Source organism: Tachyglossus aculeatus, chromosome 1, assembly GCF_015852505.1.
Source record: "Tachyglossus aculeatus isolate mTacAcu1 chromosome 1, mTacAcu1.pri, whole genome shotgun sequence".
NCBI classification, from domain to species: Eukaryota; Metazoa; Chordata; class Mammalia; order Monotremata; family Tachyglossidae; genus Tachyglossus; species Tachyglossus aculeatus.
The window spans coordinates 25,859,773-25,931,861 of NC_052066.1; the positions used below are offsets into that span (position 1 = coordinate 25,859,773).

The 72,089-nt window shown below is 45.4% G+C and overlaps 1 non-coding gene across 1 annotated transcript; it reads right to left on the reverse strand.

The window, feature by feature from the left end:
• Positions 1 to 24,917: 24,917 nt before the first annotated feature.
• LOC119937733 lies at positions 24,918 to 25,055 on the reverse strand. The gene has a single exon (XR_005454193.1). It is a non-coding gene; the product is annotated as a small nucleolar RNA SNORA7 (small nucleolar RNA).
• Positions 25,056 to 72,089: the final 47,034 nt, after the last annotated feature.

Sequence of the window (72,089 nt, forward strand, 5' to 3'; positions counted from 1 at the left end):
GTGCTTAGTATGGTTCCTGGCACATAGTAAGTGTTAAACAAATGTCAAAAAAATAAAAGAAAAATGCCCTCAATAAATACCACTGTTGAAGAGAGGCAGCAAAAGTCCCCTCTCTTGAATTGGGTTCCTGCTCCTAGTGAATTCTGGAAAAAATAGTCCTCTGATTCCTGGGTAATGTACTTTCCCGGAGCTGCAAAATTGCACCTTCTACTGCTTCTTCAGTTTCTTGACCTCTGACCCTCTCACAGGCTTTGACAACAATGTGTCTGTTATGAGCATGTGCATCTCCAATATTTTTTGTTTCAGTCCCTTGTATTTTATCTCTCTTTGACTGTCTATTTGTGTTCTTGATTGTAAGCTCTCTAGAAGCCAGGCATAGTACAGTGCTCTGGACAGTATGGGAGCTCAGCTAATCCCAGGTTTTCCTTTATCCTCTTAGCTTTCTGTTGTTATGTTCCGTAATGGTATGTTCATGTAAATACTCCAAAGGTAACTGTCATTCTTCCTTTATAAGGACGTTGCATGGTGCATTGCTGTTTGTTGCAACCATTGGGTGCTTAATAAATTCAATTACTACTCAAACATGTCATCTGCACTTCCCAAGTGCTTAGTACAGTGCTCTGCACACAGTAAGCGCTCAATAAATATGATTGAATGAATGAATCTTTTTTTTAATGGTATTTGCTGAGCGCTTACTTTGTGTCAAACACTGGTCTAAATGCTGGGGTAGATACAAGTTCATCAGGTTGGCCACAGTCTCTGTCCCACATGGGGCTCTCACAGTTTAACCAGGAGGGAGAACAGTTATTAAATCCCCATTTTGCCATTGAGGAAACTGAGGCACAGACAAGTTAAGTGACTTGCCCAAGGTCCCACAACAGGCAAGTGGTGGACCTGGGATTAAGACCCAGGTCCTTTGACACCCAGGTCTGCACTTTATCCACTAGGCCATGCTATCTTTTCCATTTATTTGCAACAGAATACCACAACCTGCGAACAAAAGAAGAGCAGAAACATGGTAAGACCTACTCGAGTTGTGTAATCAGAGGGTCAGAGGTCTTTGGGGTGATTCTGGGGACCAATGTCTCTCAGAGGAAATCTTATTTTTTGTCAGTGATGATGCATTTAACAACTTTTTTTCACATTTTCATTCATTCAATCGTATTTATTGAATGCTTACTGTGTGCAGAGCACTGTACTACATTTCATCCCACCCTGTTGTCCACATTCCACTCTAGCTCTCAACTCCAGTAGGGTCCCACCCTACTTCTCCTACTCTCCAACCTTGTTCCCAGCATTTCTGTATCGTATTTTCCCAAGCACTTAGTGCAGTGCTCTGCACACAGTAAAAGCTCAACAAATAATGAGAAGCAGCATGGTCTAGTGGATGAGCCCCCTCCTTCCTCTCCCCCTCCTCCCCCTCCCCCATCCTTCACCTCCCCACAGCACCTGTATATATATATATATATATATATATATATATATATATATATATATATATATATATATACAGGTGCTGTGGGGAGGTGAAGGATGTGTGTATATATATGTGTATATATATATATGTACACATTTATTACTCTATTTTACTTGTACATATAATAATAATGATGGCATTTGTTAAGCGCTTACTACATGCAAAGCACTGTTCTAAGCGCTGGGGAGGTTACAAGGTCATCAGGGTGTCCCTCGTGGGGCTCAGCTCACAGTCTTAATCCCCATTTTACAGATGGGGTAACAGAGAAGTCAAGTGACTTGCCCAAAGTCACACAGCTGGCAGTTGGCGGAGCTGGGATTTGAACCCATGACCCCTGACTCCAAAGCCCGTGCTCTTTCCTACTGAGCCAAGCTGCTTATTCTATTTATTTTATTCTGTTAATATGTTTTGTTTTGTTGTCTGTCTCCCCCTTCTAGACTGTGAGCCCACTGTTGGTTAGGGACTGTCTCTATATATTGCCAACTTGTACTTCCCAAGCACTTAGTACAGTGCTCTGCACACAGTAAGCGCTCAATAAATATGATTGAATGAATGAATGGAGTGGCCCTGGGAATCAGAAAGACTGGATTCTAATCCTGACTCTACCAGTTGTCTACGGTGAGACCTTAGGCCAGTCACTTCACTTCTCTGTGCCTCAGTTACCTCATCTGTAAAATGGGGTAATAAGACTTTGAGCCCCACGTGGGGAGGGACTGTGTCCAACCCGATTAGCTTGTATCTACCTCAGTGTTTTCTAGACTGTGAGCCCACTGTTGGGTAGGGACTGTCTCTATATGCTGCCAACTTGTACTTCCCAAGTGCTTAGTACAGTGCTCTGCACACAGTAAGCGCTCAATAAATATGATTGATTGATTGATTGTTTAGTTTGATGTATGGCACATAGTAAGTGCTTAACAAATACCATTAAAAAAGATACAACTGATTTATTTAAATCTCAATCTCTACAGCCCTGCTGGCTCCCCAAAAGCACCCCTAACTGGGAACCCTAAAGCTGTGATACATGAGGGGCTGGACTGGGGCAGTAGTGTTTCCTTCCAAATGTCCTTCCCTGATCTGTTTGGGCTGGTCTCCATGGCTTTGAGGGTCCCTGGCAGCGTTGGCTGTGTGACCGGGATGGGGTGAAGTGGGTGGCCTCGGTGGGATAAGGTTAAAAAAAAAACCAGCCTGCAAGAATGGTCCAGGTGTGGGTTTAGGAAGGAGGGGCATGCAAGGAGGGGAGCCGGGAAAGGGACTGCAGAGATGGAGATTTGGTAAAAGAGTTGAGGGGATTGGAGTGAGCAAATGGGGAAGTAAGAGTAAACAGTGGTGGGTGGGTGGGAATGATGGGGTGAGGCAAAATAGGAAATAGTCTTGTATTAGCTGGCACAGAATAAAAGATGCTAGCCTTACCATGCCAAGGGGAGAGGTGGAGGGGATAGGGCCTGCCCCTTCCAAGTCGGTCTGACCCCAACTACCCTGGAACAGAACGCACCTTTAGAAAGCTCAAGAAACTCATTCCTTTTAACTGAGTTAGGTTTGGGAGTTCTTTTTCTTCTACTGCTTTTCCGTCTCCTTCTTTTACTACAAGGGGAAGAGATAGAATAAGGAAATGATAGTGTTAATGGAAAGTGAGCAAGAGAGAGGGAGAGAGACGTGTGTGTGTGTGTGTAGGGAGTGTGTCTGGGGTTTGTAGCGGTGATTAAAGGGATTAAAAGTAATGGAAAAGCAGGATCAGTTGAGCTCATAGAAAAAGTAATCATTTGCCAGATATTATCTCTAAGGAAGGGAATTTCTAGTGGGTGGGGGCCCTTCTGTGGGGTTCAGTCAATCAGTGGTATTTATTAAGCACTTACTGTGTGCAGAGCATTGTACTAATCGCTTGGGAGAGTACAGTATAACATAGTTCTTAGGCACATCCTCTGTCCACGAAGAGTTTCCAGTCTAGGGGAGGCCTATGAGGACTGAGACTCCCCTTCTTCCATTCCTGCCCCTGCCTGACCTTGGAGGGGATTTTGGAATGGGAGGGAAGGAGACACAGAGAACACGACAAAAAGAAAGAGAGAGAGAGAGAGGAAGGAAAAGAGAGAGAGAGAGAGGGAGAGAAAGAGAGGAGAGATGAGGGAGGGAAAAAGGGAGGGAAAGAGAGAGATGGACAGGGATGGAGGGAGAGAGACATGTTTCAGGGTAAGTCCTAGTTAAAGCCACCTCAGGGAGCCAAGACCCTAGTGTGTTGGCTTCTGGAAGCAAGGAACTACTTCCTAAAGACCCATCGGAAGAAGAGGGTGTAGGCTGATGGGAACGTGAAACTATCTCAGCTCCTTTGTCCACCAGGAGTCTACCGATTTATCGCTAATTTATGGAGCACTTACTGTGTGCAGAGCACTGTACTGGTGAAACAGGGAGCACTCGGTGGGGCAGTTGGGAGGAAGAATCCGCTGGCTGCTAGGAAACAGCCTGCTAGCCCAGCCCCTGAGCCCAGAGGTCATCAGACTCAAGCCTCCACAGCTGCAGCCAAAGGTCTGAGAGAAGCACTGTGGCCTAGTGAAAAGACCACGAGCCAGAAAGTCAGAGGACCTGGGTTCCAATTCTGGCTCCGTAGAAAAGACCACGAGCCTGGAAGTCAGAGGACCTGGGTTCTAATTCTGGCTCCATCACATATCTGCTTTGTGATTTTGAGGGTGACTCCTCACCCTCGGCTTCAAGGCTGTCCATCACCTCGCTCCCTCCAACCTCACCTCCCTTCTCTCCTTCTCCAGCCCAGCCCGAACCCTCCGCTCCTCTGCCTCTAATCTCCTCACCGTGCCTTGTTCTTGCCTGTCCCACCATCGACCTCCAGCCCATGTCCTTCCCCAGGCCTGGAATGCCCTCCCTCCACACATCCGCCAAGCTAGCTCTCTTCCTCCCTTCAAGGCCCTACTGAGAGCTCACCTCCTCCAGGAGGTCGTCCCAGACTGAGCCCCTTCCTTCCTCTCCCCCTCGTCCCCCTCTCCATCCCCCCATCTTACCTCCTTCCCTTCCCCACAGCACCTGTATATATGTATATATGTTTGTACGTATTTATTACTCTATTTTATTTGTACATATTTATTCTATTCATTTTATTTTGTTAATATGTTTTGTTCTCTGTCTCCCCATTTTAGACTGTGAGCCCACTGTTGGGTAGGGACCATCTCTCTATGTTGCCAACTTGTACTTCCTAAGTGCTTAGTACAGTGCTCTGCACACAGTAAGCACTCAATAAATACAATTGAATGAATGAATGAATGAATGAATTTTGAGCAAGTCATTTCACATCTCTGTACTTTGGTTTCCTCACCTGGAAAATGGGGATTAAATCCCTCCTACATAGAGAAGCAGCAAGGCCTAGTGGATAGAGCATGGGCTTGGGCATCAGAAGGACCTGGGTTCTAATTCTGGCTCTGCCACTTGGCTGCTGAATGAGCTTAGGCAACTCATTTAATTTTCCTGTGTCTGTCACTTCATCTGTAAAATGGGGATAAAAACTGTGAGCCCCATGTGGGACAAGGACTTTGTCTAAACCCATTTACTTCTATCCACCACAGAGCTTAGTACAGCGCCTGGCATATAGTAATTGCTTAAGAAATGCTATAGTTAGACTGTCAGTCCCATATGGGATAAGGACTGTGTCCAACCAAATAAAACTTGTATCTCCCCCAGAGCTTAGACCAGGACTGGACACATAATAAGCACTTAAAGGATATCATTAAAAAAAAAAAGGTCTATGTCACTTTGGCACTGGAGGAGTCCATGAAAGCAGCTCCTGGAGAAATCAGAAACCCCACAAGGAAATGTCATCCACCAAGAGCATTGAAATTCTGACCACGGGGAGAAAAGAACTGATTTAAATAAAGGAGGAAAAGTGAGTTGAGGATGTCTGTATGACACAACATTCTTGAATGTATTAGCAATCAAAATCATCATCTGCATGAAACAAGAACATCAGTGAGACATTTTGTAACACACAGAGGAAATGGGATTCTTGTCCTCAAGGGAGTTTATGGTCTAGTGGAGCAGAGATAGAAATTGTCTTCATGAGTATAAGGACTTAAAGTTTCTGTTTGTGCTGGGATTTAGGCTTGAGGGTTTTGTAAGCAGTGAAAGAGGTGGCAAGCTTCAGTCTAGGCAAACGGGCTAAACGGTGATGGATGAGGAAAAGGACGCTTATTGGAAGTGTTCGTGTGGGCAGGGAATGTGACTGTTTATTGTTGCACTGTATGCACCCAAGTGCTTAATAAAATGCTTTGCACACAGTAAGCACTCAATAAATATGATTAAAAATACAATTGACATGGCCGTTCGTTTTAGGCAGAGAGGACAGAGTGGGAGGTGTTGGAAGAATGGTGGTTTGGAACTTGTGCTGATGGGAAGAGGGCCCAGGTTACAGGGGTCTACAGAGGTTGGTACTGGTAGGGGGGAATTTTCACAGAGACAAGAGTCCAGTGAATTCATTCATTCATTCAGTTGTATTTATTGAGCGCTTACTGTGTGCAGAGCACTGTACTAAGCGCTTGGGAAGTACAAGTTGGCAGCATATAGAGACGGTCCCTACCCAACAACGGGCTCACAGTCTAGAAAAATGGCCCTATCTGATTGGGTAGGAAATACATAGACAAACTTCTGGATTGAAGCCAGTTGGGACTTTAGTGCCAGGAAAAAACTGTGGTCTTGAGGGGCTGATATTTCAAAAGACATTAATAATAATAATAATAATGATAATACTTGTGGTATTTGTTAAATTCTTACTAAGTGCCAGGTACTGTATTAAGCGCTAGGGTGGATATGAGCAAATCAGGTTGGACACAGTCCCTGTTCCGTGTGGGGCTCACAGTCTCCATTCCCATTTTACAGATGTGGTAACTGAGGCCCAGTGAAGTGATTTGCCCGAGGTCACACAGCAGACAAGTGGCAGAGATAGGATTAGAACCCAAGACCTTCTGACTTTTCACATTCTGATGTCCTGACTGTAACCTCCTGGAGGGCAGGTATTACACTTTTTCCTCTCTGGCACTTTCCCAGGGGCTTAGTGCTGTGCCCTGGACAGAGTAGATGCTCAATAAATACTATAGATTGAACAGGTAATCAATCAATTCGAATGGTGATGCTACTGAATGGAAAACACTCATTTGGTGGGACTTATTTTTCAAAGAAAAGTTGGACAATGAACAGTTCCTTGAAAAGGTTTGAAGATATGTTCTCTGTTATGATAGAGGTAAAATGGAATTTGCAAAGCTCTAAAAGGGGAAATCTTGGTAGAAGCTTCCAGTGAGGCATCTTGTCACTCAGTCAACTTGCCCCCCCCTACCTTACCCTGCTGCAATAATAATAATATTTAATAATAATAATAATGATACTTAAGTGCTTACTTTGTGCCAAATACTGTTCTAAGCACTGGGGTAGATACAAGTTAGGTTGGACACAGTTCCTGTCCCACATGGGGCTCAGATGAGGGAACTGAAGCCCAGAGAAGTGAAGTGACTTGCCTGAGATCACACAGCCATGTGGTAATAATAACAATAATAACTGTGGTCTTTGTTAAGCGCTTACTATGTGCCAAATACTAAGTGCTGGGATAGATACAAGGTAATCAGGTTGAACACAGTCCTTGTCCTACATGGGACTCACAATCTTAATCCCCATTTTACAGATGAGGTAACTGAGGCACAGAGAAGTTAAGTGACTTGCCCAAGGCCACACAGCAGATGTGGTAGAACCGGGCTTAGAACCCATGACCATCTGACTCATCATCATCATCATCATCATCAATCGTATTTACTGAGCGCTTACTATGTGCAGAGCACTGTACTAAGCGCTTGGGAAGTACAAATTGGCAACATATAGAGACAGTCCCTACCCAACAGTGGGCTCACAGTCTAAAAGGGGAAGACAGAGAACAAACCAAATATACTAACAAAATAAAATAAATAGAATAGATATGTACAAGTAAAATAAATCAATCAATAAATAGAGTAATAAATATGTACAAACATATATAAATATATACAGGTGCTGTGGGGAAGGGAAGGAGGTAAGAAGGGGGGGAGGGGGAGGGGGACGAGGGGGAGAGGAAGGAAGGGGCTCAGTCTGGGAAGGCCTCCTGGAGGAGGTGAGCTCTCAATAGGGCCTTGAAGGGAGGAAGAGAGCTTGCTTGGTGGATGGGCAGAGGGAGGCCATTCCAGGCCCGGGGGATGACGTGGGCCTGGGGTCGATGGCGGGACAGGTGAGAACGAGGTACGGTGAGGAGATTAGCGGCGGAGGGTGCGGGCTGGGCTGTAGAAGGACAGAAGGGAGGTGAGGTAGGAGGGGCGTGGGGATGGAGAGCCTTGAAGCCGAGGGTTAAGGAGTTTCTGCCTGATGCGCAGATTGATTGGTAGCCACTGGAGATTTCTGAGGTGGGGAATGATATGTCCAGAGCGTTTCTGGACAAAGATAATCCGGGCAGCAGCATGAAGTATGGATTGAAGTGGAGAGAGACACGAGGATGGGAGATCAGAGAGAAGGCTGATGTAGTAGTCCAGACGGGATAGGATGAGAGCTTGAATGAGCAGGGTAGCAGTTGGGATGGAGAGGAAAGGGCGGATTTGGCAATGTTGCGGAGCTGAGACCGGCAGGTTTTGGTGATGGCTTGGATGTGAGGGATGAACGAGAGAGCGGAGTCGAGGATGACACCAAGGTTGCGGGCTTGTGAGACGGGAAAGATGGTAGTGCCGTCAACAGAGATGGGAAAGTCAGGGAGAGGGCAAGGTTTGGGAGGGAAAACAAGGAGTTCAGTCTTCGACATGTTGAGCTTTAGGTGGCGAGCAGACATCCAGATGGAGATGTCCTGAAGGCAGGAGGAGATGTGAGCCTGGAGAGAGGGGGAGAGAGCAGGAGCAGAGATGTAGATCTGGGTGTCATCAGTGTAGAGATGATAGTTGAAGCCGTGGGAGAGAATGAGGTCACCAAGGGAATGCGTGTAGATCGAGAACAGAAGGGGACCATGCACTGAACCTTGGGGAACCCCCACAGTAAGAGGATGGGAGGGGGAGGAGGAGCCTGCAAAAGAGACTGATAATGAACGACTGGAGAGGTAAGAGGAGAACCAGGAGAGGACGGAGTCTGTGAAGCCAAGGTCAGATAGTGCGTTGAGGAGAAGGGGGTGGTCCACAGTGTCGAAGGCAGCTGAGAGGTCGAGGAGGATTAGGACAGAGTAGGAGCCGTTGGATTTGGCAAGCAGGAGGTCATTGGTGACCTTTGAGAGGGCAGTTTCCGTGGAATGTAGGGGACGGAAGCCAGACTGGAGGGGGTCGAGGAGAGTGTTGTTGTTGAGGAATTCTAGGCAGCGCGTATAGACAACCCGTTCAAGGAGTTTGGAAAGGAATGGTAGGAGGGATATGGGACGATAACTAGAAGGTAAGGTGGGGTCGAGAGAGGGTTGTTTTAGGATGGGAGAGACATGGGCATGTTTGAAGGCAGAGGGGAAGGAACCAGTGGAGAGTGAGCGGTTGAAGATGGAAGTTAAGGAGGGGAGAAGGGATGGAGCGAGAGATTTCATGAGATGAGAGGGAATGGGGTCAGAAGCACAGGTGGCCGGAGTAGCACTTGAGAGGAGGGAGGAGAGCTCCTCTGAGGATACTGCTGGGAAGGATGGGAGAGTAGCAGAGAGTGTTGAGAGCCGGGGGGTTGGAGAAGGGGGGGAAGAGACTTTGGGGAGGTCGGACCTGATGGATTGAATTTTGTTAATGAAGTAGGAGGCCAGATCGTTGGGGGTGAGGGAAGGAGGAGGGGGAGGAACCGGGGGCCTGAGAAGGGAGTTGAATGTACGGAAGAGCTGGCGGGGGCGATGGGCATGGGTGTCAATAAGGGAGGAGAAATAGTTTTGTCTGGCAGAAGAGAGGGCTGAGTTAAGGCAGGAAAGGATAAACTTGAAGTGAACGAGGTTGGCATGGTGTTTAGACTTTCGCCAGCAGCGTTCGGCAGCTCGAGCATAAGAGCGAAGGAGGCGGACAGTGGCAGGGATCCAGGGCTGTGGGTTAGTGGTGCGAGAGAGGCGAAGGGAAAGGGGAGCGAGTGAGTCTAGCTGAGTAGAAAGTGTAGAGTTGAGAGCAGTAATCTGATCATCAAGACTGGGTAGAGAGGAGAGGGCGGCAAGGTGGGGTGTGAGGTGCTCCGAAAGATTGGTGGGGTCCAGAGAGCGGAGATCTCTGTGAGGGAGTAATACAGATTTACAGGGGAAAGGAGTGTGAGTGAGGAGGCAGGTGAGAAGATTATGATCAGAGAGAGGGATTTCAGAGTTGGTGAGGGTGGACACAGTGCAGCGGTAGGAGATGATGAGGTCGAGGGTATGACCAAGTTGGTGAGTGGGTGAGGTGGGGTGGAGGAAGAGGTTGGCAGCGTCAAGGAGAGATAGAAGGCAGGCGGCAGAGGAGTCGTTAGGGATATCCATGTGGATATTGAAGTATCCGAGGATCAGAGTGGGCATGGAGAAGGAGAGAAGGAAGGTGAGGAAGGTGTTAAAGTCGTTAAAGAAGTTGGAAGTGGGGCCGGGAGGGAGGTAGATGACGGCTACAAGAATCTGGAGGGGGTGGTAGAGGCGAATAATGTGGGCTTCAAAGGAAGGGAAGGAAAGGGAAGGGGGAGGAGGGATAGTGCGAAAGCGACATTGGGGGGTGAGAAGGAAACCGACACCTCCTCCTTTTCCGGTGAGTCTGGGGGAGTGGGAGAAGAAGAGGCCTGCACTGCAGAGAGCAGCAGAAGAGACCGTGTCGTCTGGAGACAGCCATGTTTCAGTTAGGGCGAGGAGGAGTAGAGAGCTGGAAAGGAATAGGTCCAGGATGAAAGGGATCTTACTTAAAACGGAGCGGGGGTTCCAGAGGCCACAGTTGGCAGCATCTGTCGAGGGAGGGGAGGGAGGGGGAAGAGTGTGAGGGGTGGGGAGGGTTTGGATTGGGATGAGTTGGCGGGGGCCTGGGTGGGGAGAGTGGGAAGGGGGTGGCAATGGGAAGGGAGAACTGGGATGGGGTGGGGGCTGTGAGAAGGGGAGGGAGGGGGCCGGGAGGGAGTAGCGGAGGACTGGCGCTGGTACAGAGGGATCCTCGGTAGGGGGGTGAGGGGGGAGTGGTCTTGGTGGGGGAGAGGGAGGGAAAAAGCTGGGTGGGAGAGGGGAAGGGGAAGGTGAGAAATGGGACTCCAGGGCCCATATGTATCCACTAAATCATGCTACCTCTGACTAGCCACACTGCTTCCTAGTAACCTAGCCCACAGTCTTCACTCTAATGCCAAACTACTCACTGTAACTCGAGCTCGCCTATCTGGCCACCAGCCTCTCACCCATGTCCTGCCCCTGCCCTGGAATTCTCTCCCACTTCATATCTGACAGATGATCACTCCTCCCACCTTCAAAGCCTTATTTTTTTTTTAATTTTTTTTAATGGCATTTATTAAGCGCTTACTAAAATCACATCTCCTCCAAGAGGCCTTCCCTGACTAGGCCCTCATTTCCTCCAATCCCACTCCCTTCTGTGTCACCCTTGCATTTGGATTTACACCCTTTATTCACCCCACATTTAGCCCCACACCACTTATGTACATATCCATAATGTATGTATTCATATTATTCATTCAATCATTTATATTATTGTCTTCCCCTCTAGACTCTAAGCACATTGTAGGCAGGGAGCGAATCTACCAGCTCCATTATACTCTACCAAGTACTTAGTACAGTTCTCTGTAATAATAATAATGATGGCATTTATTAAGCATTTACTATGTGCAAAGCACTGTTCTAAGCATTGGGGAGGTTACAAGGTGATCAGGTTGTCCCACATGGGGCTCACAGTCTTAATCCCCATTTTACAGATGAGGTAACTGAGGCCCAGAGAAGTCAAGTGACTTGCCCAAAATCACACAGCTGACAAGTGGCGGAGCTGGGATTTGAACCCATGACCTCTGGCTTGAAAGCCCGTGTTCCTTCCACTGAGCCATGCTGCTTCTCTGTACTCTGTACATAGTAAGCGCTCAATATGATTGATTGATTGATTGATTGATTAAATGTTTACATCCATTTTGTCCGAGGAACATTTTTCTGCATTGCCACATTGCTCTCAGCCAATCCGATATTGCCCTGAGCAGGAGTCCCTCTTGCTCCCTGCTCCTGAAAAAGGAAAAGTGTCCTGCTTCGTAACTGAATTTTGGTTTTAATTTAGATTCTACTTTCCCAAAGTCCGATTTGTCTTAGGTCCCGGACCTGTGGTGGGCCGGAAGAGATCCTAAAGTGATCAGCCTGCAGCACCCAGGAAAGGTGAAAAACCCGCGATTGTTGGCCAGGAGTCTTGGCCTCGGAACTCCTGTCCAACACTTGACACTTCCATGAACACACAGATTTGACGAACTCCCCCTCCAATTAATCTCCTGCTAGTCCGGATTAAAACCTATAATTAGATTTCCTTAGGAGGGGCGATTCCACCCCCTGAGGGAGCTGACTTCCTTTGCTAACAAACTTTTGGAGTCATTAGTGTCCTGCTGCTAGAAAAGCCTCCAACGGGAAGAGGAGAACCTGGGAGGGAAGAGGACCTTGGCAGGTGAGGAAGGGATAAAACCAAAGGCCTGTGGGCAGTTCTCCTTCAGAGTGAAAACAGCTAATGATTGGAACAGTGAAATTTCAATCTGTTTTGAAATCTGGCTTGCCAGAGCTTCAGTTTGACCCGGGGGGCTATCTGGACCACTGGAAGTTTTGGCCTTGACCCCCTGGGCAGGGGTGTCAGGCCATGAGGTTTCACATTTTCCTTTCCTCGTGGAAACTCTAGAAGCCTTGCTGAAGTTGGGAGCCTTTTGGGTGGACGTCCAGCACAAGCTCTTCAAGGTATCTCGGGAAACTTCTTGGACCTCCATGGCTCCTGGAGTAACCCATTCTCTTGGCATGATGACATCAGAAAAGAACCTGGCCCTGGGAATCAGAGGCCCTGGGTTCTGATCCTAACTCTGCCACATATATAATAAAAATAATAGTTCATTCATTCATTCAATCGTATTTATTGAGCGCTTACTGTGTGCAGAGCACTGTACTAAGCGCTTGGGAAGTACAAGTTGGCAACAAATAAAGACGGTCACTACCCAACAGCGGGCTCACAGTCTAGAAGGGGGAGACAGACAACAAAACAAAACATATTAACAAAATAAAATAAATAGAATAAATATGTACAAATAAAATAGAGTAATAAATACGTACAAACATATTTACATATATACAGAGCTGTGGGGAGGGGAAGAAGATAAGGTGGAGGGATGGGGAGGGGGATAAGGGGGAGAGGAAGTAGGGGGATCAGTCTGGGAAGGCCTCCTGGAGGAGGTGAGCTCTCAGTAGGGCTTTGAAGGGAGGGAGAGCTAGCTTGGCGGATGTGCAGAGGGAGGGTATTCCAGGCCAGGGGTAGGACGTGGGCCGGGGGTCGAATGTGGGACAGGCGAGAACGAGGCCCGGTGAGGAGATAAGTGGCGGAGGAGCGGAGGGTGAGGGCTGGGTCAGTCCTCCTCTGGGGACGGGCAGGAGAACCTCGGTCTCATCGGAGTGAAGTGGCACTGAAGCTTCTCCATAATGATGGCATTTGTTAAGTGCTTACTATGTGCAAAACACCATTCTAAGCGCTGGGGGGATACAGGATGATCAGGTTGTCCCACATGGGGTTCACAGTCTTAATCCCCATTTTACAGATAAGGTAACTGAGGCCCAGAAAAGTTAAGTGACTTTCCCAAAGTCACACGGCTGACAAGTGGCAGAACCGGGATTAGAACCCATGACCTCTGGCTCCCAAGCCCGTGCTCTTTCCATTGAGCCACACTGCTTCCCTTATAATGGCATTTGTCTGGTGCTTACTACGTGCAAAGCACCGTTCTAAGCACTGGGGGGATACAGATGATCAGATTGTTCCGTGTGGGGTTCACAGTCTTAATCCTCATTTTACAGATGACGTAACTGAGGCTCAGAGAAGTTAAGTGACTTGCCCAAAGTCACACAGCTGACAAGTGGCGGAGTCAGGATTAGAACCCATGACCTCTGACTCCCAAGCCCAGGCTCTTTCCACTGAGCCATGCTGCTTCTCTATAATAATAATGGTAATGGTATTTGTTAAGCGCTTACTAGGTGCCAGGCACTGTATTAAGTGCTGGGATGAATACATGCAAATCAGGTTAGACATAGTCTTTATCCCTCATAGGGCTCACAGTCTTAATCCCCATTTTCCAGAGGAGGAAACTGAGGCACAGAGAAGTGAAGTGACTTTCCCATGGCCACACAACAGAAAAGTGGCAAAGTCTGGATTAGAACCCATGACCTTCTGATTCCCAGACGCATGCTCTATCCACTACATCATGTTACTCCATTCAATCGTATTTATTGAGCACCTACTATGTGCAGAGCACTGTACTAAGCGCTTGGGAAGTACAAATTGGCAACATATAGAGACGGTCCCTACCCAGCAGTGGGCTTACAGTCTAGAAGACTACTGCTACTACTACTACTACTACTACTACTACTACTACTACTACTACAACTATCATCAATCGTATTTATTGAGCGCTTACTGTGTGCAGAGCACTGTACTAAGTGCTTGGGAAGTACAAATTGGCAACATATAGAAACAGTCCCTACCCAACAGTGGGCTCACAGTCTAAAAGGGGGAGACAGAGAACAAAACCAAACATACTAACAAAATGAAATAAATAGAATAGATATGTACAAGTAAAATAAATAAATAGAGTAATAAATATGTACAAACATATATACATATATACAGGTGTTGTGGGGAAGGGAAGGAGGTAAGATTGGGGGGATCGAGAGGGGGACAAGAGGGAGAGGAAGGAAGGGGCTCAGTCTGGGAAGGCCTCCTGGAGGAGGTGAGCTCTCAGTAGGGCCTTGAAGGGAGGAAGAGAGCTAGCTTGGCGGACGGGCAGAGGGAGGGCATTGCAGGCCCAGGGGATGACGTGGGCCGGGGGTCGATGGCGGGACAGGCGAGAACGAGGCACGGGGAGGAGATTAGCGGCAGAGGAGCGGAGGGTGCGGGCTGGGCTGGAGAAGGAGAGAAGGGAGGTGAGGTAGGAAGGGGCGAGGTGATGGACAGCCTTGAAGCCGAGGATGAGAAGTTTCTGCCTGATGTGCAGATTGATTGGTAGCCACTGGAGATTTTTGAGGAGGGGAGTAATATGCCCAGAGCGTTTCTGGACAAAGATAATCTGGGCAGCAGCATGAAGTATGGATTGAAGTGGAGAGAGACACGAGGATGGGAGATCAGAGAGAAGGCTGATGCAGTAGTCCAGACGGGATAGGATGAGAGCTTGAATGATCAGGGTAGCGGTATGGATGGAGAGGAAAGGGCGGATCTTGGCAATGTTGCAGAGCTGAGACCGGCAGGTTTTGGTGACGGCTTGGATGTGACGGGTGAATGAGAGAGCGGAGTCGAGGATGACACCAAGGTTTGGGAGGGAAGACAAGGAGTTCAGTCTTGGACATGTTGAGCTTTAGGTGGCGGGCAGACATCCAGATGGAGATGTCCTGAAGGCAGGAGGAGATGCGAGCCTGGAGGGAGGGGGAGAGAGCAGGGGCAGAGATGGAGATCTGGGTGTCATCAGCGTAGAGATGATAGTTGAAGCCGTGGGAGCGAATGAGGTCACCAAGGGAGTGTGTGTAGATCGAGAACAGAAGGGACCAAGCACTGAACCTTGGGGAACCCCCACAGTAAGAGGATGGGAGGGGGAGGAGGAGCCTGCAGAAGAGACTGAGAATGAATGACCGGAGAGATAAGAGGAGAACCAGCCGAGGATGGAGTCTGTGAAGCCAAGGTCAGATAGCGTGTTGAGGAGAAGGGGGTGGTCCACAGTGTACTACTACTACTACTACTACTACTAGTACTACTACTGTTTGTTAAGCACTTACTAGGTGCCAGGCACTGTACTAAGCACTGGGTTGGATACAAGCAAATTGGGCTGGACACAGACCCTGTCCCATATCGGGCTCATTGTCTCAATCCCCATTTTACAAATTGAGGTAACTGAGGCCCAAAGAAGTGAAGTGACATGTCCAAGGTCACACAGCAGACAAGTGGCAGTGCAGGGATTCGAACCCATGACCTTATGACTCCAAGGTTCTTACTCTATCCACTTCTCCATGCTGCTGTCTCACCTTGGGCAAGTCACTTCACTTCTCTGTGCCTCAGTTCCTTCATCAGCAAAATGGGGATATGATGCCTGTTCTCCCTTTGACTTAGAATGTGAGCCCTACAAGGGTCCTGATTATCCTGTAGCTGCTCTGACAGTCCAGTGCTTGGCCCATAGTATAATCATCATTGTTCTCACTATTATTAATAATAATAATAGCATTTATTAAGCACTTACTATGTGCAAAGCACTGTTCCAAGCACTGGGGAGGTTACAAGGTGAACAGGTTGTCCCACGTGGGGCTCACAGTCTTAATCCCCATTTTACAGATGAGGTAACTGAGGCCCAAAGAAGTTAAGTGACTTGCCCGAAGTCACACAGCTGGTCCTCCTAGACCTCTCAGCTGCCTTCGACACTATGGACCACCCACTTCTCCTCAAGATGCTATCCAACCTTGGCTTCACAGACTCCGTCCTCTCCTGGTTCTCGTCTTCTCTCTCCAGTCGTTCATTCTCAGTCTCTTTTGCAGGCTCCTCCTCCCCCTCACACCCCCTAACTGTAGGGGTTCCTCAAGGGTCAGTTCTTGGTCCCCTTCTGTTATCGATCTACACTCACTCCCTTGGTGACCTCATTCGCTCTCATGGCTTCAACTATCATCTCTATGCTGATGACACCCAAATCTACATCTCTGCTCCTGCTCTCTCTCCCTCCCTCCAGGCTCGCATCTCCTCCTGCCTTCAGGACATCTCCATCTGGATGTCTGCCCTTGACCTAAAACTCGACATGTCCAAGACTGAACTCCTGTCTTCCCTCCCAAACCCTGCCCTCTCCCTGCCTTTCCCATCACTGTTGACGACACTACCATCCCTCTCGTCTCACAAGCCCACAACCTTGGTGTCATCCTCGACTCCGCTCTCTCGTTCACCCCTCACATCCAAGCCGTCACCAAAACCTGCCGGTCTCACCTCCACAACATTGCCAAGATCCGCCCTTTCCTCTCCATCAAAACCGCTACCCTGCTCGTTCAAGCTCTCATCCTATCCCGTCTGGATTACTGTATCAGCCTCCTCTCCGGTCTCCTATCCTTCTGTCTCTCCCCACTTCTATCCATACTTCACGCCGCTGCCCGGATTGTCTTTGGCCAGAAATGCTCTGGGCATGTTACTCCCCTCCTCAAAAATCTCCAGTGGCTACCAATCAACCTGCGCATCAGGCAGAAACTCCTCACCCTGGGCTTCAAGGCTGTCCATCCCCTCTACCCCTCCTACCTCACCTCCCTTCTCTCCTTCTCCAGTGCAGCCCACACCCTCCACTCCCCTGCTGCTAATCTCCTCACTGGGCCTCGTTCTCGCCTGTCCTGCTGTTGACCCCCAGCCCACGTCATTCCCCTGGCCTGGAATGCCCTCCCTCCCCATATCTGCCAAGCTAGCTCTCTTCCTCCCTTCAAGGCCCTACTGAGAGCTCACCTCCTCCAGGAGGCCTTCCCAGACTGAGCCCCCTCCTTCCTCTCCCCCTCCTTCCCCTCTCCATCCCCCCCACCTTACCTCCTTCCCTTCTCCACAGCACCTGTATACATGTATATATGTTTGTACGTATTTATTACTCTATTTTATTTGTACATATTTATTCTATTTATTTCATTTTGTTAATATGTTTGGTTTTGTTCTCTGTCTCCCCCTTCTAGACTGTAAGCCCACTGTTGGGTAGGGACTGTTTCTATATGTTGCCAACCTGTACTTCCCAAGCGCTTAGTACAGTGCTCTGCACACAGTAAGCACTCAATAAATACGATTGAATGAATGAATAAGTGGTGGAGGCAGGATTTGAACCCATGACCTCTGACACCAAAGCCTGGGCTCTTTCCACTGAGCCACGCTGCTGAGAACTATAATGAGTTCTGAGAACTATTATGAGAAGCAGCATGGCTTAGTGGAAAGAGCATGGGTTTTGGAGTCAGAAGTCATGGGTTTGAATTCTAACTCTGCCAGTTGTCAGCTGTGTGGCTTTGGGCAAGTCACTTAAGTTCTCTGTGCCTCACTTACCTCATCTGTAAAATGGGGATGAAGACTGTGAGCCCCCATGGGACAACCTGATCACCTTGTAAACTCCCCAGCGCTTAGAACAGTGCTTTGCACAGAGTAAGCATTTAACAGATGCCATTATCATTATTATTATTATTATTATTATCATTATTCTAAGACTTGTAATTGTATTTTAAAACTCTAATGTGTCCTGCACTCTTCTCTTTCCCTCTCCCAGCCTCAAAGCACTTATGTAGATATCTATAATTTTATTTATTTGTATTGATATCTGCGTCCCCCGCTGTAGACTGTGAGCTCATTGTGGGCAGGGAATGTCACCGTTTACTGTTGCATTGTACTTTCCCAAGTGCTTAGTACAATACTCTGCACACAGAAAGTGCTCAGTAAGTATGATTGAATGAATGAATGAATACTGGGGAATATTCACATAGATCAGATACAGTCCTTTTCCCACACGAGGCCTCACAATCTAGCAAGTATGTAGAGCAAGCATCTCATTTGTATTTTACACATGAGGAAACTGAGGCACAGTTTATTAGTAATTTAATCAAATCACATAGCAGGTCAATGACTGACCTGGGAATAGACTCTAGACTAGACTCCCTAGACTGTAAACTCGTTGCGGGCAGGGAATGTGTCTGTTTATTCTTGCATTGTATTCTCCCAAATTCTAATACAGTGCTCTGCACATAGTAAGCACCCTCTCTTGACCCCACTGCCCCTTCTAGTTATCGCCCTATCTCCCTCCTATCCTTCCTTTCCAAACACCTAGAATGAGTTGTCTACATTCGCTACCTCAAAGTCAATTCCAGCATTCTCCTAGAACCACTCCAATCTGATTTCCATCCCTTACACTCCACCAAAACTGCCCTCTCAAAGGTCACCGATGACCTCCTTCTTGCCAAATCCAATGGCTCTTACTCTATCTTAATCCTCCTCGACCTCTCAGCTGCCTTCGACACTGTGGACCATCTCCTTCTCCTCAACACGCTATCCAGCCTTGGGTTCGCAGACTCCATCCTCTCCTGGTTCTACTCATCTCTCTGGCCATTCATTCTCAGTTGCCTTTGCAGGCTCCTCTTCCCCCTCCCATCCCCTTACTGTAGGGGTTCCTCATGGGTCAGTTCTTGGTCCCCTTCTGTTCTCCATCTACACTCACTCCCTTGGTGACCTCATTCGCTCACGGCTTCAACTATCATACCTATGCTGATGACACCCAAATCTACATTTCCGCCCCTGCTCTCTCTCTCTCCCTCCAGGCTCATATCTCCTCCTACCTTCAGGACATTTCCATCTGGATGTCTGCCTGCCATCTAAAACTCAACATGTCTGAGACTGAGCTCCTTATATTCCCTCCCACACCCTGTCTTCTCCCTGACTTTCCCGTCACTGTGGATGGTACTACCACCCTTCCCGTCTCACAAGCCCACAACCTTGGTGTCATCCTTGACTCCGTTCTCTCATTCACCCCACACATGCAATCCATCACCAAATCCTGCTGGTCTCACCTCCACAACATCGCCAAGATTTGCCCTTTCCTCTCCATCCAAACCGCTACCTTGCTGGTTCAACCTCTCATCCTGTCTCAACTGGATTACTGCATCAGCCTCCTCTCTGATCTCCCATCCTCCTGTCTCTCCCCACTTCAGTCTATATACTTCACTCTGCTGCTTGGACTATCTTTCTACAGAAATGCTCTGGGCATGTCACTCCCCTCCTCCAAAATCTCCAGTGGTTGCCTATCAACCTTCACATGAAGCAAAAACTCCTCACTCTTGGCTTCAGAGCTCTCCATCCCTTTGCCCCCTCCTACCTCACCTCCCTTCTCTCCTTCTGTAGCCCAGCCCACACCCTCCACTCCTCTGCTGCTAACCTCCTCACTGTGCCTCGTTCTCGCCTGTCCCGCTGTTGACCCCTGACCCACGTCCTCCCCCTGGCCTGGAATGGCCTCCCTCCACACATCCGCCAAACTAGCTCTCTTCCTCCCTTCAAACCCCTACTGAGAGCTCACCTCCTCCAGGAGGCCTTCCCAGACTAAGCCCCCCTTTTCTTCTCCTCCTCCTCCCCTCCCCATCACAGCCCCCCACCCTGCTCCCTTCCCCTCCCTACAGCACTTGTGTATATTTGTACGTATTTATTACTCTATTTCATTAATTCAGTAATGATGTGTATATAGCTATAATTCTATTTATTCTGATGGTATTGACACCTGTCTACTTGTTTAATTTTGTTGTCTGTTTCCCCCTTGTAGACTTTGAGCCCGTTGTTTGGTAGGGACCGTCTCTATATTTTGCCAATTTGTACTTCCTAAGCGCTTAGTACAGTGCTCTGCACACAGTAAGCGCTAAATAAATATGATTGAATGAATGACTACAGCCTGGACATCCTGATTTTCAGTTCAGTGCTCTTTCAAAAAGTAGTGGGGCCTAGTGGAAAAAGTTAGGGCCCGGGAGTCAGAGGACCTGAGGTCTTATCCCACTCTGTCTATTGCTTTGTTGCCTTGGCCGAGTCACTTAACTTCTCCAGTTTCCTCATTTATAACATAGGGATTAAATATCTGCTCTCCCTCCTATTTAGACCCTGAGCTCCATGTGGTTCAGAGATTGGGCCCAAGCTGATTATCTTGTACCAACTTCAGTGCTTAGTACAGTACTTGGCACATAGTAAGTAATAATAATAATGATAATGATGATGGTATTTGTTAAGCGCTTACTATGTGCAAAGCACTGTTCTAAGCACTGGGAGTATCAGGTTGTCCCATGTGGGGCTCACAGTCTTAATCCCCATTTTACAGCTGAGGGAACTGAGGCTCAGGGAAGTTAAGTGAGTTGCCCAAGGTCACACAGCAGACACGTGGCGGAGCCGGGATTAGAACCCATGACCTCTGACTCTCAAATCTGTGCTCTTTCCACTGAGCCACACTGCTTCTCTAAGTGTTCAACAGACATTATCATTGTCTTTCCATTAGACTGGGCTGCCTCACGAAAGTCACCATTTCTTCCCCTTCATTCATTCAATCGTATTTATTGAGCACTTACTGTGTGCAGAGCACTGTACTAAGCGCTTGGGAAGTACAAGTTCCCCTTTCCCTCCCCTTCAATCCAGAACCTACCTCGTAATCATCTGCTTGAATATAAGTCCACCTCAGTGCACTAAAGAGTCTGAGAGAGTGAAGGCGACTTTCTAGGTAGAATAGGCTCCTAGAAAAAGAATATAAGAAAAGGCCAATGATTCATTCAATTGCATTAATTGAGCACTTACTGTGTGCAGAGCACTGTACTAAGCACTTAGCATCAGTGCAAGGGTCCACCCAGCGTTCACTCATTCATTCAATCAATCATTTATTGAGCGCTTACTGTGTGCATAGAATTGTACTGAGCAGTTGGGAGAATAATAATAATATTAATAATGATGGTATTTGTTAAGCGCTTACTATGTGCAAAGCACTGTTCTAAGCGCTGGGGAGGTTACAAGGTGATCAGGTTGTCCCACGGGGGGCTCACAGTTTTAATCCTCATTTTACAGATGAGGTAACTGAGGCCCAGAGAAGTTAAGTGACTTGTCCAAAGTCACACAGCTGACAGAGCTGGGATTTGAACCCGTGACCTCTGACTCCAAAGTCCGTGCTCTTTCCACTGAGCCACGCTGCTTCTCCAGTACAATAGAACAATAAACAGACGCATTCCCTGCCTCCATCAGGGGCAAAGAGATGTTTGGAAAAATCATATGATGGTTACCTTTAATAATTATGGTAATTGTTCGGCACTTACTATGTGCCAAGCCCTGCAGTAATAATGATTGCGGTGTAGCGCTTAGCATGTGCCAGGCACTGTACTAAGTGCTGGGGCAGAAGCAGCATGCTTTAATGGGAAGAGCCCGGGCTTGGGAGTCAGAGATCATGAGTTCTAATCCCGGTTCCACCACTTGTTAAGTGTGTGACTTTGGGGAAGTCACTACACTTCTCTGGGCCTCAGTTACCTCATCTGTAAAATGGGGATTAAGACTGTGAGCCCCACGTGGTGCAACCTGATAACCTTGTATCTATCCCAGTGCTTAGAACAGTGTTTGGAACGTAGTAAAGGCTTAACAAATACCGTCATTATTATATGAACAAATTGGTATGGACACAGTCCTTGTCCTACATGGGTGTTCACAGTCTTAATCCCCATTTTATAGATGAGGTAACTGAGGCACAGAGACATTAAGTGACTAGCCTCAGGTCACACAAAAGACAAGCTAGCTCTCTTACTCCCTTCAAAGCCCTATTGAGGGCTCACCTCCTCCAGGAGCCCCCTTTTTCCTCTCCTCCTCCCCATCCCCCCCGACCCTACCTCCTTCCCCTCCCCACAGCACCTGTATATATGTTTGTACAGATTTATTACTCTATTTGTTTTACTTGTACATATTTACTATTCTATTTATTTTCTTAATGATGTGCATCTAGCTTTATTTCTATTTATTCTGATGACTTGACACCTGTTCACATGTTTTGTTTTGTTGTCTGTCTCCCCCTTCTAGACTGTGAGCCCATTGTTGGGTAGGGACTGTCTCTATACATTGTCGACTTGTACTTCCCAAGCACTTAGTACTGTGCTGTGCACACAGTAAGCGCTCAATAAATACAATTGAATGAATGAATGAATGAAAGTGGTGGAGCAGGGATGTTGCCAAACTTGTACTTCCCAAGCGCTTAGTACAGTGCTGTGCACACAGTAAGCACTCAATAAATATGATTGAATGAATTAATGAACCCAGGTCCTTCTGATTCTCAGGCCCGTGCCCTAATTATTTGGCCATGCTGCTACCTACGTGCTGGGGTAGATACAAGATAATCAGGTTGGACACATTCCCAGTCCCACCTGGGGCTTACAGTCCAAGTAGGAGGGAGTAGGATAATACCCACTGTTGGGTAGGGACTGTCTCTATATGTTCCTAACTTGTACTTCCCAAGCGCTTAGTACAGTGCTCTGCACACAGTAAGTGCTCAATAAATATGATTGAATGAATGAATAATAATAATAATGACAAAAATTGTAATTTTTGTTAAGTGCTCACTATGTGCCAGGCACTGTACCACTAAGATGGATACAAGCAATAGAATAATAATAATAATAATAATGGCATTTATTAAGTGCTTACTATGTGCAAAGCACTGTTCCAAGTGCTGGGGAAGTTACAAGGTGATCAGGTTGTCCCACGGGGGGCTCAACAGTCTTAATCCCCATTTTACAGATGAGGTAACTGAGGCCCAGAGAAGTTAAGTGACTTGCCCAAAGTCACACAGCTGACAATTTGTGGAGCTGGGATTTGAACCCGTGACCTCTGACTCCAAAGCCCATGCTTTCTCCACTGAGCCACGCTGCTTCTCTACTATAGGCAATATAGGTTGGATACAGTCCCTATCCCATGGGGCTCACGGTCTCAATCTCCATTATGCAGATGAGATAACTGAGGCAAGGGAAGGAAAGTGACATGTCCAAGGTCACACAGCAGGCAAATAGCAGAGACTGGATTAGAACCCAGATCCTCCTGACCCCCAGGCCTGTGCTCTATCCTCTAGGTCACACTGGTAATACCCATTATACAGATGAGGAAACTGAGGCCCAAATTCACACAGCAGAAAACTGTTACAGTCCATGTTTGAATCAAGGTCTTCTGATTCCCAGGCCTATGCTGTTTCCACTAGGCCTGGCACAGAATAAACAATTAACAAATACCATAATAATAATAATAGTAGTAATAATAATTATGCCATGCTGCTTCTTGTCTTTATTTTACTCCTTAGGGATGTATTTTCTCACATCCCTTCCATTTCCCCTATTCATTCCTAAATTTTCTTTTAATAATGGTCGGCACACAGTAAACTCTCAATAAATACCACTGACTGATTGACTAATAGCCCATTTTGGTCTGCTCCACCACCGAGTTTATCCAAACTTCTCCATTACCTGGGGATATATTCAGTCCACACAATTTCCTGAGGTAACAGAATCCATATGCGTTTACCACCTCCTGTGTGTGAGAAAGGATTTCCCTTTGTTTGCTCTAACCTATCGCTTTCAAGCATCAGTGGAAGCCTAATCCAATTGTTGGGTTTTGTGGGATTTACCGAAAAATAAGTCCCTGTTTGACCTTCGACTGGGTACCCTTCAATCAGAGCTCCACTCAACCTTTGTCTTTCCAGGACGTGTAAATCCTCTGGGGAATTCTCGGCAAACCCTGCGCTGAAATTTAGGCCGGTGACCATTAGATCCTTTGCCTCCATTTTAGGCTAAAAATGAATATCCAGCTGGAGTCTCCAGCAATTACTCCGGCTTCCTGCTACTGCCACCGATCTTGGGGATTGTTTTGTTTGTTGGCCAACTGTCTCTCTCCAAACTCGGGGCTTCTAGCCAAGCCACCGGGTTTGTTGTTAAGCGGATGACAATTTCTGCTCCAGGCTTTTCAGGAGGTCCCTCTTGGAAAAAAAAAAAATAGTTCAATTTCCGTAACTCGTTTGTGTAAATATTACATATCAAATAAGCCACACATGCAGGACTTCCCAGGAAAGGCTTGGTGGCCAGAAAGCAGAAGCTGAGGGAGTCGATTCTGAATAATAATAATAATAATGATGGTATTTGTTAAGCACTTACTCTGTGCAAAGCACTGTTCTAAGCGCTGGGGGGGATACAAGGTGATCAGGCTGTCCCAAGTGGGGCAAGTATCGTGATGCCTCCCTCTCGTCTATCCCAGCATTAACCCTTTGATTTCACCCTTTCTCCTGCCTTGAATTCCTCCCCCTTTGTGTGTGACAGACAGCTCTTATCCCCTCCTTGCTTTCCCTCAGCAAGGCATCACCTATGAAGTTGGATCCTCACTTCCTAATCACTTACTCACCCATCCCCTTCCCTCAGCACCTATGTACATATACTGATACTCAGTTGCTTCTCCTACCTATAATGCAGTCAGTCAGTCGATTGTATTTGCTGAGCACTTAGTGTGTGCCAAGCACTGTACTAAGTGCTCGTCTTTTGCTGTTGAGTCGTCTCCGAGCCATAGGGATGCCATGGACCCATCTCTCCCAGAGTGCCCCAACTCCATCTGCAATCGTTCTGGTAGTGGATCTGAAGAGTTTTCTTGGTCAAAATCAAGAAGTGGTTTACCATTGCTCCCCTCCATGTAGTAAACCCGAGTCTCCACCCTCGAATAAATACAATTGAATGAATGAATGAATGACTCTCTCCCCTGTCGCTGCTGCCCGATACAGGTGAGTTTTGACTTGTAGCAGATTGCCTTCCTCCCACTAGCCAGTGGCCAAGCTAGGAATGGAATGGGTAGGCCTCTGCTTGACTCTCCCTCCTGTAGACAAGACTGGAAGAGTACTGGAAACTCTCCAGGTGTGATCCTGAGAAGGGAATTAAGCACTTAGGAGAGTACATTAGAGAAGTACTAGAGAAGCACTAGAACACTAGAGAAGCTGCGTGGCTCAGTGGAATGAGCCCAGACTTTGGAGTCAGAGGTCATGGGTTCAAATTCCAGCTTGGCCAATTAGCTGTGTGACTTTGGGCAAGTCACTTCACTTCTCTGGGCCTCAGTTCCCTCATCTGGAAAATGGGGATTAAGACTGTGAACCCCCTGTGGGACAACCTGACCACCTTGTAACCTCCTCAGCACTTAGAACAGGCTTGGCACATAGTAAGCACTTAATAAATGCCATTATTATTATTATTACAGTATAACAATATAACAGACACATTCCCCAAGCACACTAAGACAAGCACTTAGTACAGTGCTCGGCACACATTAAGTGCTCAGAAAATATGATCATCTGACTGACTGACTACCTTATAGGTAGGAGAAGCAATTATCAGGATATGTACATAGGTGCTGGGGGAAGGGGATGGGTGAGTATTTAAGTGATTAGGGAGTGAGGATCCAACTTCATAGGAGATGCCTTGCTGAGGGAAAGCAGGGAGGGGATAAGAGCTGTCTGTCACACACAAAGAGGGAGGAATTCAAGGTATGATAATAATAATAATAATAATGATAACGGTATTGTTATGTGTCAAGCACTGGAGTAGATACAAGATAATCAGGTTGGACACATTCCCTGTCCCACACAGGGCTCACAGTCTTAATCCCCATTTTACAGATGAGGTAACTGAGTGAAGCACAGAAAAGTGAAGTGACTTGCCCGAGGTCACACACAGCAGACAAGTGGCAGAGCCAGGATTAGAACCCACATCCTTCTGGCTCCCAGGCTCATATTTAATGTATGCCTCCTTCTTTAGACTGTATGCTCTTTGAGAGAGGGAATTTGTCCACTTTGATGTACTCTGGGTACCCCTCAAAGACTTTGGTACTTACGCCAGGCTAAGAGCACTCGTTCTGGTGCTATCTGTATCTTTTCACTGTGCCTCCTTCTCACCTGTCCCGCCATTGACCCCTGGACCTTGTCCTACCTCTGGCCTGGGACACCCTCCCCCCTCAAATAATAACAATAATAATGGCATTTATTAAGTGCTTACTATGTGCAAAGCACTGTTCTAAGCACGGGGAGGATACAAGGTGATCAGGTTGTCCCACGTGGGGCTCACAGTCTTCATCCCTATTTTACAGATGAGGTAACTAAGGCCCAGAGAAGTGAAGTGGCTTGCCCAAAGTCACATAGCTGACAAGTGGCGGAGCCGGGATTTGAACCAATGACCTCTGACTCCAAAACCCATGCTCCCTCCACTGAGCCACGCTGCTTCCCCCCTTCAAAGCCCTACTGAAGTCTCACCTCCTCCAGGAGCCCTTCCCAGACTAAGCCTCCCTTTTCCTTAGCTTCCCCTCCACTCCCTAATGCCCCAAATAGTCTCCTTAGTTCTAACCTCCCTCCCTGCCCCACAGCACTTGTGTATATATGTATTTATAATTCTATTCATATTAGGCCTGTTTTCTCGTTCTATGTGAATATATAATTATATATATATATAATATCATATATATCTCATATATAATATATATATCATATATATATATAATATCATATATATAATTCTATTTATGTTGATGCTATTGATGCCTGTTTACTTGTTTTGATGTCTGTCTCCCCCCTTCTAGACTGTAAGCCAGTTGTAGGCAGGGATTGTCTGTTGCTGAATTGTACTTTTCAAGTGCTTAGTACAGTGCTCTGCACACAGTAAGCACTCAATAAATATGACTGAATGATTGAATGAAAATGTAAATATCCTCATACCCTACTATTTCCCCACCCAAATTATTTTTACTATATCTCCCCCAGGTAGACTGCAAGCACCTTGTAGGCAGAGATCATGCCAATAATAATAATCATAATGGCTGCATTGTACTTTTCCAGCATAGTAAGTGCTTAATAAATATAATTGATCAACTGATTGAACTCTCCCAATGCTTAGTTCGTATGCTCTGCCCAGAGTGAGCGCTCAATAAATGATATTGATTTTCCTGGGAGATTTCAGGGAGAAGCTGCTTTTTCAGTTAGATGATGTTCTTGATGGTGAGATTTTAATGGAGTGTGAGGATGTGATTGATAAAACCAATAGGCGATCCATAATTCCTTCCACATCCTGTGCACTTGAATTTGTAATCCACAGTCCCTGCTGTTTTTTTTTTTCTCTCGGCTATGTGACCTTGGGCAAGTCACTTAACTTCTCCGTGCCTCAGTTACCTCATCTGTAAAATGAGGATTTAGACTGTGAGCCTCATGTGGGACAACCTGATTACCTTGTGTCTACCCCAGCGCTTAGAATAGTGCTTGGCACATAGTAAGCGCTTAACAAACACCATTGTTATCATTATTATCGTTATCTCTCCTTGAAGAGAGTCACTCCATTTCTAATTGATATTAATAATTATTATGGCATTTGTAAAGCACTTATGTGCCAAGTCCTGTTACTACATACTGGGGTAGACACAAGGCAATCAGATTGGACGTGGTTCCTGTCCCATAAGGAGTTCACAACATTAGTAGGAGGGAGAACAGCTACCGTACCCCCATTTTACAGGTTAGGAAACTAAGGCACAGATAGATTAAGTGAATTGCCTAGGGTCACACAGCAGGCGAGTGGCAGAGCCAGGTTTAGAATCCAGGTCCTCTGATTCCAGGCCTCTGCTACTAATTTAATCATATTTATTGAGCATTACTGTATGCAGAGCACTGTACGCAGAGTTCTAAGAGCTTGGGAGAGTACAATGAAGAAGCACATTCCCTACCCACAACAAGCTTACAGTCTAGAGGAGGAGAGTGCTATTGCTATTTCCACTAGCCTCTCCTGCTTCTGATGCATGTCAGACAGGTTCATTCATTTATTCATTCTTTCAACTGAGCGCTTACTGTGTGCAAAGCACCATACTAAGCGCTTGGGAGAGTACACTATAACAACAGACACGTTCCTGCCCACAGTGAGCTCACAGTCTAGAGGGGGAGACAGGCATTAATCTTAATAAATAAATAAATGTTCCGGATAATAATAATAATGTTAGTATATGTTAAGAGCTTACTATGTGCAAAGCACTGTTCTAAGCACTGGGGAGGTTACAAGGTGATCAGGTTGTCCCACGGAAGGCTCACAGTCTTCATCCCCATTTTACAGATGAGGTAACTGAGGCACAGAGAAGTGAAGTGACTTGCCCAAAGTCACACAGCTGACAATTGGAGGAACTGGGATTTGAACCCATGACCTTTGACTCCAAAGCCCTGGCTCTTTCCACTGAGCCACACTGCTTCTCATATATACAGATGTGCTGTGTGTATGGGAGGGGGAAGAATGAAAGAGCAAGTAAGAGCGGTGCAGAAGGGGATGGAAGAAGAAGAAGAAGAGGGCTTAGTCAGGGAGGGCTTCTTGGAGGAGGTGTGCTTTCAATAAGGCTTGGAAGTGGGGAAGAGCAATTAGCTGTCTGAAGTGAGAAGGACCGGTCTGTCCTTTGCTCTGGCTTCCTTTGCCCATTTCTCTGCCACTTGGCTTGAGGTTTTGCTTCATTGCCTCTTCACGGAGTTTCTTTCTGCCTATCATGCAGATGGCACTGTGTGACCTTGGGCAAGTCACCTTTTGTGTATCAGTTTCCTCATCTGTAAAATGGGGATTAAGTACCATTCTCCTTTTTACTTCCTACCGCAAACAGAACTCTCCATTTTCTCACCCAAACCCTGTCATTCATTCATTCCTTCATTCATTCAATCGAATTTATTGAGCGCTTACTGTGCGCAGAGCACTGGACTAAGTGCTTGGGAAGTACAAGTTGGCAACATAGAGGGATGGTCCCTACCCAACAACGGGCTCACAGTCTAGAAGGGGGAGACGGACAACCAAACAAAACATGTGGACAGGTGTCAAGTCATCAGAACAAATAGAAATAAAGCTAGATGCACATCCTTAACAAAATAAATGGAATAGTAAATATGTACAAGTAAAATAAATAGAGTGATAAATCTGTACAAACATAAATACAGGTGCTGTGGGAAGGGGAAGGAGGTAGGGCGGGGGAATGGGGAGAAGGAGAGGAGAAAGGGGGTTCAGTCTGGGGAGGCCTCCTGGAGAAAGTGAGCTCTCCTCCTGCAGACTTTCACATTACTCTAGGCAACACCATGATCCACTTATTCATTCATTCATTCATTCATTCATTTAATCGTATTTATTGAGCGCTTACTGTGTGCAGAGCACTGTACTAAGCGCTTGGGAAGTACAAGTTGGCAACACATAGAGACGGTCCCTACCCAACAGTGGGCTCACAGTCTAGAAGGGGGAGACAGAGAACAACACAAAACATATTAACAAAATAAAATAAATAGAATAAGCATGTACAAATAAAAAAAATAAATAGAGTAATATCAATCTCTATCTCACACACCCATAACCTCGGCATTATCCTGGACTCACCTCTCTCATTCAACCTGCTAGACTGTGAGCCCACTGTTGGGTAGGGACTGTCTCTATATGTTGCCAAGTTGTACTTCCCAAGCACTTAGTACAGTGCTCTGCACACAGTAAGAACTCAATAAATACGATTGAAAAAAAACCCCCACATATTCTGTCTGTCACCAAATCCTGTCAGTTCCTACCAACACATCTTGGAAGCAGCATGGCAAGTCACTTAACTTCTCTGTGCCTCAGTTTCCTCATCTGTAAAATAGGGATTGAGACTGTGAGCCCCATGTGGACTGTGGACTCTGTCCAACCTGATTAGCTTGTATCTACCCCAGCACTTGGAGCAGTGCTTGGCACATAGTAAGCGCTTAACAAATACTGCAAAAAAACCTCCAGAATCTGCCCCCCCCCGCCCCCCCCCATTCAGATATCTGCTACTCTGACCCAAAGTCTCTCCCCTCTCTAGTTCATACTTCAGTCTGCTGCCTGGATCATTTTTCTATAAAGCTGTTAGGTCCACTCTTTTGTGGGAGATAGGGGTGATAGTTTGGATCTTTGGTATGGCAAAAAACTTCCTTCTACTATTAATAGTAGTACTACTAATAATAATGGTATTTTTTTAAGTGCTGGCTATGTTCCAAACACTCTACTAAGTGCTGGGGTAGATACAAGATAACCAGGCTAGACGCAGTCCCTGTCTCACATGGGGTTCACAATCTAAGTAGCGGGGGAACAGATATCGAATCCCCATTTTACAGATCAGGAAACTGAGGTGCAGGGGGATGAAATGACTTTCCCAAAATCACACAGCATGCATGTGACGGAGCTGGGTTTAGAACTCAGATCCTCTGGCTCCTGGGACCTTGGTCTTTCCACTAGGCCACCTTGCTTACCCTATTTTTCATCTTGATGCAAAATACAGTATTACGTGAAGAATTTCTCTCTATCATCTCTCCACTACGCACCATATATTCAGAGTCAAGATTGAATCATCCAGGTGGGTTTTGTTTTCGTATTTGTTAAGTGCTTACCTTGTGCTGAGCACAAGGTAATCAGGTTGTCCCATGTGGGGCTCACAGTCCTCATCCCCATTTTACAGATGAGGTAACTGAGGCACAGAGAAGTTAAGTGACTTGCCCAAGACCACACAGCTGACAAGCGGTCATCCCCCTCTCCATCCCCCCCATCTTACCTCCTTCCCTTCCCCATAGCACCTGTATATATGTATATATGTTTGTACATATTTATTACTCTATTTTACTTGTACCTATCTATTCTATTTATTTTATTTTGTTAGTTTGGTTTTGTTCTCTGTCTCCCCCTTCTAGACTGTGATCCCACAGTTGGGTAGGGACTGTCTCTATATGTTGCCAGCTTGTACTTCCCAAGCTCTTAGTACAGTGCTTTGCACACAGTAAGCGCTCAATAAATACGATTGATTGATTGACTGATTGGTGGGGCCGGGATTAGAACCCACGACCTCTGACTCCCAAGCCCACGCTCTTTCCACTAAACCTCAGACTTTTCCAGGCTTAGTGAGCTAGCACAACTAAACATTAGCAGGGCCCAGGGGTCACTGAAGCAAAAGAATTGAGATTGGGAGGATTTTGACCTGATGAGAAGTATACACCAAGCACTTTGAAAATAAGATACTCAACCGGAACAATATTTCTGTGTCAACTGTTCAGTAGCTTTTTTGTCTCACAGTAGCCTTAAACCCCAGGACCTTTGAGCACAGAGCATAAGCGTATTCTACTGTGGCTCCACTCTTCCCCATTTACATTTTTTGTGAAGTTGTTGAGCGATGAAGCACCACCTGTCTCCCTATGTGTCGGCAACCATCGGCATGACTCCTGGGGGCAAGTCTCCTTAGCAACAGGAGATCCAAGTGGTGATGGACCTGAATCAACATGGGGAGAAGCCAGCTATTTGGAAATCCGTGCTCACGGCAAGAGGCAAGATTAGGGTCCGCCATCCTTGAAATGACTTCCAGGGAAGTCACTGCTTACCTCCGCTCTGCTTGGAGAAGAACAGGGGTGGTAATTCTGAGACTATGGTTCACGTGACTGGATTTGCATATGAGCACTTTCTTCCCATGCACCAAACAGGACCGAATGAATTGCAGGCGCTCACTATGTGTCAAGCACCGTTTTAAACGTTCAGGTAAATAGGTACAAGTTCATCAGGTCAGACACAGTCTATGTCCCACTCGGGGCTCACAGACTAATTTAGGATGAACAAGTAATCAACAAGAACAAGAACCGCTAATCTCCTCACTGTACCTCGTTCTCGCCTGTCCTACCATCGACCCCCGGCCCACGTCATCCCCCGGGCCCGGAATGCCCTCCCTCTGCCCCTCTGCCAAGCTAGCTCTCTTCCTCCCTTCAAGGCCCTGCTGAGAGCTCACCTCCTCCAGGAGGCCTTCCCAGACTGAGCCCCTTCCTTCCTCTCCCCCTCGTCCCCCTCTCCATCCCCCCATCTTACCTCCTTCCCTTCCCCACAGCACCTGTATATATGTATATATGGTTGTACATATTTATTACTCTATTTATTTATTTATTTATTTATTTTACTTGTACATTTCTATCCTATATATTTTATTTTGTTAGTATGTTTGGTTCTGTTCTCTGTCTCCCCCCTTTAGACTGTGAGCCCACTGTTGGGTAGGGACTGTCTCTATGTGTTGCCAATTTGTACTTCCCAAGCGCTTAGTACAGTGCTCTGCACATAGTAAGCGCTCAATAAATACGACTGATTGATTGATTGATTGAAGTACAGTGCTTTGCACATAGTAAGTGCTTAATAAATGCCATTATTATTATTATTATTACATCCATTCTACAGATGAAAAAACTGAGGCACAGAGAAGTTGAGTGACTTGCCTAAGGTCACACAGCAGATTTGAGATTAGAAAACAGGTCCTCCGACTTCCAAGCCTGTGCTCTCTCCTCCAGGGGCCTTCCCAGACTGAGCCCCCCTTTTTCCTCTTCTCCTCCTCTCCTCCCCATCCCCCCCCACCCTCCCTCTGCTCTACCCCCGTCCCCGCCCCACAGCACTTGTGTATATAGGTACATATGCATTATTTTATTTATTGTATTAATGATGTGTATATATATTTATTAATATTGATGCTATTGATGCCTGTCTACTTGTTCTGTTTTGTTGTCTGTCTCTGCCCTTCTAGACTGTGAGCTCATTGTTGGGTAGGGATTGTCTCTATCAGTTGCCCAAATTGTACTTTCCAAGCGCTTAGTACAGTGCTCTGCACACAGTAAGCACTCAATAAATGTGAATGAATGAATGAATGAATGAGGCCCTGCTGCTTCCCTGCTTCCATGTTGTTTCCCGTTTGAACCCTTTGTGTTCCCCAGCTTTTTCTTCTCTTCCTTTGTTTCCCTATCTAATAACAGAAATGATTGTAGTATTTGTTAAGCCCTTACTATGTGCCAGGCACTGTGCTAAGCACTGAGTTAGATCCAAGCAAATTGGATTGGACAGAGTCCCACTTGCCTGCTCTGTGACCTTGGACAAGTCATTTCACTTCTCTGTGCTTCAGTTACCTCATCTGTAAAATGGGGACTAAGACTGTGAGTACCATATGGGACCAGACTGTGAGCCCACTGTTGGGTAGGGACTGTCTCTATATGTTGCCAACTTGTACTTCCCAAGCGCTTAGTACAGTGCTCTGCACACAGTAAGCGCTCAATAAATATGATTGATTGATCGATTGATTGATTAGTTTACATCCACCCCAGCCCTCTGAACAGTGTTTGACACAAAACAAGCACTTAACAAATGCCATCACACCTCTAGACTTTCAGCTCATTGTATGCAGGGACTGTGTCTGTTTTTGTTGTTGTATCATACTCTCCTGAGCGCTTGGTACAGTGCTTTGCCCTTAGTTAAGCGCTCAATAAATACGATTGAATGAATGAAGGATTATTAAATACCATCATTGGGAATAAATGAGGTCCCGAGGTTGCCCTGTCCTTCCTTTTCCTCCTCTTCTCCACATTGCTACCCCCACACCATTCCACCCCACCCTGTTGGGAAACCGGCAGGGTGGCTACCTATGTATGGGCATAATAATAATAATACTAATAATAATATTTTTTGTTAAGCACTCATTATGTACCAGACACTGTACTATGCACTGGGAGGGATAGGAGTCACAAGGTCCTGGGTTCTAATCCCGACTCTGCCACATGTCTGCTGTGTGACCTTGGGCAAGTCATTTAACATCTCCGTCCCTCAGTTACCTCATCTATAAAATGGGATTTAAGACTGTGAGCCCCATGATGTCTCTTTCCCCACCTCTAGACTGTGAGCTCATCGTGAGCAGGGATTGTCTCTTTATTGCTGTATTGTACGTTCCCAAGAGCTTAGTACAGTGCTCTGCACACAGTAAGTGCTCAATAGACTGTGAGCCCGTTGTTGAGTAGGGACCGCCTCTCTCTGTTGCTGACTTGTACTTCCCAACCGCTTAGTACAGTGCTCTGCACACAGTAAGCGCTCAATAAATACGATTGAATGAATACAAACAAATCAGGTTGGCCCCATTCCCTGTCCCATGTGAAGCTCACAGTCTCAATCCCCATTTGCCAGGCGAGGTAACTGAGGCACAGAGAAGTGAAGTGATTTGCCCAGGGGGCAAAAAGCAGACAAGCGGCAGAGCCGGGATTTGAACTCACGACCTTCCCAGGCCCTTGCTTTATCCATGGCAGGGGTGGGAAGTACCTGGGTCGGTGACTGTCCTGCCCATGCTGCCAGGGGACACCCAGGCGCCTGGCCTGTAGGTTCCAGTCACAAAGTTGCCAACCGGGCTGGGGAATGAGACTTTTTTGGTGGGTATAGGAGATGGAGTGTAGGTGTAGGATGGGCATATGGACTGAATTAAGCACCCCCGCAGATATTTACAGCTGGGCCTGCCCGCTGACCCTTGGAATTCCGCTTCAAAATATAAAGCCAAAAGACTCTAAATTCCTCCACTTTCCCTTCACATTCTTCTCCTTTCTCTCTCCTGCGTTCCGCCCCTAGAGTTGCTCTGTGCTTTCTAGAATCTAACAGCCATCCTTTAGGCTCATGAATAATGTATGAGATGTCTCAACTACCCATTCTCCAACTCTGCATCCACCGATCCTCCTACAGTTAAGTGTCTATTTAACAAGGAGAACATTGCATGTGAGATTTCCTATGCGCTCTTGCATGTAATATCAGACGTTCCTTTTCATTTATAAATCACCCCTTAGTCCTGATTGTGTTAAGAGTCCGCCTTCGGCTCACCGTTCAGCGTAGCAGGCACAACAGGTCATTCTAATAACAGTTGTTGGAAGTAGATTGTGGATGGTTTCGGGAAGAGGGTGAGAGAATCCTCAGCTGCGTGATTTAATTCCCCATTGTCCCAATACAGAAAAATGACGTGTTTGAAAGCCTGCAAGAAGAAAGGAGTGGAGATGGGAAGTACAGAAGAGCCAGGCTGGGAAGAATAGTTTCAGATTAGAGTGAAGTAAAGACCTGATGTGATTCCCTTGATAATACTCCAAATCCTTCTTCACTCATTGCCCCATTATTAATCAGTGGTATTTACTGAGTGCTTACTCTGTGCAGGACGCTGTATTAAGCACTTGGGAGAGTACAATACAGCAGAGTTGGTAGACACGTTCCTAAACCCAGGCAAATCAAAAAGAGTGTTTCAGTGCTTTAACAATAACAATAATGATGGTATTTGTTAAGCGCTTATTATGTGCCACGCATTGTTCTAAATGTTGGGGTAGATACAAGTTAATCAGGTTGTGCTTCGTGGGGCTCACAGTCTTAATCCCCATTTAACAGATGGGTAACTGAGGCCCAGAGAAGTGAAGTGACTTCCCCAAAGTCACACAGCTGACAAGTGGCAGAGCTGGGATTAGAACCCATGACCTCTGACTCCCGAGCCCATGCTCTTTCCACTAAGCCACACTGCTTCTCTTACTGTGTGCAGAACACTTTACTAAGCATTTAGAGAAGCAGCATGTTTTAGTGAAGAGAGCATGGGCCTGAGAGTTTGAAGGACCTAAGTTCTAATCCCGGCTCTGCCACGTCTCTGCTGTGTGACCCTGGGCAAGTCACTTCACTTCTCTGTGCCTCAGTTACCTCATCTGGAAAATGGGGATTGAGACTGTGAGCCCCACGTGGGACAGGGACTTTGTCCAACCTTCTTAACTTGTATCTATCCAGGCGCTTAGAACGGTGGCGATCACTTAGTAAGCGCTTGACAGGTACAATAATAATAATAATGCTACTACTACTACTGCTACTACTATGATTACTACTACTAATAATATATTAGAGTAAGTAGACAGGAATTCTGCCCTCAGGAAGCTTATAATCCAGTGGGGAGACACTGAAATAAAGTACAAGACTATAGGGACATGTAAAAAACTGCTGTAGGGATAGAGGTGGGGTGAATTTCAAAGTGCTTTGGGGTAAGGTATCAAGTTAGCCCGCTGTAAGACTGTGAGCCTGTTATTGGTTAAGGATTGTCTCTGTAGCTCAATTGTACTTTCCAAGCACTTAGTACAGTGCTCTGTGCATAGTAAGTGCTCAGTAAATACTACTGAATGAATGAAGTGCATCAGTGACCAGAAGGGAGTGAGAATAGGGTAGGGAGTTGAGAGAATAGTCAGGGAATTAGTCAGGCCTAAACCTCAACATGGCTAAGGCTGAGCTCCTTATCTTTCCTCCCAAATCCTATCCTCTCCCGAACTTTTCCATCACTGTGGATGGCACAACCATCCTTCCTGTCTCATAAGCCTGCAACTTTGGTGTCATCCTTGACTCTGCTCTCTCATTCACCCCACACATCCAATCCATCACCAAAACCTGCCGGACTCACCTTCATGACATCGCCAAGATCCGCCCTTTCCTCTCTATCCAAACTGCTCCCATAGTAATACAATCACTCATCCTATCCCGACTGGATTACTGAAGGAATTTCTGTTTGATGCAGAGGTGGATGGGCAACCATTGAAGGTTTTTGAGGAGTGGAAAGATGTGAATCTTTTCTTGTCTTGATATATCCCATCAGCATCCTTCCCGACCTACCAACCTCCCGTCTCTCCCCACTTCAGTTCATACTTCACTCTGCTGCCTGGATTATCTTTCTACAGAAACATTCAGAACATGTCACTCCTCCTCAAAAATCTCCATATAAAAAAAAAAAAACCTTCTCACCAATGGTTTCAAAGCTCTCCATCACCTTGTCCCCTCCTACCTCACCTCCCTTCTCTCCTTCTACATCCCAGCCCACACATTCTGCTCCTCTGGTGCTAACCTTCTCACTGTGCCTCGATCTTGCCTGTCTCACCATTGACCCCTGGCCCATGTGTTGAATGCCCTCGCTCCTCAAATTCACCACTCTTCCAGTCTTCAAAGCTCTACTGAAGGTGCACCTCCTCTAAGAGGCCTTCCCAGACTAAGCCCCCTTTTCCTCAGCTCCCCCTCCCTTCCACATCACATCAGCTCGCTCCTTTTGCTCATCTCCCCCATCCCCACAGCACTTATGTATATCTATAATTCTATTTATTTATAATAATAATAATAATAATAATGGCATTTATTAATGCTTACTATGTGCAAAGCACTGTTCTAAGCGCTGGGGAGGTTACAAGGTGATCAGGTTGTCCCACGGGGGGCTCACAGTCATAATCCCCATTTTACAGATGAGGTAACTGAGGCACAGAGAAGTTAAGTGACTCACCCAAAGTCACACAGCTGACAATTGGCGGAGCCGGGATTTGAACCCTTGACCTCTGACTCCAAAGCCCGGGCTGTTTCCACTGAGCTACGCTGCTTCCCTAGAGCATGGATGCACAGACACACAAACACACACCACACCACATCCCCCCAACACATACACTATTTTATTTTGTTAATATGTTTTGTTTTGTTTCATTGTCTGTCTCCCCCTTCTAGACCATGAGCCCACTGTTGGGTAGGGACCGTCTCTATATTTTGCCAACTTGGACTTCCCAAGCATTTAGTACAGTGCTCTGCACACAGTAAGCACTCAATAAATACGATTGAATGAATGAATGAATGTTGCCAACTTGTACTTACCAAGCGCTTAGTACAGTGCTCTGCACACAGTAAGTGCTCAATAAATACGATTGAATGAATGAATGAATGTGTTGCCAACTTGTACTTCCCAAGCACCTAGCACAGTGCTCTGCACACAGTAAGCGCTCAACAAATACGATTGAATGAATGAATGAATTAATTAATATGTTGCCAACTTGTATTTCCCAAGCACTTAGTACAGTGCTCTGCACACAGTAGGTGCTCAGTAAATACGATTGAATGAATGCATGAATGAACACAACTATCTGGGCTACCACCCAGCAGCCACCAAGGGCTCCACGACATTACTAACCCTTTTCGGACCTTCCGCATCGTCTGATGTCAATTGTCATCCCAATCATCATCATCATCATCATCAATCGTATTTATTGAGCGCTTACTGTGTGCAGAGCACTGTACTAAGCGCTTGGGAAGTACAAGTTGGCAACATATAGAGACAGTCCCTACCCAACAGTGGGCTCACAGTCTAAAAGGGGGATTTTGCTTTTGCTTAGAAAAGAACAACCGCTCTTTGTGCTTTTCCATTGGAAACAGGAAACGGGCCCATGGCCTTGAGTGGATCCAATTCCTGACCAACGCCGTAAAAGAATACAACTGGAAAGCCTGCAGGGTTTGGGTTTCCGTCTCATTATGGGTGAATTCAGGAAAACCTGTATTGGGAAATATTTGCGGATGGCTACAAGTCGTCTCCATCGAGAGTGTGCTACGTTCAGAAGGACAAGGTCAGTTCTGCGTCGTCTCTACCCCGGCTCTTGATAAGTAAGAGCTCCAGACAGCAACAAGTTCATAGCCAATACAACCCCTGAGGTCTTCTCAGAGAGTGCGTCCGTGAAGGAGCTTGTCATGTGGAAAAGCAGCATGGCTTAATAATAATAATAATAATAACGGTATTTATATTGATGCCTGTACTTGTTTTGCTGTCTGTCTCCCCTCTTCTAGACTGTAAGCCCTGAGTGGGCAGGGATTGTCTCTCCTTACTGCTGTATTGTACTTTCCAAGCTCTTAGTACAGTGCTCTGCACACCCTAAGTGCTCAATAAACATGAATGAATGAATGAAAGGAAGGCATCCTGGAGGAGGAGGGATGTTTTTATTAGGGCTCTGAAGTTGGAGGGAGTTGTGGTCTGTATGATATGAAGGGGGAAGGAATTTCAGGCAGAAGGGAGAGCTTTAGCCAGGGGTCAAAAGCAAGAGAGACGAGATCAAGGTCCACTGAGTAGGTTTGTGTTAGAGGAGTGAAGTGTGTGGGCTGGGTTGTAGTAGGAGAGGAGCAGGGATTGGTAAGAGAGAGAGAGAGAACTGACTGAGTACCTTGAGGCCAATGGCAAGGAATATCTGTTTGATGCAGAGGTGGATGGGCAACAATTGAAGGTTTATGAGGAGTGGGGAGATGTGAATCTTGAACTGATTGATTGATTGAATTGTCTTATCCTCTAGAGTCATCTCCGACCCAAAGCGATGCCATGGACACATCTCTCCCAGAAGGCCTCAGCTCCATCTGCAATCATTCATTCATTCATTCATTCAATCATATTTATTGAGCGCTTACTGTGTGCAGAGCACTGTACTAAGCACTTGGGAAGTACAAGTTGGCAACATCTAGAGACGGTCCCTACCCAACAGCGGGCTCACAGTCTAGAAGGGGGAGACAGAGAACAAAACCAAACATATTAACAAAATAAAATAAATAGAATAGATATGTACAAGTAAAATAAATAGAGTAATAAATATGGACAAACATATATACATATATACAGGTGCTGTGGGGAGGGGAAGGAGGTAAGGCGAGGTGATGGGGAGGGAGAGAAGGGGGAGAGGAAGGAGGGGGCTCAGTCTGGGAAGACCTCCTGGAGGGAGCCCACTGTTGGGTAGGAACTGTTTCTATATGTTGCCAACTTGTACTTCCCAAGCGCTTAGTACAGTGCTCTGCACACAGTAAGCGCTCAATAAATACGATTGATTGAGTGGAGGAGGTAATAATAATAATAATGGCATTTGTTAAGCGCTTACTATGTGCAGAGCACTGTTCTACGTGCTGGGAGGGATACAAGGTGATCAAGTTGTCCCACATGGGGCTCACAGTCTTAATCCCCATTTTACAGATGAGGTAACAGGCTCAGAGAAGTTAAGTGACTTACCCAAGGTCACACAGCAGACGTGTGTTGGAGCAGGGATTCGAACCCATGACCTCTGACTCCAAAGCCCGTGCTTTTTCCACTGAGCCACGCTGCTTCCCTGAGAGGTGAGCTCTCAGTAGGGCTTTGAAGGGAAGAAGAGAGCTAGCTTGGCGGATGTGCGGAGGGAGGGCATTCCAGGCCAATCGTTCTGGTAGTGTTGTACTTCCCAAGCGCTTTGTACTTCCCAAGTGCTTAGTACAGTGCTCTGCACGCAGTATGCACTCAATAAATATGACTGGATGAATGAATAGAGTTTTCTTGGTCAAAATCCGGTTGTGGTTTACCGTCGCCTCCTTCTGCGCAATCGACTTGAGTCTCCTCCCTCAACTCTCTCTCGCCATTGCTGCGCAGCACAGGGGGAGTTTTGACTTGTAGCAGATGGCCTTCCACTCACTAGCCACTGCCCAAGCTAGGAGTAGAATGGGTAGGCCTCTGCTTGACTCTCCCTCCCATAGCTGAGACTTGTATACTACTATATATATACCTGTATATATGTATATATGTTTGTACATATTTATTACTCTATTTATTTATTTATTTATTTTACTTGTACATATCTATTCTATTTATTTTATTTTGTTAGTATGTTTGGTTTTGTTCTCTGTCTCCCCCTTTTAGACTGTGAGCCCAGTGTTGGGTAGGGACTGTCTCTACATGCTGCCAACTTGTACTTCCCAAGCGCTTAGTACATCATCAATCATCAATCGTATTTATTGAGCGCTTACTATGTGCAGAGCACTGTAGTAAGCGCTTGGGAAGTACAAATTGGCAACATATAGAGACAGAGCACAGAGCAGTACAGTGCTCTGCACATAGTAAGCGCTCAATAAATATGATTGATTGATTGATTATACTACTGGAAACTCTCCGGATGTGACCCTGAGAGGGGTGGAGATGTGAACAGAGCAATATTTCAGATAAATGATGGCAGAGAGAAGTAGAGAAGCAGCATGGCCTAGTGCAAAGACTATTGACCTAGGAATCAGAGGACTGGGTTCTAATCCTGCCTCTGCCTTTTGTCTGCTGTGTGACTGTGGGTAAATCACTTAATTTCTCCGATCCTTTGTTTCCTCATCTGGAAAATGGGGATTAAATTCATTCGTTCAATCGTATTTATTGAGCCTACTCCCTCCTGCTTAGACTGTGAGCCCTATGTGGGACAGGGACTGTGTCCAGATTGATTATCTCATATCTACTCTAGGGCTTAGTACAGGGCTTGGCACAAAATAAGCACTTAACAAGTACATTTATTATTATTATTATTATCGATACTAATAATGGAGAGGGGAGAGGTTTGAGGCAAGGAGCTGAGCATGGAGGCCATTGCCTTAGTTATAACAGGATATGAGAAGCAGCGTGGCTCAGAGGAAAGAGCGTGGCCTTGGGAGTCAGAGGTCATGGGTTCTAATCCCAGCTCTGCCACTTGTCATCTGTGTGGCTTTGGGCAAGTCATTTCACTTCTGTGTGCCTCAGTTCCCTCATCTGGAAAATGGGAATTAAGACTGTGAGCCCCAGGTGGGACAACCTGATTACCTGGTATCCCCCCAGCACTTAGAACAGTGCTTGGCACATAGTAAGCGCTTAACAAATGCCATTATTATTATTATTATTGGAGAAGCAATGTAGTTCAGAGGAAAGAGTGAGGGCTTGGGAGTCAGAGGTCATGGGTTCATTCATTCAATCGTATTTATTGAGTGCTTACTGTGTGCAGAGCACTGTACTAAGTGCTTGGGAAGTACAAGTTGGTAACATATAGAGACGGTCCCTACCCAATAGCGGGCTCACAGTCTAGAAGGGGGAGACAGACAACAAAACAACACATATTAACAAAATAAAATAGAATAGTAAATATTTACAAGTAAAATAAATAGAGTAATAATTCTACTCGGCTCCACCACTTGTCAGCTGTGTGACTTTGAGAAAGTCACTTAACTTCTCTGTGCCTCAGTTCCCTCATGTGGAAAATGGGGATTAAGACCGTGAGCCTGGGTGGGACAACCTGATTACCTTGTATCCCCCCAGTGCTTAGAACAGTGCTTGGCACATGGTAAGAGCTTAACAAACGCCATCATTATTATTATTATATGACAAGTGCTTGGAGTAGCATGGTAGCAGTTTGGCTGGAGACGAAGGGGTGGATTCTAGAATTGTTGTGAAGACAGAACCAGTAGCATGTGGTGGCCATCTGAATATGTGGGTCGAAGGAGAAGGATGAGTCAAGGATATAACTGAGACCTCTGGGCTTGTGGTACAGGGAGGATCCCTCCATCAATCAATCAATCAATCGGTCTTACTGAATGCTTACTGTGTGCAGAGCACTGTACTAAGTGCTTGGGAGAGTACAGTGTAACTGAGTTGGTAGACATGTTCCTTGCCCAGAAAGAGCTTACAGTCTAGAGGGGGAGACAGAAATTAATATAAATAAATAAATTATGGTTATGTACTTAAGTGCTGTGGGGTTGAGGGGGCCGTGAATTAAGCATGCAAATCCAAGTGCAAGGGTAACAAGGAAGAGAATGGGAGAAGAGGAAATGAAGGTTTAGTTGGTTAAGGCATTCTTGGAGGAAATGTGCTTTTAATAGGGTTTTGAATTTGGGGACAGTGACTGCCTGTCTGATATGAAGAGGGAGGGCATGCCAGGGCAGAAGCAGGATGTGGGCGAGAGGTTGGCTGTGAGATAAATGAGATCAAGTTATGGTGAGTAGGTTGGCATTAGAGGAACAAAGCATGTGGATTGTGTTGTAGTAGAAAATCATGGAGGTATGGTAGAGAGAGCAAGGTGATTGAGTGCTTTTAAATAATAATAATAATAATAATGATGGCATTTATTAAGCACTTACTATGTGCAAAACACTCTTCTAGGCCCTGGGGAGGTTACAAGGTGATCAGGTTGTCCCACGGGGGGCTCACAGTCTCAATCCCCATTTTACAGATGAGGTAACTGAGGCCCAGAGAAGTTAAGTGACTTGCCCAAAGTCACACAGCTGACAATTGGCAGAGCTGGGATTTGAACCCATGACCTCTGACTCTGAAGCCCGTGCTTTTTCCACTGAGCCACGCTGCTTCTCTAAATCTATGGTAAAGAGTTTCTGTCTAATGGATGGGCAACCACTGGAAGTTCTTGAGGAGTGGGGAAGCATGGAGGGAATAGTTTTGTAAAAAAATCATCTGGCCAGCAGAGGCAGAAAGGTCATCAAGAAGGCTGATGCAGTAATCAAGGCAAGATAGGATAAGTGCTTGGATTATAGTGGTAGTAGTTTGGATGAAGAGGAAAGGGCCAACTTTAGCGATGTTACGGTTGAACCGACAGGATTTAGTGACAGATTGAGTATGTGGGTTGAATCAGAGAGATGTGTCGAGGATAATGCCCAGGTTATGGGCTTAGGAGACCGGTGGTGTTGTCAACAGTAATGAGAGAGTTGGTAGTGGGAGTAGGGTTTGGGAGGGAAAGTGAATAGTTTAGTTTTTGACCTGTTTAGTCTGAGGTGTTGGTGAGATTTCAAAGTAGAGGTGTCCTGAAAGGCAGGTGGAAATGTGATATAGCTGAGAAGGAAGGAGGCTGGGATTGAAATGTATTTATCTCTTGGATTGATCGGGGTGTAAATAATTTACTTGTTTATATAATTTATGGATCTAGTTCATATTTGTCTGTGTGATAGCACATTCTCAAGGCCTCGGCTTCAAGACTGCAAACTTAAAATCTGAGTCACTGGTCAAACCCAAAGAAGGGACCCCCTTAAACTTACAGCCATCTTTTCTTGGCCAGCTCTGGCCCAGCATTGGTGAATCAATCAATCATATTTATTGAGCACTTACTGTGTGCAGAGCACTGTACTAAGTGCTTGGGAAGTACAAGTTGGCAACATATGGAGACAGTCCCTACCCAACAGTGGGCTCACAGTCTAAAATTTATACTCATATTATTAATATTATATTAATATTAATATTATAATGAATATTTATACTCATTAATTTATCCTTACTTACACTTCGATATGCACCCTTTATTCATCCCTTCCTCAGCCCCACAGTATTTATGTACATATCTGTACTTTATTGATTTATTTATTATTTATTATTATGTATTTATTTAAAGTAATGCTTGTCTCTCCTTCCAGACTGTAAGCTCGTTATGGGCAGGGAACATGTCTACCGACTCTGACATATTGTACTCTTCCAAGCACTTAGTACAGTAAATGCTCAATAAATACGTTTGATTGATTGGTAAATAAAGGGTACAAATCTAAGGGCAAGGACAATGCGGAAGGGAGAGGAATTAGAGGAAGTGAAGTCTTATTCGATAGGTCTCTCGGAGGAGATGTGGATTTAATAAGGTTTTGAATGGGGGAGAGTGATTTTTGGATAAGTAGAGGGAGGGAATTCCAGGACAGAGGCAGAATGTGGGTGTTGGGTCAGCTTGCGGTTGTAGTAGAAGAATGGTGAGGTGAGGTAGAAAGGAGAGAGCCGACTAAATGGTTTAAAGCAGAGGTTAATGAGTTTCTTTTTAATGTGAAGGTGGATGGGCAACCACTATACACGTTTATCTGTCTCCATGTTTTGTCTTGTTGTCTGTCTCCCCCTTCTAGACTGTGAGCTCATTGTTGTGAAGGGACCATCTCTGTATGTTGCCAACCTGGACTTCCCAAGCACTTAGTACAGTGCTCTGCACACAGAAAGCACTCAATAAATACAATTGAATGAATGAATGGAGATTCCTGAAGAATGGGGAAACCTGGACTCATTCCAGAACAAATGATTCGGGCAGCAGAGCGAAGTATGGACCGGAGTGGGGGTGAGACAGGAGGCAGCCAGGTCAGCGAGGAGGCATTTGTGGTAGTCAGGGCGGGATAGGATAAGTGCTTGGATCGGCCTTGTAGCAGTTTGGATGGAGAATAAAATCTGGATTTAGCAGCGTTGTATGGGTAGCAGCAACAGGATTTGGTGACAAATTGAAAAAGCGGGTTGAAAGAGAGCGGTGCGTTGAGGAAAATGCCAAGGTTACAGGCTTGCGAGACAGGGAGGCAAGGGACTCCAGTGACCGCCGCTTTAGATGGTGCTTATATAATGATAATAATAATAATAATAATAATAATGGCATTTATTAAGTGCTTACTATGTGCAAAGCACTGTTCTAAGCGCTGGGGAGGTTACAAGGTGATCAGGTTGTCCCATGGGGGGCTCACAGTCTTAATCCCCATTTTACAGATGAGGTAACTGAGGCCCAGAGAAGTGAAGTGACTTGCCCAAGGTCACACAGCTGGCAATTGGCAGAGCTGGGATTTGAACCCATGACCTCTGACTCCAAAGTCCGTGCTCTTTCCACTGAGCCACGCTGCTTCTCTTATATGTCTCCTGACATTCCCAACATGGTCATCAACTGGAACATTAATAAGATGGCACCCCAGCCAACCCTTCATAATAAACACAACTTCCAAGGGACAGGACTGTGCCGAGACTGACCCGAAATCTCCTCTTTCATTCACATTCATTCATTCATTCATTCAGTCAGTCAGTCATATTTATAATAATAATAATAATAATAATAAAACAATGGCATTTGTTAAGCGCTTACTATGTGCAAAGCACTGTTCTAAGTGCTGGGGGGTTACAAGGTGATCAAGTTGTACCACATGAGGCTCACAGTCTTAATCCCCATTTTACAGATGAGGGAACTGAGGTGCAGAGAAGTTAAGTGACTTGCCCAAGGTCACACAGCAGACGTGTGGCGGAGCCGGGATTCGAACCCATGACCTCTGACTCCAAAGCCCGTGCTCTTTCCACTGAGCCACGCTTGAGTGCTTACTGTGTGCGGAGCGCTGGGCTAAGCGCTTGGGAAGTACAAGTCGGCAACATCTAGAGACGGTCCCTACCCAGCAACGGGCTCACAGTTTAGAAGGGGGAGACAGACAACAAAACAAAACATCAAAACTAGAGAAATGGCCATGCTACAATTTACATCTCTTTCTCTTTCTGTCTCTTTCTCTCTCTCTCTCTCTCTCATGATATTTAGTGCTTACTATGTGCTCGACACTATACTCTTTCTGTCTCTGTCTTTCTCTCTCTCTCTCTCATGATATTTAGTGCTTACTATGTGCTCGGCACTATACTAAGCACTGGAATAGATACAAGATAACGAGGTTGGACACAGTCCATATCCCACGTGAGACTCACAGTCTTAATCCCCGTCCTACAGAGAAGGTACAGAGAGGTTAAGTGACCCCACTTTCGGATGCCGTGTTCTCTTTCCACACATACTGGGAGGACCACAAGCGGTAGACACATCTTCAAACATCCAGAGCAAAATGAATGGGAAATGGGCTGTTAAGGTGCTGGGTTAGTGGTGAATTGATTCAGAATTTTTTATTTCAAGCCCTCCACAGATTTCAACCAAGTGGGTTGAAGAACAGGGGAGGCAGCACGGCCTTGTGGATAGAGCACAGGCCTGGAAGCCAGAAGGACCTGAGTTCTAATCCTGACTCTGCCACTTGTCTGCTGTGTGACCTTGGGTAAGTCACTTAACTTCTCTTTGCCTCAGTTACCTCATCTGTAAAGTGGGGATTAGGACTATGAGCCCCATTTGCGACAGGGACTGTGACCAACCTGGATATGTATATATGTTTGTACATATTTATTACTCTTTTTATTTATTTATTTATTTTACTTGTACATATCTATTCTGTTTATTTTATTTTGTTGGTATGTTTGGTTTTGTTCTCTGTCTCCCCCTTTAGACTGTGAGCCCACTGTTGGGTAGGGACTGTCTCTATATGCTGCCAACTTGTACTTCCCAAGCGCTTAGTACAGTGCTCTGCACACAGTAAGCGCTCAATAAATGCGATTGATGATGATGATGTATCAGCCCCAGAGCTTAGAACAGTGCCTGGCACATAGTGAGCACTTAGTGAGGCAGCGTGCCTCAGTGGAAAGAGCACGGGCTTTGGAGTCAGAGGTCATGGGTTCAAATCCCGTCTCCTCCAATTGTCAGCTGTGTGACTTTGGGCAAATCACTTCAATTCTCTGGCCCTCAGTTACCTCATCTGTATAATGGGGATGAAGACTGTGAGCCCCCCATGGGACAACCTGATCACCCTGTAACCTCCCCAGTGCTTAGAACAGTGCACATAGTAAGTGCTTAATAAATGCCATCATCACTTAATAAATACTGTAACCGCCCCCACCAAAACCATATTGATAATAATTGTGGTGTTCTTTGAGCTCTTACTCTGTGCTAAGCACTGGATAAGAAGCAATCAGCTCAGACAACAAAGTCCCTGAAATACATGGGGCTCACAGTCTAAGTGGGAGGGAGAATAAGGTACTTGATCTTCATTTTACAGATGAGGAGGAACAGAAAAGTTAAGTGACTTGCCCAGGGTCACACAGCAGACTAGTGGCGAATCTGGGTAGAGAACCCAGGTCTCCTGACTTTCTGTCCTGAACTCTTTCCACTAGACCACACTGCTTCTCTAGAGCCTTCTACGTATAACAAAAGTCACAGAAAGAAGTCCACAAGGGACAGCTTTTCCACTAGATTTCAAGCTCCTAGAGTAATAATAATATTCATTCATTTATTCATTCAATCGCATTTATTCATTCACTCATTCATTCAATCGTATTTATTGAGTCCTTACTGTGTGCAGAGCACTGTACTAAGTGCTTGGGAAGTACAAGTTGGGAATTTATTCAGTGCATACTGTGTGCAAAGCACTAAGTGCTTGGAAAGTATAATTCAGCAATAGAGACAATCCCCGCCCACACCCGGGCTCGCAGTCTAGAAGGGGAGAGACAGACATCGAAACAATAATAATAATAATGGCATTTATTAAGCACTTACTGTGTGCAAAGCACTGTTCTAAGCGCTGGGGAGTTTACAAGGTGATCAGGTTGTCCTCTGGGGGGCTCACAGTTTTAATCCCCATTTTACAGGTGAGGTCACTGTGGTCCAGAGAAGTGAAGTGACTTTCCCAAAGTCAAACAGCTGACAGTTGGCGGAGCTGGGATTTGAATCCATGATCTCTGACTCCAAAGCCCGGGCTCTTTCCACTGAGCGGTCATGTCTACAACTCAGTTGTACTGCACTTCTCCAAGTGTTTGGTGCAGTGTTCTGGTCAGAGCAGCACGGCTTAGTCAACAGAACACAGGACTGGGAGTCAGAAGGTCATGAATTCTAATCACGGCTCCACCGCTTTCAGCCGTGTCTGCTGTGTGACCTCGGGCAAGTCACTTCACTTCTCTGCACCTTGGTTACCTCATCTGTAAAACAAGGATTAAGAGAGGGACAGGGACTGTGTCCAACCTGATTACCTTGTATCTGCCCCATATTAGTAACATATTTGTTACTCTACTTATTTATTTATTTATTTTACTTGTACATATCTATTCTATTTATTTTATTTTGTTAGTATGTTTGGTTTTGTTCTCTGTCTCCCCCTTTTAGACTGTGAGCCCACTGTTGGGTAGGGACTGTCTCTATATGTTGCCAACTTGTACTTCCCAAGCGCTTAGTACAGTGCTCTGCACACAGTAAGTGCTCAATAAATACGATTGATGATGATGATGATGCCCCAGTGCTTAGAATGGTGTTTGGCACATAGTAAGCGCTTAACAAATACCATCATCATTATTATTATTATTACTATGATTATAATTATTATGGTATTTGTTAAGTGCTTACTATGTGCCAAGCACTGTTCTAAGCACTGGGGTAGACACAGGGTAATCAGGTTGTCCCACACGGGGCTCACACTTGCAATCCCCATTTTAGAGATGAGGTACAGAGGCACAGAGAAGTTAAGTGACTTGCCCCAGGTCACACAGCAGACATGTGGCAGAGGCGGGATTAGAACCCACATCCTCTGACTCCCAAGCCCATGCTCTTTCCACTAAGCCACGCTGCAGTAGTTGTAGTAGTAGTGAGAGCTCAATAAATACACCAATTGATTGCTTAATCCTCTCCATCCCCCCATCTTACCTCCTTCCCTTCCCCACAGCACCTGTATATATGTTGGTACATATTTATCACTCTATTTATTTATTTATTTATTTTACTTGTACATATCTATTCTATTTTATTTTATTTTGTTAGTATGTTTGGTCTTGTTCTCTGTCTCCCCCTTTTAGACTGTGAGCCCACTGTTGGGTAGGGACTGTCTCTATATGTTGCCAATTTGTACTTCCCAAGTGCTTAGTACAGTGCTCTGCACACAGTAAGCGCTCAATAAATATGATTGATTGATTGATTGATTGATTAATAGAGGGCAAATGGGTTCATGAAAACCTCGAGCAGGCAGTGGCTTATGAGGAATTACCTAATCCTCACTCTAGCTTCAAAGAGGGTCAGGATCAGAAAAAAACCTGTCCCCCAATTCCCCTCTCCCACCCACCTTTCAAACCCTTGTTCGTGTTTATCCCAATCTGAAAAATGGAGGGCTTATTTTCCTCCAAACCTCATCATCATGCAGCTGTATTAATTAAATATAGTCTTGACCCTGCTGGGCTTTTTTATATGTTTGCCGCCTTCTCTAGCAGGTTTTGTTAACACAATGAAATTAAGGAGCTAATTAAATTATGCTTTTAGTCTTCAGCCAGAAACCTGGCCCTCCAGATTACAGTTCCTCCTCATTATTGTTCCACTTAAGAACAATCCTTAAATTTTTCATAAAAAAATCAAAAGAGAGGAGGCTGTATCTTATGCGTCCCCTCATCCGTGAGGGGAGAAGCAGCATGGCTTAGTACATCGAGCACAGACCTGAGAGTCAGAAGGCCATGGGTTCCAATCCTTGCTCCGCCACTTGTCTGCTGCGTGACCTTGGGTGAGTCACTTCACTTAGAGAAGCAGCATGGCTCAGTGGAAAAGAGCCCGGGCTTTGGACTCAGAGGTCATGGGTTCTAATCCCGGCTCCACCAATTGTCAGCTGTGTGACTTTGGGCAAGTCACTTCACTTCTCTGGGCCCCAGTTCCCTCATCTGTAAAATGGGGATTAAGACTGTGAGCCCCCCGTGGGACAACCTGATCACCTTGTAACCTCCCCAGTGCTTAGAACAGTGCTTTGCACATAGTAAGTGCTTAATAAATGCCATTATTATTATTATTATTAGTCTCTGTGCCTCAGTTGCCTCATCTGTAAAATAGGGATTAAGACAGGGAGCCCCATGTGGGACAGGGACTCTGTCCAAAACGATTAGCTTGTATCCACCCCAGGGCTTAATATAATGCCTGACATATAGTAAGTGTTTAACTATATTACTATCTATTCCGCTTCTCTCAGGCAGAGTCCCACTGAAGCCATACCAGGGAATTACTGGTCCTCACAAGAAGCGGGAATGTCAGCAGGCTGCTAAATCCATGATTCCCAAGGAGGAGTAGCAAGGCTGTATTGAAAGTGGGTAACATCTAGACTTCCTGGTGGGGAGCATGCCGAAAAATGATACTTGGTCCCCCATGATGTCTGGCAACCTTGGCAGGGAGAAGGAAGTTGTGAGGGAGCAGGAGGGAAATGTGGGTGGAAAAACCACTCTGTGACTCAACTGCCCTGCTTGGGGGCAAGGGCTAGAAGTGGGAATTGAGGGGAGCACCATGTCCTCATGGAAAGAGCACGGGCCTGGGACTCAGCGCTTAGTACAGTGCTCTGCACACAGTAAGCGCTCAATAAATACGATTGGTGACTCAGGGGACCTGGGTTCTAATCCCGGCTTTGCCACTCGCCCTCTGAATGACCTCGGACATGCCACTGATTTCTCTGTTCCTAGTTTCCCCAACTGTAAAAAGAGGATTCACTACCTGTTGTCCCTCCTCCTTAGACTATGAGCCCTTAGTGGAATGAGCATGGGCTTCGGATTCAGAGGTTGTGGGTTCTAATCCTGGCTCTGCCACTTATCAGCACTGTTACTTTGGGCAAGTCACAATTTCTCTGGGCCTCAGTTACCTCATCTGTACAATGGGGATTAAGACTGTGCCCCACGTGGGACAACCCGATTACCTTGTATCTATTCCAGTGCTTAGAACAGTGCTTGGCACATAGAAAGCACTTAACAAATACCATTATTATTATTATTATTATTATTATTATTATTATTATTATTATTATTATTATTATTATTCTAAAAGCACAATTGGGAGGAGCACCAAGTCCTAATGGAAAGAGTACGGGCCTGGGAATCAGGGGACTTGGGTTCTAATCCTGCCTTTACCACTTACCTTCTGAATGACCTTGGGCAAGTCACTTAAACTTCTCCATGCCTCAGTTGCCTCATATGTAAAATGGGGATCAAGACTGTGAGCCCAACATGGGACAGGGACTGTGTCCAACCCAATTTGCTTGAATCCACCTCAGTGCTTAGTACGTTGCCTGGCATGTAATAAGTGTTTAATGAATACTATTATTATTATTATTATTACTATTCTGATTAATTTGTATCTACCCCAGTGCTTAGAACAGAACTTGACACATAGTAAGCACTCAACAAATGTTATCATTATTATTATTATGAGCCTTGCAGGGGACTATCCCATTTCTCCTCTAAGGAGCAACACAGCCCTAAGAAGAGAACTATGAGGAAGGAACTCATGATTATCAAGCATCTTTGCCCACCTGGTTTAATAATGACTTTTAGTATTTAAAATAATAATAACTGTGGCATTTGTTAAGCATTTACAATGTGCCAGGCATGATACTAAGTTCAGAGGTAGATACAAGGTAATCAGGTTGGACATAGCAGTGTGGTTTAGTGGAAAGAGAATGGGCTTGGGAGTCAGAGGTCATGGGTTCTAATCCCGGTTCTGCCACTTATCAGCTGTGAGGCAAATGAGGCAAATCACTTCTCTTCTCTGTGCCTCAGTTACCTTATCTGTAAAATGGGGATTAAGACTGTGAGCCCCGTATGGGACAACCTTATTACCTTGTATCTTCCTCAGCACTTAGAACAGTGCTTGGCACATAGTAAGCATCTAATCCTGGCTCCACAGCCTGTCAGCTGTGTGACTTTGGGCAAGTCACTTAACTTCTCTGTTCCTCATCTGTAAAATGGGGATTAAAACTTTGAGCCCCATGTGGGACAACCTGATCACCTTGTGTCCCCCTCCAGTGCTTAGAACAGTGCTTTGCACATAGTAAGGACTTAACAAATACCATCATCATTATTATTATTAACAAATACCATCATTATTTTTATTATTATTATTATAGTCCCTGTCCCACATGGGGCTCACTGTCATTCATTCATTCAATCATATTTATCGAGCAGTTACTATGTGCAGAGCACTGTACTAAGTGCTTTGGAGAGTAGACTATAACAATAAATAGACACAGTCCCTATTCACAATGAGTTTACAGTCACTGGAGTTGGGACTTAATCCCCATTTTACAGATGAGGAAACTGAGGAAGAGAAAAATGAAGTGAGTTGCGCTAGGGCACTCAGCAGGCAAGTGGCAGGGCTGGGATTAGAACATATTTCCTCTGACTGTCCTTGATCTAACCACTAGGCTATATCAAGATGGTGATCTCTACTCCTTGAGAAGCAGCATGGCTCAGTGCAAAGAGCCTGGGTTTGGGAGACAGTGGTCATGAGTTCAAATCCCAGCTCTGCCACTTGTTGGCTGTGTGACTTTGGGCAAGTCACTTAACTTCTCTGGGCCTCAGTTCCCTCATGTGTAAAATGGTGATGAAGACTGCAAGCCCCACGTGGGACAACCTGATCACCGTGTAACCTCCTCGGCACTTAGAACAGTGCTTTGCACATAGTAAGTGCTTAATAAATGCCATTATTATTATTATTACTCTTTTTTCTAGAGCCATGCTGTGGGTGTGTTCATGTAGGACCTTCTCTTAGGCCCATTGCCAAAGGATGCCCAGTTCCATAGCAACTCGGAGCCACTTGGGAAAAATATTCAATTACTCCCAACAAAAGGTGAGAAAGAAGCAGCGTGGTCTAGTGGCTAGAGCACAGGCCTGGAATTCATTCATTCACTCATTCATTCATTCATTCAATCGCATTTATTGAGTGCTTATTGTGTGCAAAGCACTAAATGCTTGGAAAGTACAATTCAGCAATAAATAGAGACAATCCCTGCCCACACCCTGGCTCACAGTCTAGAAGGGGAGAGACAGACATCGAAAGGAATAAACAGACATCAATATAAATAAATAGAATTATAGTCAGAAGGGCCTGGGTTTTAAGCCTGGCTCTGCCACTCGTCTGCTGTGTGACCTTGGGCAAGTCACTTCACTTTTCTATGCCTTAGTTCCCTCATCTGCAAAATGGGATTAAGACTGTGAGCCCCAAGTGGGACATAGACTGTGTCCAAAGTGATTAGCTTACATTCATTCATTCATTCAATCGTATTTATTGAGCTCTTACTGTGTGCAGAGCACTGTACTAAGCGCTTGGGAAGTTAGTGCTTAGTACAGTGCTTGGCACGTTGTAAGTGCTTATCAAATACCATAAAAAATGGTAAAGCAAATCAGTGTCAGAATTTGAAGCCCTGGACCTGGACTTCCCAGCCAACCTCTTAGAGCTGTGTAGAGGAGACAGGCTCTTTTATGTCCCTTTCCTGTTTTAGGGCACCTCTTCCCCTGGCCTGGTCCTGATGCTCTGCTTTTACCTACAAAAAAGTTGTGTCCATGTTTCCCCACTCCTCAAGAACCTCCAGTGGTTGTCCATCCACCTCCGCATCAAACAGAAACTCCTTCCCATTGGCTTTATAAGTACTCAACCACCTTAATAATAATACTAATAATGATGGCATTTATTAAGCACATACTATGTGCAAAGCACTGTTCTAAGTGCTGGGGAGGTTACAAGGTGATCAGGTTGTCCCACGGGGGGCTCACAGTCTTAATTCACATGTTACAGATGAGGTAACTGAGGCTCAGAGAAGTGAAGTGATTTGCCCAAAGTCACTCAGCTGACAATTGGCGGAGCCGGGATTTGAACCCATGAACTCTGACACCAAAGGCTGGGCTCTTTCCACTGAGCCACGCTGCTTCTCACCTTGCACCTCTTATCTCACCTGTCTACTTTCCAACTACAATCCAGCCTGCACATTTTGCTCCTCTAATGCTAACCTTCTTACTAGGCCTCAGTCTCCTCTACCTCACCGCTGACCCCTCACTCACATCCTTCCTCTGGCTTGAAATGCCCTCTCTCCTCCTATCCGACAGTCAATTACCCCCCTCATCTTCAAAGCCTTATTGAAGGCCCATCTCCTCCAAGAGGCCTTTCCTGACTAAGGCTTCTTTTCCTCCTCTCTCACTCCCTTCTGTTTTACCTTGACTTGCTCCCTTTATTCATCCCCCATCTCAGCCCCCAGCACTTATGTATATACCTGTAATTTATTTATTCATATTAATGTCTGTCTCCCCCTCTAGACTGTAAGCTTGTTGTAGGCAGAAAATGTATTTATTATATTGGGATATTTTACTCTCCCAAGTCTTTAGTACAGTGCTCTGCACTAAAGCAACGTGTCCTAGTGGATAGAGCACTGGCCTGGGAATTGGAAGGACCTAGTATCTAATCCTGGCTCCACCACTTGTCTGCTGTGTGACTTTGGGCTAGTCATTTAACTTCCCTGTGCCTCAGTTCCCTCAAATAGGGATTGATTTAATGGGGATGTAATCCCCGTAAAATGGGGATTAAGACCGTGAGCCTCATATGGGACAGGGATCTATCAATCTATCATATGTATTGAGTGCTTACTGTGTGCAGATGATTAGGATGGTATCCATTCAGTGCTAACTGTATGTGAAGCACTGAACTTAGCTCTGGGGTAATAATAATGTTGGTATTTGTTAAGTGCTTATTATGTGCTGAACACTGTTCTAAGGGCTGGGGTAGATACAAGGTCATCAGGTTGCCCCACTTGGGTCTCACATTCTCAATTCCCATTTTAGAGATGAGGTAAGTGAGGCCCAGAGAAGTGAAGTGACTTGCCCAAAGTCACACCCCTGACAAGTAGCAGAGCCGGGATTAGAACCCACAACCCCTGACTCCCAATCCCAGGCTCTTTCCACTGAGCCACGCTGCTTCTCGAAAGATAGATACAAGGTAATCGGTTCAGATGCAGCGCCTGTCTCACAAGTGGCTCACACTCTAAGTAGGAGGGAGGACAGGTATTAGCACTGCACTAAGCGCTTGGGAGAGTACAGTGTAACAGTTGGTAGGCATGTTCCCTGCCCACAATGAGCTTACAGTAGAGAAGGGTGAGGAAAGGGGAGAGGCAGGCTGGCCACTTCATTTCTCCTATTGCCCCTCCCTTCCGCATCTCCTACAAAATAATAATAACTGTGGTATTTGTTAAGTGCTTATTCAGTGTCAGACACTCTTCTAAGCCCAGAAATTCCAATAAGGTTTTCAGACTTCCTCCCTTAGTTTTTCTGAGGGCTTCTCCCTCCGACAGCCCTTCAGGCCGTCGCCCCGGTTTCAGAATCAAAATGTTGCTCACGGGCCGGATTAGCCACTTTCTGATTCTCCGTTTGCCCCTTTCAAGTCCCAGTTTCTAAATCCCCCGAACAGCATCCCCGATCCCAAGGATCGCATTTGTACATCCAGGCCAAGAGGGAAGAAGGAATGGAGGCTGAAGGTGGGGGGCAAAGGGGGGAAAAGGAGATGAGAGGGAGCGGGAATCAAATCATGTGAAAATCACCAACAGCGTGTCCTGAAAACAGGCAACAAGGAAGTGTGACATCCAATTTCTTGGGAGGGGGAGGCAGAACTGTAATTAAATTTTCTGATCTTGTTAGCCAATTTCTCCATTCACTGCCCCTGAACTGGAGAACGGGAAGGGAGAAAGGACACTGTTGCGTCAGTGGCGGTAGCGAGGGAAATTAGGTTTTCACGGATTATTGGGTTAGTTCCACTTCTCCCACTTTTTAATTTATTTGTCTGCAGGTTCTCCAGAGCCAAAAAGGCCGAGAGTCTCTTTTCCATTTTTCTTTAATTAGATCTGATTTTGGAGTATGAAAACTTGGTGTGACAATAATATGGTGGGAACCTCAAGCTTAGCTCCTACACTTCTCCTTCCGATCGTCTTTGGGTCCTTCTCCAGACTAGGTGAGATTCCTAATGGGAGGGTTTATTTTCTCTAGTCTTTTTTATTAAGTGTTTGCACCGCATAGCTTTTGGGCATTCTTGCTAATAATAAATAATACATACTCACTCCAGTTTAAAAACACATTCTTTTTTTTCTCTGTAAGCCGCTGTCCTCCCATTTCCCTCCCCTTTTCAGAATGGAAGAACTCAAGCCAAGAATTACCGTTATGGTCTCTCTGGATATTTACGAAGGACGGTAATGACTCGATTTTATTTACTTCGGAGTCCAAAAAATTAAGGCGGAATGAAGAACAGATTGGTAACTGGATTGGATTTTGGTTTAAAGTGACCAAAGAGCAATCCTTATGGACAAACTGCTCCGTTTGGATTTGGCAGATGAAGGGTTAGGGGTAAGCTAAGCAAATTTAGGAGTCTCGGGAAGCCTATATCTTTGAGACAGGGCAGAATAGTGAACCACTGTGAATCCTTGTGCTGGAAGGAGTAAAAGAGTGATCTCACTCTTCCTATTGTGAGGGAGTTTCAAGCTAACGATAAAAATGACTGTGGTATTTGTAAATCGATCGATTTTATTTATCAAGTGCTCACTGTGTTCCGACCACTGTACTAAGTGCTTGGGAGAGTACAATATAACAGAGTTGGTAGGCATGTTCCCTGCCCAAGATGAGCTTACGGTCTAGAGAATTTATGTACGTATCTGGAATTTATTGATTTATATTAATGTCTATCTCCCCCTCTGGATTGTAAGCTCGTTGTGGGCAAGGAATGTGTCTGTTTATTGGTATTGTATGCTCCCGAGTGCTTAGCATAGTGGTCTGCACACAGTAAGCACTCAATAAATATGACTAACTGCCTAGATGGAGTTTACAGTGTAGAAGGAGTTCAAGCGCTTACTAGGTACCAGTCACCGTGCACTGGGATAGATACAAGATAATAAGTTTAGAAACCAGTCTCTGTCCCACATAGGGCTCACAGTCTAAGCAGGTGGGAGAATAGGGATTGAATTTTAGAAGTGAATCACGGAAAAGTGAAGTAACTTGTCCAAGGTCACACAGCGGGCAAGTGGTAGAGCCGGGATTAGGACCCAGTTCCTTCTGACTCCCAAATCCTGCTCTTTCCATTAGACAACACTGCTTCTCATGATCTAGAGAAACTAGGTGGGTGAAGAAGGCAGGAGGGCAATTGCTTTTTTGATCTCCCTTTCAGCTTCTGCACTCCAGGCGTCCATGTCCTGCTTTTCCACCTGAAGAAGGCAGCGTGGCTCAGTGGAAAGAGCCCGGGCTTTGGAGTTAGAGGTAATGGGTTCAAATCCTGACTCCGACAATTTCTCTCCAACAGAGAAAAGAAAGAATGTGTTTTTAAACTAGAGTGAGTATGCATTATTTATTATTAGCAAGAATGCCCAAAAGCTATGCGGTGCAAACACTTAATAAAAAAGACTAGAGAAAATAAACCCTCCCATTAGGAATCTCACCTAGTCTGGAGAAGGACCCAAAGACGATCGGAAGGGGAAGAAGTGTAGGAGCTAAGCTTGAGGTTCCCACCGTTTTATTGTCACACCATCCCCTCCCAAGTTTTCATACTCCAAAATCAGAGTATGTCAGCTGTATGACCTTGTGCAAGTCACAACTTCTCTATGCCTCAGTTATCTCATCTGTAAAATGGGGATTAAGACTGTGAGCCCCATGGGGGACAACCTGATCACCTTGTACCCTCTCCAGCACTTAGAACAGTGCTTTGCACATAGTAAGTGCTTAATAAATGTCATTATTATTATTATTATTATTTTTATTTTTATTATTATTTCAGAAGAGCAGAGTGACCCAGGGGATAGAACACAGGCCTGAGAGTCAGAGTTCTAATTCTAGCCCCACCACTTGCCTGCTGTGTGATGTTGGGCAAGTCACCTGACTGGTCCTCGGTTTCCTTATCTGCAAAATGGGGACTCAATATCTGCTCTTAGTACTAAACTAATTTAGTGTGCTCGGCACACAGTAAGCACTCAATAAACACGATTGATTGATTGCTCTCCCTCCTACATAGATTGTGAGCCCCATGCGGGACCTGATGATCTTTTATTTACCCCAGCGCTTAGTACTGTGCTTGGTACATAGTAAGCACTTGACAAAAAACATTTTTATTATTATTGTCATAATCATTCTCATCATCATTATCATTATTATTTACTTTTACTATTATTGAAATAGACACAGCTCAGCTGAGAAAGTGGGTGGAGTGCTTCAGTTTTGAAGAACAGAAAGCTGGGCACTGCATGAAGTTCCTAAGGAAGGCAACTCAAGGAGACAACACTCTAATAAAGGAATGATTACAATTATGATGATAAGCATGATATGATGATGATATTAGAAGCAGTATGGCTTAGTGGAAAGAGCCTAGGTTTGGGAGTCAGAGGTCATGGGTTCTAATCCCAGCTCTGCCACTTGTCAGCTGTGTGACTTTGGGTAAGTCACTTAACTTCTCTGTGCCTCAGTTACCTCATCTGATGATGATAATGATTGCATTTGTTAAGCACTTACTATGTGCAAAGCACTGTTCCTAGCGCTGGGGGGGGGGGCGGGGGGCGATAGAAGGTGACTAGGTTGTCCCACATGGGGCTCACAGTCTTAATCCACATTTTACAGATGAGGTAACTGAGGCACAGAGAAGTTGTGATTTACCCAAAGTCACATAGCTGACGAGTGGCAGAGGCAGGATTAGACTGTAAAATGTAGACCATCTCTATATGTTGCCAACTTGTACTTCCCAAGCACTTAGTACAGTGCTCTGCACACAGTAAGCACTCAATAAATACGATTGAATGAATGAATGAAATGGGGATTAAGACTGTGTGCCCCACGTGGGACAACCTGATTACCTGGTATCTACCCCAGTGCTTAGAACAGCGTTTGGCACATAGTAAGCACTTAACAAATTCCAATATTATTATTATTATTACAATTATTAATACTATTTTTTGTATAGCACTTTTTATTTTTCATTTTTCCAAAACACTTACTCATTCTCTCATTTTATCCTCACAGCTTCCCTTTGAGGCAGGAAGAGAATTAGTATCTCGATTTTACAGAGTAGGAACCCAAGGCCCAGAGAGGCTAATTGTTATAGCCAAGGTCATACAGCAAGACCAGAGTTAGGGCTGGTACTAGAATCTGGACTCCTAACTTCCCGTCCTGTTCTCTTACCACTAGACCTCTCCATCTGGGGAAAGACAAATGCATCTCTGCAAGCACAATTTCATACAACCGCATCAAAAGTCTTCTGAGCAGATATAAACTCACAGCTAGTGGGGAGACGAGGATGAAGTCTAAGGGTGGAGGAGTGAGGTGGAATGGAAGGATGAGTAACCATGAACAACTCACTAGATTTGGTTTAGGCTATGAGACATTTTCTTTCCTGCTGGCCCTTTTTGCAAAGTTATAAATCAACAGTGCATTCTTTAGGAACCATGAGGAAAAGGTCTTTCTTCAAATGTGGCTCAGTGGAAAGATCCCGGGCTTGGGAATCAGAAGTCATGGATTCTAATCCAGGCTCCACCACTTGTCAGCTGTGTGACTTTGGACAAGTCACCACTTCTCTGGGCCTCAGTTCTTTCATCTGTAAAATGGGGATTAAAACTGTGATCCCCACGTGGGACAACCTGATCACCTTGTATCCTCCCCAGCGCTTAGAACAGTGCTTTGCATATAATAAGCACTTAACAAATACTATTATTATTATTATTATTATCTTCTTTGTGCCTGAGTTCCCTCATATGTAAAATGGGGATTAAGACTGTGAGCCCCACTTGGGACAACCTGATTACCTCGTATCAACCCCAGCACTTAGAACAGTGTTTGGCACTTAGTAAGCACTTAACAAATACCATCATTATTAGTATTATTATTATTATTCAAAGATGATTCCAATAAAAATTCATTACCAACTCTGTTCTGTTGCACTTTCCCAAGCATTTAAGACAAGTGCACCGTACTCAGTAAGCATTCAGTAAATGCCATTGATTGACTGAATTGAAACACACTCACTTTGGGGGCTGAAGGGCCAGAAACCAAAGAGATCTTGAATAGGGGTCTCCGACTTCAGTTTACATCAGCCGGGTGGTCAGCTTCTACAGTACTAGAAGGATACTCCACTCTTGATTTCCCAGATTCTAGATTTCTTAATTTCTTCCTTTCCCACTCACCCGCTGGCTCCCGTCCTGTTTGTATCAATCTTAAGTAGAAAGTTCAGTGAGGAAGGAAGGGAAAAAGAGGTTCAACATGATTTTTTCTCCTTGTTGGTGGCTCCTATGATAGGTTCTGAGAGGCTGGAGGATGGAACTATTGGATGAAATCAGATTTGTGAATTATATGTGGACTTCATTTATCCACACTCTCCCCATCACCTCGGTGGTTGAGAACTGGTTGTATTTTTCCAGAGGGGGTTGAGTGTTTACTATAAAATTGTGGTGTAGAAGAAACAGAGACTCAAGTCAGTTAGGTTTTTATGACAGTGGTGAAATTGAAGACAGTGGTTTAGTGGATAGAGCACGGGCCTGGGAATCAGAAGGACCTGGGTTATAATCCTGGTTCCACCATTCCACCACACGTCTACTGTGTGACCTGGGGCGAGTCACTTAAATTCTCTGGGCCTCAGTTACCTCATCTGTAAAATGGCAACTAAGAGGGTGAGCCCCACGTGGGACATGAACTGCGTCCGAACTGATTAACTTGTATCTACCCCAACACCTAGAACAGGGCTTGGCATATAGTAAGCGCTTAACAAGTACCATAATTATTAATCTTATCATTATAGTCTAATAAATACAAAGAACTAGTGGTAAAGAGAGTGGTGAGAAGCAGTGTGGCTCAGTGGAAAGAGCATGGGCTTTGGAGTCAGAGGTCATGGGTTCAAATCCCAGCTCCACGACTTGTCAGCTGTGTGACTTTGGGCATGTCACTTAACTTCTCTGGGCCTCAGTTACCTCATCTGTAAAATGGGGATTAGCCCCCCGTGGGACAACCTGGTCACTTTGTAAACTCCCCAGCGCTTAAAACAGTGCTTTGCACATAGTAAGCACTTAATAAATGCCATTATTATTATTATTATTAATAAGAGAGACTGGGAAGAGTCAGTTAATCTGTAATTTGGAGGAGTGAGAATGTGTCATCTCATTTCAAGCTAACACTTAGAGAAAGCCATTCTCAGCTGATGCTCTTCTGAGTTCTACATTCTTGCTAGTCCAGAATTCTTAAACTTCTTAGGAGCCCATCGTTGGGTAGGGGCCGTCTCTATACATTGCCGACTTGGACTTCCCAAGCACTTACTAAAGTGCTGTGAACACAGTAAGCGCTCAATTAATACGATTGAATGAACACCCTTCCATCAGCAAAGTCGAAACTGGATTAAATCCTTTTAACATAGTTTAGCACTTATAAATGAAAACCTTCTGCTGTTGGTGTGGAATGAAATGAAAGAAAAGCCTCCCTTTCTCACTTCCTCTTTCCTCTTCTCACAGAAAGCTAATCATGATTAGTGAAATGGTCAAAAGGAGGGTAAGAGGAAGGAGAGGGTGATCGTGCCTCTTGCTGGGTGAGAGAAGCACTGGAGAGCTGCATGATGAATCTGCCACCGAAACTCATTTAAATCAATACATTGTATATTGCCGTTATAAATCATTCATTAGGGAAAAGGTAAATTAAAACATGAGCTGACACAATAGTGATTTTTTTAAGACAAATGTTAAAAAGGTATCGGCTAAACTCAGTTCGGTCTGCTAGAGGATCAAAATCTAAATACCCGAGAGCGAAGAAAGACATTTCTATCGTACCAGAGAGTTTATTAGGATGCATGTGTTACACTGAAGAAACAGCCGAGATGAGTTACTTGGATAGTGCACTTTAGGGGATAGTGAAATCAAATTTGAAATCTAGGCATATAACGTTTTTACTTATCAAGCTTTCTAAAGCAATTTCACATTTCTCCACCCGAAAGCAGTGTCAACATCCTCTTTTCCTTTTAAAGAATCTTCCTGTCCTTTGTACATCCCCTCATTTGATTGTCATAATTATCTATGGAAAATGTGAGGTCACAAGAGGTTGTTATGGAAATATGATGAGCGACAGGGGAAGTATTAGGGATTACTGAGCGAAAAATATTTTTTTTAGCAAATGTCTCTAACTGCTCTAACAGTGACAGAATAAAATGAAAGTCAAGCCCTGCCCACACACGCCGCTCCTCTGCCACTAACCTCCTCACTGTGCCTCGTTCTCGCCTGTCCGTCGTCGACCTCTGGCCCATGTCCTACCACTGGCCTGGAATGCCCTTCCTCAACAAATCTGCCAAACTAGCTCTCTTCCTCCCTTCAAAGCCCTACTGAGAGCTCACCTCCTCCAGGAGGCCTTCCCAGACTGAGCCCCCCTTTTTCCTCTCCACCTCCTCCTCCCCTCCCCATCACCCTTCCTTCCTCCCTCTGCCCTTCCCCATCCTCCACAGCACTTGTACATATTTATTACTCCATTTATTTTATTAATGATGTGTATATAGCTATAATTCTATTTATTTGGATGGTACTGGCACCTGTCTACTTGTTTTTGTCTGTCTCCCCCTTCTAGACTGTGAGCCCCTTGTTGGGTAGGGACCATGTCTATATGTTGCTGATTTGTACTTCCCAAGTGCTTAGTATGGTGCTCTGCACACAGTAAGCACTCAATAAATACGATTGAATGAATGAATGAAAGAAGTGGAATTGGTGATGCTATCTTCAAACAATTCAAAAATATTATTTATGATTCTTTGAAGTGATGCCTCTGAGAGTTACGTTTGTCATAAATAAGATGGACTCAGTCAATCAGCTGCATTTATTGAGCATTTACTGTGCACAGAGAACTGTACTAAGCACTTGGGAGAGTACAGTATAACAACTGGTAGACACGTTCCCTGCCTCCAGTGAGGTTACAGTCCAGAAAGGGAGACAGACATTAATATAAATGAATAAGTTAAGGATATATACAAAGGTGTTGTGGGACTTGGGGTGGAGTGAATAAAAAGTGCATGCAAATCCAAGTGCAAGGGTGACACAGAAGGGAGTGGAAGAAAAGGAAATACGGGCTTAGTCAAGGAAGGTTTCTTGGTGGAAATGTGCTTTTAATAAGGCTTTGAGTGTGGGGAGAGAGTTTGTTCATCAGATAAGAAGAAGGAGGGTGTTCCAAGCCAAAGGGAGGAAGTGCGTGAGGGGTTAGGAGGTGAGATAGACGAGATCGAGGTACAGCAAGTAGAGTGGCAGGTCACTTCACGTCATTGGGCCTCAGTTACCTCATCTGTAAAATGGGGATTTAGACTGGGATCCCCATGTGGGACATGAATTGGGTCCAACCTGATTAGTGGGTATCTACTCCAGTGCTTAGTACAGTGCCTGGCACATAAAACGTGAATAACAAATAACAACAACCAAAAAAATATCTGCTTTTAGCCCATAGGCAGTGAGAAATGCAGGTTTCTGACCTTGAAGACCATTTTCTGCCCTTTTGGGGTGGTGCCCAGGGGTCTTGAGAAAAAATGAGAGATCCTCTTCTCCTTGCCTTAGTGGGAGTCAATCAATGGCATTTATTGAATGCCTACTCTGTGGCCTAGTGGTTAGAACATGGGCCCAGGAGTCTAATCCCAGCTCCGCCACTTGTCTGCTGCTGTGTGACCTTAGACATCACATCATTTCTCTATGCCTCAGTTACCTCATCTGTAAAATGGGGACTACGATCGTGAGCCCCATGTGGGATAGGGACTGTGTCCAAACTGATTATCTTGTATCTACCTCAGGGCTTAGAACAGTGCCTGGCACATAGTAAACGTTTAACAAATACCATAAAAATAGGGGCAAATCAGGTTGAACACAGTTCCTGTCCCACATGAGCTCACAGTCTTAATCCCCATTTTATAGTTGAGATAACTGAGACACAGAAAGGTGGAGTGATTTGCCCAAGGTTACAAAGCAGCACATAAGTGGCAGAGCTGGGTTTAGAACTCAGGCCCAGTACAGTAAGTACAGTACAAAGCAGTACAGTAAGCACTTGGGAAAGTACGATAGGGTTTGTAGAAATGATCTCTGCCCTCCAGGAGCTTACAATCTAACATGGGGGGTAGACACTAAAATCAATTGCAGAGAAGCAGCAGAGAAGCAGCGTGGCTCAGTGGAAAGATCCCAGGCTTTGGAGTCAGAGGTCATGGGTTCAAATCCTGGCTCCACCAAATGTCAGCTGTGTGACTTTGGGCAAGTCACTTAACTTCTCTGTGCCTCAGTTACCTCATCTGTAAAATGGGGATTGATTGTAAGCCCCCTGTGGGACAACCTGATCACCTTGTAACCTCCCCAGCTCTTAGAACAGTGCTTTGCACATAGTAAGCGCTTAACAAATGCCATCATCATCATCATAAGAGAAGGGCAGAAAATAAGTCATCTCCGGCCCATAGTGATTCCACGGACAGATCTCTCCCAGAACACCCCACCTCCATCTGCAATTGTTCTGGTAGTGTAGCCATAGAGTTTTCTTGGTAAAAATCCAGAAGCCGTTTACCATTGCCTCCTTCTACCCAGTAAACTCGAGGCTCCACCCTCGACTCTCTCCCATGACGCTGCTGTCCAGCACGGGTTAGTTTTGATTTTTCGCAGATTTCCTTCCACTCACTAGCCACTGCCCAAGCTAGGAATGGAATGGGTAGGGCTCTGCTTGGTTCTCCGTCCTGTAGCCAAGATGGGTAGAGTACTGGAAACTCTCTAGGTGAGATCCTGAGAGGGAGAAATTAGAGGTGGGGAAGCAAAGTATAATGATGTGTCTGTAAATGCTGCATGGATAAGGGTGAATACTAGCCTGTAAGGTCCTTTTGGTCAGGGGTTGTGTCTACCAACTCTTTTATATTATACTTTCCCAAGCATTTAATACAGTGATCCAGATCCAGTACCAGTTCTCCCTATATATTTTTGTACATATTTATTACTCTATTTATTTATTTTACTTGTACATATCTATTCTATTTATTTTATTTTGTTAGTATGTTTGGTTTTGTTCTGTCTCCCCCTTTTAGACTGTGAGCCCACTGTTGGGTAGGGACTGTCTCTATATGTTGCCAATTTGTACTTCCCAAGCGCTTAGTACAGTGCTCTGCACATAGTAAGCGCTCAATAAATACGATTGATGATGATGATGTGAACTCCATGGGGGACGGGGACTGTATTCAGTCTGATTAACTTGCATCTGTTCCAGCACTTAAAACGGTGCTGGGCACATTGTAAGTGCTTAAGAAATACCAACTACTAAAAAAGGAAAAGAAGAAAAGAAGCAGGGGCAGTGCCAGTTATTGGTTGGGATTAGAACCCAACTCTAGTTCTAATCCCAACTCTCCCACTGCTGTGTGACCTTGGGCAAGTCTTGTAACCTCTTTGTACCTCAAGTTCCTCATTTGTGAAATAGAAATTAAAGAATAATAATAATAATGATGATGGCATTTGTTAAGCACTTACTATGTGCCAGGCGCTGTTCTAAGCGCTGGGGGGATACAAGGTAATTAGGTTGTCCCACGTGGGGCTCAAAGTCTTAATCCCCGTTTTACAGATGAGGTCACAGAGGCCCAGAGAAGTTAAGTGATGTTCCCAAAGTCACACAGCTGACAAGTGGCAGAGTAGAGATTAAAACCCATGACCTCTGACTCCCAAACCGGGGCTCGTTCCACTGAGTCACGCTGTAGTGGTAGTATTTTTTAAGTAATAATAATAATAATAATAATGGCATTTATTAAGTACTTACTATGTGCAAAGCACTGTTCTAAACACTGGGGAGGTTACAAGGTGATCAGGTTGTCCCACGGAGGGCTCACAGTCTTTAATCCCCACTTTCCAGATGAGGTAACTGAGGCCCAGAGAAGTTAAGTGACTTGCCCAAAGTCACACAGCTGACAATTGGCGGAGCTGGGATTTGAACCCATGACCTCTGACTCCCAAGCCCGGGCTCTGAGCCACGCCGCTTCACCGTACATACTATGTACCATGCACAGCGCTAAGTGATTGGGTAAATACAGAATAATCAGGTGAGGTGAAGTTCCTAACTCTCATTGGGCTCACAGTCAAAGTAGGAGGGTGAATACTTATTTAGTCCTCAATATACAGATGAGGAAACTGAAGCACAGAGTTCAGTGTCTTGCCCAAGCTCACAGAGCAGACAGTTCAGGATTAGAACCCAGGTCCCCTGACTGACAAGCATGTGCTTTTTCCACTAGGCAACACTGTGAATCTCGTGCGGTCCGGGGACTATGTCTGATTTCCAGACTGTGAGCCCGTTGCTGGGTAGGGATTGTCTGTATCTGTTGCCGAATTTCACTTTCCAAGCGCTTAGTACAGTGCTCTGCACACACTGAGTGCTCAATAAATATGATTGAATGAGTGAATGAATCTCATAACCTTGTATTGCTCCCAGATCTTGGCACACAGTAAGGACGTAATCAGTGCCATAACTCCCCCAAATAGACACCAAAGCTTCAGTTGCCAAGTGCTTAGTACAGTGCATAAGAGCAGAAAGATGAAGTCTTGCAGCTCAGTCTTTGATTTCTTCCTTCTAAAGCTTCTCTCTACACCCCCTGAGTGAGTTCACCAAAGGAAATCCCTAAATGAGAGTAGGTGAAATTGCACAGGGTGTTTGGTTTATATTCTGAAAAGGCTACAATTAAATTTCTGAAGTTTACTGAAAATGGCAGGGCCTGTGACCATAAACCTTATTTCAATAATTGATTGAACAAAATGAGCCCGAGCAATACAGTGTATGGGATTCAGTATGCCAGCAAATGTTTTTGTAAGAATTTTGATGGTGTGATGTCACATTTTTTTGTAAAAAATGAAATAAAATAAAATTTAAAAAAAATCCTTATGAAATAGGTAAAATTGAGAAGCTGAGTTTGAATTTCAACTATACAAATGAATCAGGTGATCTCAGAGACACCAAGCCCTTGTGCAAAGGGAACATTCTGAATGGTTTTGACACCTGTTTACTTGTTTTGTTTTGTCGTCTGGCTCCCCCTTCTAGACTGTGAGCCTGTGTTGTGTAGGGACTGTCTCTATCTGTTCATAATAATAATAATAATAATAATAATAATAATAATAATGGCATTTGTTAAGCACTTACTATATGCAAAGCACTGTTCTAAGCACTGGGGGGGGTACAAGGTGATTAGGTTGTCCCACGTGAGGCTCACAATCTTAATCCCCATTTTATAGATGATGGTATTTGTTAAGCGCTTACTATATGCAAAGCACTGTTCTAAGCTCTGGGGAGGTTACAAGGTGATCAGTTAGTCTCACTTGGGGCTCACAGTCTTAATTCCCATTTTACAGATGAGGTAACTGAGGTTCAGAGAAGTTAAGCGACTTGCCCAAGGTCACACAGCAGACGTGGCAGAGCTGGAATTCAAACCCCTTGACCCCGACTCCCAAGCCCGGGATCTTTCCACTGAGCCATGCTGCTGTTACCGAATTGTACTTTCCAAGCGCTTAGTACAGTTCTCTGCACACAGTAAGCTCTCAATAAATACGATTGAATGAATGAATGCAGTGAAGCAGAGAAGCGATGTGCCCTAATTGGTAGACCGGGCCTGGGAATCAGAAGGACCTGAATTCTAAACCCAGCTCTACTACTTATGTGCTGCTTTCTAACGTTGGGCAAATCACTCCACCTTTCTGTATCTCAGGTATCTCAACTATGAAATTGGGATTAAGACTGTGAGCCCATGTGGGACAGGAACTGTATTCAACCTGATTTGCTCTTATCCACCCCAGTGGTTTCTTATGGTATTTGTTAAGCGTTCACTATGTGCCAGGCATTGTTCTAAGCCCTGAGGTAGATACAAGATAATCAGGTTGGACACAGTCCCTAACCCACATGGAGCCATCCTTCCCGTCTCACAAGCCCGCAACCTTGGTGTCATCCTCGACTCCGCTCTCTCATTCACCCCTCACATCCAAGCCGTGACCAAAACCTGCCGGTCTCAGCTTCACAACATTGCCAAGATCCGCCCTTTCCTCTCCATCCCAACCTCTACCCTGCTCATTCAAGCTCTCATCCTATCCCGTCTGGACTACTGCATCAGCCTTCTCTCTGATCTCCCATCCTCGTGTCTCTCTCCACTTCAATCCATACTTCATGCTGCTGCCTGGATTATCTTTGTCCAGAAACGCTCTGGGCATATCACTCCCCTCCTTAAAAATCTCCAGTGGCTAACCAATCAATCTGCGCATCAGGCAGAAACTCCTCACCCTGGGCTTCAAGGCTGTCCATCACCTCCCCCCCTCCTACCCCACCTCCCTTCTCTCCTTCTACAGCCCAGTCCGCACCCTCCGCTCCTCCATCACTGATCTCCTCACCGTACCTCGCTCTCGCCTGTCCCGCCATCGACCCCCGGCCCACGTCATCCCCCGGGCCTGGAATGCCCTCCCTCTGCCCCTCCGCCAAGCTAGCTCTCTTCCTCCCTTCAAGGCCCTGCTGAGAGCTCCCCTCCTCCAGGAGGCCTTCCCAGACTGAGCCCCTTCCTTCCTCTCCCCCTCGTCCCCCTCTCCAACCCCCCCATCTTACCTCCTTCCCTTCCCCACAGCACCTGTATATATGTATATATGTTTGTACATATTTTTTACTCTATTTATTTATTTGTACATATCTATTCTATTTATTTTATTTTGTTAGTATGTTTGGTTTTGTTCTCTGTCTCCCCCTTTTAGACTGTGAGCCCACCGTTGGGTAGGGACTGTCTCTATATGTTGCCAATTTGTACTTCCCAAGCGCTTAGTACAGTGCTCTGCACATTGTAAGCGCTCAATAAATACGATTGATGATGATGATGATGGCGCTCACGATCTTAATCCCCATTTTACAGATGATGTAACTGAGGCATAGAGAAACAGTGTGACTTGTCCAAGGTCACACAGCAACAGGCAAGTGGCAGAGCCAGGATGAGACTCCTGAGTCTGTGCTCTATCCATTAGTCCACGGAGTTTCTGCTTAGTACAGTCCTGGAACAGAGTAAACGCTTAACAGATACCACAATTATCGTCATTATTGCAGTGTTCTGCACATAGGAAACACTCAATAAATATGATTGATTGATTGATTCAGGCTCTGCTATTCAGGCCCTCCTCAAATCAGACAATGACTCTCCTCCCTTCAAAGCCTCACTGAAGGCCCATCTCCTCCAAGAGGTCTTCCCAGACTAAACCCCACTTTTCCTCATCTCCCACTTCCTTCTGCATGATCCTGACTTGCTCCCTTTGCTCTTCCCCCATCTCCCCTTCCCATAGCACTTCTACCAATATCTATCATTTTATTTATTTGTATCGATGTCTATTTGTATCAATGTCTGTCTCCCCTCCTCTAGACTGTGAGCTCATCATCATCATCATCATCATCATCATCAATCGTATTTACTGAGCACTTACTATGTGCAGAGCACTGTACTAAGCGCTTGGGAAGTACAAATTGGCAACATATAGAGATAGTCCCTACCCAACGGTGGGCTCACAGTCTAAAAGGGGGAGACAGAGAACAAAACCAAACATACTAACAAAATAAAATAAATAGAATAGCTACGTACAAGTAAAATAAATAAATAAATAAATAAATAAATAAATAAATAAATAAATAAATAGCTCATTGAGGGCAGGGATTGTCACTCTTTATTGTTGTCTTGTACTGTTCCAAGTGCTTAGTACAGTGCTCTGCACACAGTAAGTGCTTAATAAATATGATTGAATGAATGAATGAATTAATTAATTGAGAGCTTACTGTGTGCAGAGCACTGTACTAAGCGCTTGAGAAGTACAAGTTGGCAACATATAGAGACGGTCCCTACCCAACAGCGGGCTCACAGTCTAGAAGGGGGAGACAGAACACAAAACAAAACATGTGGACAGGTGTCAAGTCAGAATAATAATAATAGCATATATTAAGCACTTACTATGTGCAAAGCACTGTTCTAAGCGCTGGGGAGGCTACAAGATTATCAGGTTGTCCCTCATGGGGCTCACAGTATCAATCCCCATTTTACAGATGAGGTAACTGAGGCACAGAGAAGTTAAGTGACTTGCCCAAAGTCACACAGCTGACAATTGGCGGAGCCGGGATTTGAACCCATGACCTCTGACTCCAAAGCCCGGGCTCTTTCCTACTGAGCCACGCTGCTTCTCTATATCAGAGAATGTCAGAACAAATAGAATTAAAGTTAGGTGTACATCATTAACAAAATAAATAGAATCGTAAATATGAACAAGTAAAATGAATAGAGTAATAAATCTGTACAAACATATATACAGGTGCTGTGAGGAGGGGAAGGAGCAGAGGAAAAAGGGGGCTCAGTCTGGGAAGACCTCTTGGAGGAGGTGAGCTACATGCAAAGTGGGTGGGGAGGGGTATTTGTTTTCACCTCAGCTCCCGTGTAGCCCAGACGATAGCCCCTGGAGGGGGATGGGGAAGGGAGGGGTGAATGTCTCTGAAATGTTGCCAACTTGTACTTCCCAAGCGCTTAGTACAGTGCTCTGCACACAGTAAGCGCTCAATAAATACGATTGATTGATTGATTCATTGAAATGTGGGTGTTCTGATTTAAGAATGCGTATCACATTGGGTTGTCTGGGGGCCAGCAGCTTTTGTAATTGAAGTTCATCTTGACCTGAGTGCCTGTCTGCGCTCCTGGAGGAATCAGAGAGAGGCTGGGGCATCATCTGAACAGACTCGTAATTAAAAGCTTTTCAGCCTTTATGAGTTCCCGGCTCGGATGGCGGCGGAGGGGGAACTGCCTGCTTTCCTGGTAGCTCATTATGCCTGGAGCTGTGGAGTCACCGTGCTTTATTGAAGTTTTCCACCATGTTTAGCTTGATGGGGGGGTAGACATCGCTGCTCTGGACTGTAGATTATTGGACTCTGCTGGCCTCAAAGTCTGCTTGTTCACTCCGAGTGGAAGGGAGGTAATATTCATTCATTCATTCAGTTGTATTTATTGAGCGCTTACTGTGTACACAGCACTGTACTAAGTGCTTGGAAAGTACAATTTCGCAACAGATAGGGACAATCCCTACCCGACAATGGGTTCACAGTCTAGAAGGTGGAGACAGACAACAAAACAAAACAGTAACATCAATAACATAAAAATAGATAAATAGAATTATAGATATATACACATAATTAATAAAATAAATATAATATAATAATGGCATTTATTAAGCACTTACTATGTGCAAAGCACTGTGCTAAATGCTGGGGAGATTACAAGGTGATTAGGTTGTCCCCCGGGGGGCTCACAATCTTCATCCCCATTTTACAGATGAGGGAACTGAGGCCCAGAGAAGTTAAGTGACTTGCCCGAAGTCACACAGCTGACAAGTGGTGGAGCCGGGGTTTGAACCCATGACCTCTGACTCCAAAGCCCGGGCTCTTTCCACTGAGCCACGCTGCTTCTCATAAGTACAAATATACACAAGAGCTGTGGGATGGAAACGGGGGTAGAGCAGAGGAAGGGAGTAGGGCCGATGGGGAGGGGAGGGGGAGCAGAGGAAAAGGGGGGTTCAGTCTGGGAAGGCCTTCTGGAGGAGGTGAGCTCTCAGTAGGGCTTTGAAGGGAGGAAGAGAGCTAGTTTGGCGGATGTGCGGAGGGAGGGCATTCCGGGCCAGGGGAAGGATGTGGGCCGGGGGTCGATGGCGGGACAGGCGAGAACGAGGCCCAGTGAGGAGGTGAGCGGCAGAGGAGCAGAGGGTGTGGGCTGGGCTGGGCTCCCCTCCAAGATTGACCTTGCGGGGATCCGCGTCCTCCCGGAAATCGGCGGTGAGTTTAAAGAGCAGAATGTGCTGAGCCGAAGCAGCATGGCTTAGTGGAAAGAGCCCGGGCCTGGGAGTTAGAAGGTCATGGGTTCCAATCCTGACTCTACCACATGTCTGCTATGTGGCCCTGGGCAAGTCACTTCATTTCTCTGTGCTTCAGTTCCCTCATCAACCTGACTGGCTTCCCCAAGTTTCCTGCAGATAGTTCCATGTCGGAGGAGTTTCAAGGAGTCTGGCCCCCCGCAGCATGCCAACCTGGTTCAAGATAATAATAGTAATAATTGGAGAAGCAGCGTGGCTCAGCGGAAAGAACACGGGCTTTGGAGTCAGTGGTCATGGGTTCAAATCCTGGCTCCTCGACTTGTCAGCTGTGTACCTTTAGGCAAATCA